The sequence below is a fragment of the Caretta caretta genome, chromosome 23 (genome assembly GCF_965140235.1).
Source record: "Caretta caretta isolate rCarCar2 chromosome 23, rCarCar1.hap1, whole genome shotgun sequence".
Classification (NCBI taxonomy): Eukaryota; Metazoa; Chordata; order Testudines; family Cheloniidae; genus Caretta; species Caretta caretta.
Genome location: NC_134228.1, coordinates 5,804,366 through 5,867,623, shown reverse-complemented (window position 1 = coordinate 5,867,623; position 63,258 = coordinate 5,804,366). Strand labels below are relative to the sequence as shown.

Genomic DNA, 63,258 nt, shown 5'->3' with positions numbered 1-63,258 from the left:
CCACACACCCTGATCCATCTATCCATCCCCTACACCCCCATCTATCCATCCCTCCATCCATCAATCTAACCCCCCTAAACAACTGCCTGGCTCCATACACCCTGATCCATCTATCCGTCCCCATACATCCCCATCTATCCATCCATCTATCAATCTGCCCCTCCCTACCCATCTGCCTGATCCCATACACCCCAATCCATCCACCCATCCCCATACACCTGCATCTACCCATCCATCCATCTGTCCCTTCTTACACACCTGTCTGCCCCCACACACCCTGATCCATCTATCTGTCCCCCTGCAGCCCCATCAATCCATCCATCTATAGACCTGTCCCTTCCTACCCACCTGCCTGGCCCCATACACATCCATCCATCCATCCATCACTCCCTACACACCTGCCTGTCCCCATAGTCCCCGATTCATCTATCCATCCCCACAGACACCCATCAATCTATCTGTCGATCGATCTATCCCCTCATACTCACCCATCTATCCCTATACACATCTCTATCTATGCATTTCTCAATCTATCGATTGATCGATCTATCCTCAAACACCCCAATCCATTTATTCATCCCTGTACACACCCCATCTAGCTATCTACACAGTGTTGCTATAGCCATGTTGGTCCCAGGATGTTAGAGACACAAGGTGGGTGAAGAAATGTCTTTTATTGGACCAGCTTCTGTTCTTGAGAGAGACAAGTTTTCAAGCTCTTCTTCAGGTCTATCTATCAGTCTGTCTGTCTGGCCAGTGTGTCTCCTAGCTCTTTCTCTAATTTGGGGGATCTGATAAAATACATGCCAGCAAACATTTAATGTTGTTTATATAATCTGAGCCTGGTAGGAAGTATTTCCACAATTTAAAAACAAAACAAAAAGAAAAAACAAACCAAGAAACCAAAAACTGTGAAAACCAATGTCTTAAAATGGATGTACCTTGCTCTGGAGTGACAACAGCCATTCCCTGGAGTGCCAGACACCCAACCCCAGGAGTGACAACACCCATCCCCAGGTGTGCCAGACACCCATCCCCAGGAGTGACAACACCCATCCCCTGGATTGATAACACCCATCCCCTGGAGTGCCGGACACCCACCCCCAGGAGTGACAACACCCATCCCTGGGAGTGCCCAACACCCATCTCCAGGAGTGACAACACCCATGCCCTGGATTGACAACACCCATCCTCTGGAGTGCCCGACACCCATCCCCAGGAGTGCCAACACCCATCCCCTGGAGTGCCGGACACCCATCCCAGGGAATGCCTGACACCCATCCCTGGGAGTGACAACACCCATCCCCTGGAGTGCCGGACACCCATCTCCTGCAGTAATAAGGACCCTGAAGGTGAAACTGACCATAGACATGCTGTTGACATGGGGAATGCCCAGCTGATCAATCACTGCCATGTGTGGTAACTCCTTTTTGAAAAAGGCCTGATCCTCCAACATCAATGGCCGGGTGAAATAAAACATGGGGAACCCTGTCACGGGGGCAGGAATGGCAGACAGCTTCATGCCAGGGGCTGGTAGGTTTTAGAAGGCTGGTGTCTTTGGAGTCGAGGTAGCAAATGAACACAAATGGGCCTTCTATAAGGACAGATGCAGGTAGGAATGAAACTTTGATGTGGAAAGTCCACGGGTGCTAATGACACAGTAAAAAGTGAAAGGGAAATGAAGGGTGTTAATTGTGATAAGTGAACTGGATTTTAATAGGTTTCCCCTTTTAACAAGCTCAGGTACCGTTAGTATCTGTTTGGAGCCTGATCCATGGAACACTTTCAAGCAGAGCGTGGTCCCTTTGGCTCCCATACGGACGAGATCCCCTAGCACAATAGGGCAAACTGGAGGAGTCCTGGATTGGCGTTGTGTTAGGTATAGCAGCAGGCAGACCACACCTGTTGGCCGTGTGGAGACGGGCTGCAGTAGGCCGGCCTGTCATGTCCATTCATTTGTCCACAAGAAACCAAAATCTTCTGGCAAACCTGGATGCGATGAGTGAAAATTTCCATTTGGTCATAAAAGCCTTTTTCTGTCAACCCCGCCCCACTCCTCGATTTCTTCATAACTTAAATTTTTCAACCAGCATTGTTTTGTGATCCCCACTCTTGATTTTTCAGGAAAAGACCATCTGTGGCGAGCTTGGCTACCCTCTCCCTGACCCAGGTGTGAATCCAGAATAACTCCACTGGTGTGAGCGGCAGAACTGATAAATGAGAGAATCAGCAAGACATTACAGCATTCTGCACCAGCGAGCCGTGCCCAGGGCCGGTCAATTTCACTTTCTAGTTTGGGTCCATTTCACACTGGGATTCCCCAGTGTTTTTCCCCTGCTGCCCTTGGGATATTGCACCCAAGCCCGACCCGCAGGGGGAAGCGCCGGGGAAGTGAAATAACTCCTGAAAACACTGGCTAGGAGAGTGTGTAAATGAGGGGCTGATGGTTGTATTTTGCGTCCGAAAACCTCACATTTGTTCTTAAATTCATTTCATGCTCTCCCTGGTTCTTATCTGGCCCCGATCACTGTGGCATCTGGGTGCCTCCTGGCTCTGCAGTGAGTGACACGACTAACACCTGCCCCATGCAGCTCGTTCCCTCTGCAGGGACTGTGCTGTGGAGTGGGTTGTTTTGGGGTAGGGTGTTTGGGTTTACAGGTACACACTGCACTGTGGGGATGTCAGAGCAGGCGAAGGAGGGCGACGAGGGTGGGCAGGGGGACCAGGATGGTCCTAGTTCATTCCACAGGCTGGAACCAGCTCCCACCCAGACAAACTTCACCCTGACAATGGAGAGTCCCTCTGGGCCAGAGAAGCAGAGCTGTCCCACCCCAGCACTTTCAGCTCTTTTCCATCCCTGGCCCCAGGCCCCTGAGTGCCTTGAAGATCAGGACCAAGCCTTTGCCCTGCATGGGGAGTCGCTGTAGAGAGAGGAGGACAGAACTCACCGGAGGCAGTGTGGCCTACTGGGTACAACACTGGCCTGGGCTGGTGGGTGACCTTCCCCGTGCCTCAGTTTCCCCCGCCGTGCAATGGGGATAATGATCCTTGTGAAGCACTTTGGGAGCTACTGAGGACCAGCGCTCAATGAGATTAGTATCACTAATTGGGAAGAGGCCCGTTCGCAGAGGTCATTTTTGGTGACCTCGGCTTGCTTCTGTTTTTATAATAGATCACAGAGCCGGAGACGCGTAAGCCTGGCAGGGACCTCGAGAGGCCTCGAGTCCAGCCCCCTGCACTCATGGCAGGAGCACGAAGTAATTTGCCTGCCCCTGCCAGGTGTGAGGCCAGTGGAGATTCTGCAGCCTCCCTGGGCGATTTGTTCCACCGTGACATGGCTTTGGCAACACGATGCCAGCACACGGCATGCTCTTGGCACAGTGTTTCCAGCCATTCCCCCAGCCCTAAGCTAGCCCTGGAGACCCCATAAGCCTAAGGAGCGGCACGTTGAGTTGAAACCCTAGCGAGCATGCAGCTCACATCTTCCCGCTACTGAGCCTTTCGCCACCTAGCCCTGGCCTTGTTCCCTAGATGAGCTGCCTGCCCCCCTATCTGTGACCACTCCACAACTCTGCCCTCCTGGGACACAGGCCAGGATCCCTGATCCCCAGCTTCCAAGTGACATCTGGCAAATAGTCATTGACCCCCCATTTGCTGGAAGGAATTGCAGGCCACGTCCCTCTCTAGCAGCTGGCCCAAAGACAAGAGCAACAATTCCGGCAGGAACCATCCCTAGCTCCTGTCATCGGGCGGATCTCAAAGCGCTTTCCGCCGGGACATTGTGCAGATGGGGAAATGGAGGCTCACATGGACAGTGTGGGGAGGGGGCTTGTGTTATGGCTGCATGTGATAGAACCGCCTGGTGTTTTTTTAATTCACCTGGTGCAAAACCATCCTTTAAAACAGCTTCTTTCCCCCTTACAAACCAGGCTCAGCGGTGGATCAGGGCGTGCTCCTCCCAGCTGGGTCGGCAGCTGTAGCCAGGCGAATCCCCATGAGAAATACAGGCTCCAATGGGTCATGATGCAGGTGTGATCAGCCATCAGACCAAGCTGCCCAGGGAAGTGGTGGGGTCTCCATCTCTTGATGGCTTCAATTCAGGGGAGCTGAGGGACTGGAATGACCTGGGCTATACAAGGGGGCAGATTATTGGGTCCTTTTGCTGACAGATGCTGCCCGCTGTCAGGTGAACATGGGCGGCACATGAATGCCCCCTTTGGGCAGGCTAGCCCCACCCAGCCCTGCCCCTTCTGCCCCCCTCACCCATCAAAGCCCTGAGGGCCCTCCTCCCACAACTGGAGGAGCCCCAGCCAAATCACCCCGAGCACCAGGCCGCCTTCTGGCCCTGAGCACTAACCCAAGCCCTCAGCTGCCAGGCTGCCCGACTAACCCCCAGGGCACCGGCCAGCCCCCGAGTGCCGTCCTGGCCCACAGGCCACTGACTGGCTGGCCCCAAGCCGCCCCCTGATCTCCTATACCCGCCACCCATGCAGATGGGACGTGACGAGGGGTCCTTCAGAGCGGCAAGGACGGGGCTCCCAGAGGGAGGGAACCCCCAGCAGCTGCAGCCACTCCCAGCTGTCTCCAGTGACCCCCCAGGGGTGAGAGGCTGGGGTGTAATTCCAGGCCAGCAGTGAGGCAGAGGCCCCCCACCTCACCCTGGGGGATGTTGCTGGTTGCAAAGTCTCACCTTGCAGGAGGGTCGACTCAGCCAAAAGCAGCTTCTGTCAGACAATGTGGGCTGTGAGGCAGGGCAATCACGCAGTGATGTTCGGCTTGGATGGGTGGGTACAGGGGTAGTTTGATATAGAAATGGGTTTTTTTGGGTGGGGCAGTTGTAGGTTTTAGGCACAGAACTCCTGGGTTCTCTTTTCAGCTCTGGGAGGGTGGTAGGGTCTAGTGGTTAGATCAGGGGGGCTGGGAGCCAGGACTCCAGGATTCTGTCCCCAGCTCTGGGAAGGGAGTGGGGTCCAGTGGTTAGAGCAGGGGGGCTGGGAACCAGCACTCCTGGGTTCTAGCCCAGCTCTGGGAAGGGTGTGGCTCTGATGGTGGGAGTGGCGGGGCTAGGTGGGAGGATTCGTGGGATCTTTCCCCAGCTGTGGGGTTAGCGCAGCGAAGGTTGGGGAATCAGGACTCCTGGGTTCTATTCCCACCAACGAGAGAGAGTGCTGGCCAGTGATTAGAGCAGTGTCAGGGAGAAAGAGGAAGTAAGGGGGTGACCATGAAATAACAGCTTAAAATAAAGCCAGGGGGGTGGGGGGGGCTTTGCTTTAGTAGGTGGATACACAAGGGTTTATGGAAGGGCCCTGGCTCCCCGCTCCAGTTCCCAGCGTCTTTGCTGGGGGAAGCCAGTGCCAATGGGCCCCTGCCACCTGGGACAAGTCCAGCCAGCCGGCTGCTTTGTGGATGCCACCCTGCAGAGCCGGCGAGGGTCATGCCGCACAGGAACGCCATTTCCCGGGGAGCGCCGGCAGAGCTGAGGAGAGGCAAAGGGGCCCCGGACTCCTCAGGGGATAGACCTTGGGGTGCAGGAGGAGAAGAGCCGGAGTGGCTCTGTGCCCCTTGCTGCAATGGATTCTGGGGGAAACCCCAGGGAGGGGCAAACCTGCCCTGGATCCCTGGGTCCCCCTGGAACGGGTCTGGCTGCAGCCAGCACCCAGGGAGGGCAGGGAAAGGGCCGACTTGGATGGCTGAGGCTGAGTCCCGCCGGGCACTGAGGACCTCCCTGGTGTCCCAGCCTGGGCCGAACGGGGGGAGCTGGGAGCAGATGGGCCCTTTCATCCTGCCAGGCGGAGCTGCAGCCTTTGGCTGGGCTCAATAGCGTCAGGGGGAGGAGGGGAGGCGGCCGAGCGCGGCTCCTGAATGCTAAACGGCTCCCGCATTGTGTGCGCCGCCCCATCTGTCCCTTCGCGCTCGGCTATTGTCCACGGCCGCCACATCTGGACTCCGCACACCCCTCCCCCACCACACGGCCTCCAGGGACACAGAGGCGCCCCCCCCCACCCTCTTTGTGTCCTGGTACCAGGGCCAGGCTGCCAAAGGGTCTCACCCGTGGGGCACCAAGTGGGCAGGGAGCCCCCCTCTTCCTCAGGGCTGCCCTGCAGGGAGAGGGGCCTGGGGGGAAACTGCACAGGGTTGGGGAGCGCCCCGAGCACCGAACTGGGCCCAGCACTGACTGTGGGGGGAAAGCACCCCCTGCTGAACTCCTCTCACCCTGCTCCCTGCAGCCCAGCACCCCCTAGCGCTGCATTGGGGTCAGCACTGACTGTGAGGGGAGAGCGCCCCCTGCTGAACCCCTCCCACCCTGCTCCCTGCAGCACAGCACCCCCTAGCGCTGCATTGGGGTCAGCACTGACTGTGAGGGGAGAGCGCCCCCTGCTGAACCCCTCCCACCCTGCTCCCTGCAGCACAGCACCCCCTAGCGCTGCATTGGGGTCAGCACTGACTGTGAGGGGAGAGCACCCCCTGCTGAGCCCCTCCCAACCCCGCTCCCTGCAGCCCAGCACCCCCTAGCACCTCACTGGGGCATTGTGGGTAATATTAACAGCCCTGCTTACTGGAAAACGCAACCCATTTTGTCAATTCTCAGGATTTTTCTTGGAAAGCTCCCATGGCAAAGCTGCTTAATGTAGCTTATGGGAGCAAAGCATCTTGCAGCCCAAGTCAGGATCCCGTGTGTCTCCCCCTCTTCCGTTCCCTGGGCTCAGGGTTCTGGGCGCTGGGCCCCTCGCACTGGAGGACAGAGTTCCCCCTTTCCTCCCCCCCAACAAAAAACCTTCCAGTCTATCGGCTGAGTCCAGCGTCGCTAATCTCCTCTCTCTGCCCTGTGATCTCCAGCGGCTGCCACCCCTGTGGCTCACAGACTCACAGATTCCAAGGCCAGACGGGACCCGTGTGCCCATCTTAGGGAGGGTCTACCCTGGGCACTTACCCTGGCACAGCTGTGTTGCTCTGGCGGGTGCGAACCATCCACACCACGGAGAGGTGGCGCTAGACTGACCGAACCCGCGGTGGGGAGGAATTCTTCCATCACCCCAGCGACCATCTGCCGGGGAGGTGGGTTACCAATGCCAATGGGAGAACCCCTCCCAGCGGCCCAGCTGAGCCAGTCTAGTATTTAATGAGAGCGATGGACCCTTCCCAAAAATGGGGGGGAGGGGCCACCGGTGCCCAAACGGTGGCCCCACCCCCCATACTGCACAAGCCCTCGCCCCCATGCCACCCCTTCCCCACGAGCCCCCACCTCCCACTCACCCCAAGCCCCCGTCCTCGCACTGTCCCCTTCCCCTGAGGCCTTCCCCTGCCCGGCCTCTCCCCCCAAGACCCCTCTCCCCCATTGCTCACCCTTACAGCAGGTTACAAGTGGTGGGGCCGTGACCCCTGGTCCCGCGCCCCTGTATTTTAAGTGTAGACATGGCTGCAGGCCAGTTACCTTCCCCAAAATAATTACTAGCACAGCTCTTTTAGGAAAACACCTGACCCTAATTTTAAAACAGCCAGTGATGGAGAATCCACCACGGCCCCCAGCCAGCGAGTTGCTCCCATGCTTCGTCACCTGTTAAAAAAATCACACCTTATGTCTAGTCTGAACTGGTCTCGCTTCCAGGGGTGGATGCAGAGTTAGTGGGGCCCCTCCTTGGGATCCAGCCAAGAAAAAGCACATTCTCTCTTATCTCCCCCCCACCCTTGTTTTTCATTCTTTTTTCTTTCATCCTCCTCCTATAAGTAATAGCAAGTAAATGAAAGTAAAGTTGACAGTTTTTCTAGTCTAATTTATTTCTCCACAGACCACTTGAAAATCGCTGGAGGTCTCGGCGAACCACTTAATGATCTTTCAAATATTGTTTGTACCATTAGCTAACTAGTTTAAAGCACTTTGGATAACAGCCCTTAAGAAAACATTGGGGTGCAGGGTCTGGGAGGGAGTTAGGATGCAGGAGGGGGCTCAGGGCTGGGGGTGCAGGGTCTCGGAGGGAGTTAGGGTGCAGGAGCAGGCTGGGGGTTGGGGTACAGGGTCTGACCAGGAGTTAGGATGCGGGAAGGGGCTCAGGGCTGGGGCAGGAGGTTGGGGTGTGGAGCGCTTACCTGGGGCAGCTCCCATTTGGTGCGAGGGGTGCAGGTGGGGTGGGGGGGTTGCAGGAGTCAGGGAGGGCAGAGGGCTGGGGGGATGAGGGTGTGCACCGGTGCAGGAGTCAGGGCTGGGGTCGTGGGGTGCTCCCAGCCCCCAGCCCCGCCCGCCGCCCTGAGAGCAGGCTGGGCTGGGCCCCTTTGGCAACCCGGTGCTGGTTCTGTGGGAAGGAGCAGAAAAGAGCATGGGGCTGCGGTATACGCTGGCATGGGCTTTCTTTGCCCTGGTTTGCTGTAAGTGTGAACAGTGAGAGATTGCTAATCACAGGGCAGTGGGCGGGTTTATGCAAATTAGGAGCATATAGAGAAACCAGCCAGAGGAAGGCAGCTGCAAGACTTGTCTGTCTTTGAACAGAATTGTGTGTTCAGGGTTCTCGCTTTGAATCCTGCCCCTGGAGTCATGTCGGGGGAGTGACCTCACGTGGAGTCACCTAGCGATGGTGTTTGTTGCAGGGCTGGGAGCTGGTCACGGCGAGGTAGAGAGCATGGGATGCAGGGGTGGGTGCGCGTCACAGAGTCTCAGCATTGTTTCTCTGCTCTCTGAACTAAAATCAAGTGTAGAACATAGCCATTTTATGAACCACGTACCCTCATCTCTCAATGTCTGTACTTTGACCTGTTAAACTTTTACCCCCAATGGGGGATGTTGCAGATTACGTATTCCTTATGCTATCTGATCCTAAACTGAATTTTGCACCCCTTGATAATCTGTACCTCATTCCCTGATAACCAGAAACTTCTACGCTTAAACTCTGTACCATTTTTTTTTAATTTTAACATCATCTTAATAAAATTATTAAATTTGTTCTTATCAGTTTAATCTCTAATAGGCCCTGTCTAAGGACTGTGTATTAAATTGTTTTTTGGAACAGGGGGCTGGGCTAGGAGCTTGCTCCCCCCTGGTATTGCAGTGCCATCAGGAACTATGCGACTCCCTCCGGGGAGAATCTTCTGGTCAGAAAAACAGAAAGAGTTTCACTGGGATGGTGGTTCTTTAAAGGGGATTTTTTTAAAATAGTTGAAAAAGCTGAAATCTTTGGCTCAGGGCTGGAGATGTGTGTATGTATGGGGGGAGGGGGAACTTGGTCTGCGGCTCCCTTCCCTTGGCCTTTTCCCAGGGGCCCCAGCAGCAGTGCACGCCAGGGACTGCACCTGCCCGGCGTCCAGAGGCGCAGGACAGGTGCAGACATGGTGCTCGGGGCCGCCAGCGCCAGCCTGCAGCAGGAGTCCCGGGAACCAGCAGAAGCGTGGCTCACCGGCTGGCAGAGCACAGCTCTTAAACAGCTCCCTCCCTGCTCTCCCCCGCAGCGGTCCCCCCTGCAGGGAGTGCTGGACGGTGCTGGGCCGCCCGGCCCTGGGGCCCCCTGTAGTTGGGGGGGTCGCCCATGCCAGTGTACTGTTTGTTTCATTGTAAATCCGCCTCTGCTTCAGGGCATCAGACCCTTGTCTGGTGTCAGACCCTTGTCTGCCAGGAATCCTTTATTAGCGAATTTCTGTTCCCCGGGCTGGAGGGGCCCTGCTAGACTGGGATCAAGTCACCCTTGAACCTTCTCTAACAGATCCAGCCCCTGGACAACTACCTACAGAGGGAAGAGCCAAGGGCCCCTCCCCATGGCCTCTGACTGGTTGGGGGCTGGGCTTTATTAGGTTCCTGGATTCCCCTTGGCTTCAGAGCTAGCGAGGGACTCCTGGGTTCCTCGGGCGTCCCCCAATCCCCCAAGGCTGCCTGCCCCGTGTCCGCTGGCTGGCGGTGACGCTGCATGCTGGCAGACAGGCCTGCCTGTGTCAGCAGCCTGGCACCTGCTGGCCATGGCAGGGGATACGGCAAAAAGGATTTACCTTAAAGGATGCGGTGAGGAGGAAATCAGTTCTATTGTCCCAGCCTGAAACAAAGCTTCACTAAATACACCTGCATGGGCCAAGGGGGGGACACTGAGCTATTGACTCAGCCTGCTGGCGGTGTGCTGGTTTATTAACAATCATAAGGAATTAATTATTTTATGCATTCTGGTAGCGCCTCAGAGCCCCAGTCATGGGTCAGGCCCCCACTGTGTCAGGCGCTGTATATTTTATTGCTATTAGGTGTGTTATGGTAGCACCTTGGTGCCCCAGGCTTGCACCAGGCCCCCATGGCGTTAGGGGCTGTACAAAGACACCCCAAGGAGTGAAATGGGTTCATTTTTTGTTCCGTGCTTAGCCAGCCCCTGGCACAGCCAGGTGCTGACCAGTGACTGGGGCTCCAGGGCAATACAGTAAAATGAAGAATCACCATCATTATTATTATTAATTACTCCCCCCCCCCCCAGCCTCCTGCTAATTCTTTAATTTGTTTCAACCTTTGGAAGCCGACTGGCTGGTCAGTTTGACCTTTTGTTCCTAGTCAGCTTCAGGCTTGGGTCCCAGCCACTAGGTCAGTGAGGATCTTGGGGTCAGTGCTTGGTCCCCCCTCAGCTTCCACCCCTGAAGCGAAAGGAGTAATGCTGAAGCCAGCAGCAGTAGGGCATTATCATCCTCTGACATGTGCCGGCCACCAGACAGGGTCAAAGACCCACAGACACAGGGGACTTCCATTCCCCTTCCTCTCATGGCAGAACAAAGGGTCACACCTCACAGCATTAACCCGGGGTTTGGGGCACAGGCGCAACGGACCCATGCTGGAGTCACAGGGTCACAGCCTGAATCCATCACTATGAGAGGGGGGAGCTGCCCTGGGTATAACTGACACAGCGATGCTGCCTGAGTCTGCTGAGAGCCTGAGCCCCTCGCTGTGAGAGGGGGAGCTGCCCCAGGCATCCCAACGAGATGCTGACTCCCAGTCCCACTGCTCCCGGGGCCCGGACAACCCCACCCCAGCGGAGGACTTTGTGCAGAGCAGGAGAGGAAGAGCACTTGGAGTCAAGCTCCATGCGCCCATCGGCTGTTGCGGTAAGCGCTGATCCCCTCGGCTGCCCAGTGTCCCCACCTCACTGGGGTGGAGAGAGGAGCTTGGGTGCGGGGAGGGGAAAGTCCCCTTTGTCCCTGGCCATTGCTGCTGCTCCCCTGAGGCTCAGGACCTTCTGTTGGGGGCAGGGAGCCAACAGAAGGGGGTGAATCTTGCAGCCCCATCCCCCATGAAGCCTGGTGAACCCCTCACCAGTGGGGAGATAACAGGGGATCCTAAAAGAGACCTAGACCTAGCCCGCTTCCCTACCCTTTCTCCGCAGGACTGCTCCTTCTCTGACCTGCCTTCCCTCCCCACAGGAAATGCCAAGGTCCAACAGGCAGCCAGAGGCAAAATGGGCAGGGTATGGAACGAGCTAGAGGCGGTGTGTGGAGATAGATAGATAGATGGGTGTATGGGGATGGATGGATGGTTAGATCAGATAGATAGATAGATAGATGGGTGTATGGGGATGGATGGATGGTTAGATCAGATAGATAGATAGATAGATAGATAGATGGGTATATGGGGATGGATGGATGGTTAGATCAGATAGATAGATAGATAGATAGATAGATGGGTGTATGGGGATGGATGGATGGTTAGATCAGATAGATAGATAGATAGATGGGTGTATGGGGATGGATGGGGTGTATAGATAGATGTGTGGGGAGGAATAGCTCACTGGATCGATCACTCTGGAGACTTTCCCACCCCACTTGAGGCTGGGGAGCAGCCCCCCCGTTGCCAGGCTCAGGGGTTCTGCATCCTCCCGCCTGCGGTGGTGGGGGGAGGAAGGACTGGCAGGGGGACCCAGGCAGGGTTGCTACGGAAACCGAGCGCCCTTGGCCTGCTGGGAGCAGGGCTGGGAGTGAGCATGCCCGGTGCCGGGGAATGGGAGGGGACGGAGGCAGCCGGGCGGAGGAAGGACAGGGGAGGCTGGCGCCAGGCTGCAGCAGGGGCCAGAGTGGGCAGGGGCACGCATTGCGGAGTGGGAGGGCACAGACACCCCTCCCCAGCAGAGCGGGGGGCTCAGCTTCATGCCGGGGAGGGAAGGGAGCAGCAGAGAGGAGGTCAGACTAGATGATCATGATGGTCCCTTCTGGCCGTAAAGTCTCTGAGTCTCTGAGATCTGCAGGGCACTGTCTTGCCTGGCACCGTGCCCCCTTCCTCTAGCACCACCGTGGGGCCCGCCTCGCCGTGCAGGGTATCCACGCCCTCTGGGGACCCCCCCCCAGCCGCCCCTCCCCACTGGGCGCCAGGCATGCCCGGGGACGCCGAGGAGATCACCCGTCTGCGCAAGCCCCGCTTCTCCTACGAGGAGAACCAGATCCTGATCCAGGAGGTGCGCGCCCACTACGCCAAGCTGTACGGTGCCCAGAGCCGGCAGGTGACGGTCGCCGAGCGCCGGTGTGTCTGGGAGGGCATCGCTGCCAAGATCAACACCATCACCAGCTGGAAGCGGACGGGCCAGGAGGTGCAGAAGCGCTGGAATGACTTCAAGCGGCGCACCAAGGAGAAGCTGGCGCGGGTGCCCCATTCCACCCAGGGCGCTGGGGGAGCAGCTGCCAGCGAGGAGACCTTCTCGGCAGAGGAGGAAACCATCTTCACCATCCTGGGGCCCGGCGTGGTGATGGGGCCCGGTGGGGCGGAGCAGCACCCCGCAGCCTTCGCCCACAGATACCACCATGGCTCTGGTGAGTGCCCGCCCCAGGATGGGAACGTGCCACCCACCGGTGGGCAGGGCCGACTCCCCCAGCCAGGGACAGCGGTACCACCAGATCTAGGGGGGCTTGGTAATACCCCCTCATGAACCAGACAGTAATTGGGGAATTTGAGGGGGCACTTGGAGCTGCGTCGCCTCACACGGGGCTACCAAGCTAAGCACCGTGGGGTAGAGTCAGAGCTGAGATGAGAGAGCCCGTCTGGTGCCAAGGGAAACCCAGGTGCTGTGGGGTGGGAGCTTAGTAGGGGGCACTCTCCCCTCGCCATCAGTCCTGACCCCAATGTCCCAGTGCAGCACCAGGGGGTGCTGTGCTGCAGGGAGAGGGGTGGGGGCTCAGTAGGGGGGCACTCACAGCTCAGTGTCTGTGCTGACCCCAGTGGGGCAGTAGGGGGCGCTGTGCTGTAAGGAGCGTGGCAGGGGCTCAGCAGGGGGCGCCCTCCCCTTGGTCAATGCTGACCCCTGTAGGGCACTAGGGGGCACCATGCTACAGGGAGCGTGGCAGGGGCTCAGCAGGGAGGGCTCTCCCCTCGGTTAGTGCTGACCCCTGTGGGGCACTAGCGGGTGCTGCACTACAGGGCTGTTGGGTGGGGGCCAGCAGGGGGTGCTCTCCCCTCAGTCAGTGCTGACCCCTTTGGGGCACTAGGGGGCGCTGTGCTGCAGGGACAGGGGTCAGGGGCTCTGTCCCCTGGCAGTCAGCACCAGCCCCCCTACGGTGTGAGGGGGTGGAGTGGGGCCCAGCAGGGGTGCACACACAGTCACTCACAGCGCCCCCTAGCATGACACTGGGGCAAGACAGAAACCTCGACTGACCCACTTGGCTGGCTGCTTCGCCCTGAGCTCTGCCTGGGTGAGCCGAGCTTGCTGGGACTCACGCCATCTCTCAGTGGGGCGGGTCCTTCGGGGCACAGCTAGTTAATTAGTACTGACTGTGCCACCAACCTGCCCTGCTCCTCACAGCTCCACTCCTCACTGCTGCCCGCTCTGGGATCAGAACCCAGGAGTCCTGGGCCCAGGCCACAGCGGGTGCAGGGCATAGGAGGTGGGGGCAGTTCAGCTCTGCTGAGGCGGCCGCTTGTCCTGGCAACAGGACCCCCGTCCCCTCTGGGAGCCAAGCAGGATGGGGTACCAGGAGGCAACCCCAGCTCCAGGACAACTTCAGGAGGGCTAACCTCTGGGGGACGGACGGGAGGGGGGTGGTTCCGCCCCGCCCGGGGGGAATAGACCAGAGGGGACAGTCCCGGCCACCACCACTTCTGGGGAACAGATCCCACCCTTTGGGGGGGACGCACACTTTGGGGAGCGACCTGCCCTGTGTCCAGAGCCCACAGCCGACGCTCTCTCTTCTCTCTCTGCAGAGACGCTGGCTGGGGGCAAGGTCTCCTCCAGCCCCAAGCCCTCGGTCCAGCCCCCGTGCTGCGCCCTGGATGGGGTCCTGCTGCGGCCAAAGGAGCGCGACTCGCCGGCGCCCCCCTCGGTGGAGCCCTCCCTTCAGATTGTGCGGCTGGCACCCTCGCCAGCCGGGCTGGGCTGTCGGCCCCACCCGGGACACTCGCCCACGGAGCAGCTGGGCAGGGAGCGGCCCCTGGGCTCCCCACCCCCCCGGCGCCGGCGTCCGCACTCTGAGCCACCCCCAGAGCCCTCGCTGGATCTCCTGGCTGCCCAGCGGGAGACGGCTGAGGCCATCCGCGACCTGACCTACACCATGCACCACAGCCTGGACCGTCTCACCAACGTGGTAGCCGCCCTCCTGCCCCTCCTCCCGGCCCAGGAACCTGGCCTGGGCGCCCCTCGCGGGGGCCTCTTCCACCAGCAGGCGCCCGTCGGCTCCCCACTGCCAGCACCCCCCACCAAGAGCCCACTCCCCGCCGAGACCTTCACCACCAAGGTGGAAATGTCCTCTGAGCCAGCGGAGAATGCGGGACAATCCCAAGGGGGTCTTCCCGCCGAGGCCCCCTCCTGCTGCAGCTCCCCGCCACTGAAGCGAAGGAAGGGGATCCCCGCTCGGAAGCGTAGGGGGCGCTGGAAGAATCTGTGACTCCCCAGAGCTTGGGGATCCCCCATGGCGGATCCTGCCCCCCAAAGTAGGCGGGTGCAGGGCACCAGCCACGGGACAGCGAGAGTTCAGTCACTTGAAGGGAAGTTCTCCTGCAGCCCCCCCGCAATCCGATCATCCCACATACCCCATGGTGCAGAGGACGCCCCGTCTGCTCTAACAGAGAGCGATTCCCCCTCCACCCCAGGGCTTTGCTACAGTGGATGAGCTGAGTGGTCAGCAAAGCCCTGGCAAAAGGGCTGAATGTGTCTGCAGATGGAAATCGGAGACTGCCACACCCTCTGCCCCAGCTCTGCCGGTGACCCTCAATCCCAACCCACAGGCTCCCCCCAGCTCTGCCAGGGCCCTTCACTCCAGACCCACAGCCCCCTGCCAGCCCAGCCCTGGGCTCCCCCCACCCCCGACCCACAGTCCATCTGCTACTCCTGTAACTGGCCAATGCCACTAAATTGTGTCCAGGCAGGGGCAGGTTTATAACATGGATAAACACTGTCCAGGAGTCAGGTGAGATCCCCAACCCCACAGGCCAGGACTGAGCCCCAGGGCACGGAGAGGCAATTGTTGCCTTCCTCTGGGTTCCCCTTTCACTTCTGTGTCTGTCTTGGTGCTCCCCTGGAGGGATCCGACAACACAACCCCGCCCCATGCCCCAAGGTCGGGATCCGTGTCCAGGCTTCAGACTCCAGGTCTGGGTTCAGATTCAGCATCCAGCCCAAGCTTTGGGGTCCCTCTTGGGGGTCCCACAGTCCCCCCCCCCCAGCGACAGACCACAGGGGTGGGGGGCTTTTATACGCCTGTTAGCAAGGCGCCGGGGAGCAAGGGGTTAACGGGCCAAGTGTCTGTGTGGGGGGGATGGATTTCAGCCCACATGACCGGAGGGGGTGGGGTGTCAGGTCTAGTCTGTCCTTCCTGCGTCACATCCCCCAGAGGTCACCCGAAGGAGGGATAGCGGCAGACACCCCAGGGCCCCTGTCTGGGAAGGCCTCGCTCGGGGGTGCCCATTTGCACCCCTTGGTCCAGACACCCCCCCGCCCCCCGGGACACGCAATAAACTATTTTCATACTGAACCCTGCGACCTGTGGGGCGTCTTCGGGGGAGGGGGAACTGCCGGGGGGGCTATTGGTGTATTGCCACGGGTACCCACTGATCTCACCAGACACCCCTCCATCCCGCCATCCCTCCCTCCACACCCCTGCCCAACCCCTGTCCTGCCCTCCATCTATCCCTACAGCACCCCTCTATCCCTCCCCCCACACCTCTCCCTCCATCCCCCCTACAGACACCCCTCCATCCCGCCACCCCTCCCTCCACACCCCTGCCCAACCCCTCTGTCCCGCCCTCCATCTATCCCTACAGCACCCCTCTATCCCTCCCCCCACACCTCTCCCTCCATCCCCCCTACAGACACCCCTCCATCCTGCCACCACTCCGTCCCTCCCTCCATCTATCCCTACAACACCCCTCTATCCCTCCCCCCACACCTCTCCCTCCATCCCCCCTACAGACACCCCTCCATCCCGCCACTCCTCCCTCCATCCCGCCACCCCTCCCTCCACATCCCTGCCCAACCCCTCTGTCCCACCCTCCATCTATCCCTACAGAACCCCTCTATCCCTCCCCCCACACCTCTCCCTCCATCCCCCCTACAGACACCCCTCCATCCTGCCACCCCTCCGTCCCTCCCTCCATCTATCCCTACAACACCCCTCTATCCCTCCCCTCACACCTCTCCCTCCATCCCCCCTACAGACACCCCTCCATCCCACCACCCCTCCCTCCACACCCCTGCCCAACCCCTCTGTCCCTCCCTCCATCTATCCCTACGACACCCCTCTATCCCTGCCTGCACACCTCTCCCTCCATCCCCCCCTACAGACACCCCTCCATCCCGCCACCCCTCCGTCCCTCCCTCCATCTATCCCTACAACACCCCTCCATCCCTCCCCCCACACCTCTCCCTCCATCCCCCCCTACAGACACCCCTCCATCCCGCCACCCCTCCCTCCACACCGCTGCCCAACTCCTCTGTCCCTCCCTCCCCCCACACCCCATCCTCCATCCCCCCTAGAGACACCCCTCTATCCACCCCCGCACACATTCATCCCTCTCTGCTCCCCCCCACACCCCTACCCCGCCCCTCCACCCCCCAACACCCCTCTAACCATTCCTCCACCCCCACCCCTTTGTCCATCCATCCCCACACTCCCACATCTATCCAGACCCCACCCCACCCCCTTTCTGCACCCCTCTCTCCCACTGCCCCACACACATGCCATTCCCAGCCCCAGCACGCCCCTCACCGGGGTATCTGGCCTCCAGCCCCTCCCAGGGTCGGGGGCTGCGGTTGCAGCGGGCGGGCCGGTCCCCCCTTGGGGGCCGACCGGGTGGGGAGGGGGGTCACACGCGGATGGATCCTTCCCCAACCCCCGTTTCCCCCAGACTGGGCCGGGTCCGCGGGGCGCCGCTCGGCCACCTGGGGGTCGGGGGGGCCGCGGGGCATTCTGGGAATCGTAGGCTCTCTCGCACCCCCCCGTGGCAGGACGGAGCTATTAACCCTTCCGGGGCTGGAGCCCCGCCGGCTTCCCCAGTCAGGGCGAGAGGGAGCGAGGGCCGCGCCCCGCCGGGGCCAAACCCGTCCTGAAGGAGGGATGGGAGGAGAGAGAGAGAGAGAGAGGGAAGGTAGAAAGAAGGATGGATGAGTGTGAAAGGAAGGATGGACGGCCGGACGGCAGGCGCTGGGTGCGAGGGGCCAGTGCTTGGGGCAGGGGTGACTCTGAGCCCCCCAGGCAAGGAAGAGGGAGGGTCTGTGTGTTTGGTGCCACGCGGTTCGCTGGGTCCCACCCCAGAGGTGGCTGCATTCAGGCCTCTATCCCGCCCCACCCCTACTCCTTGGAAGGCGCCGGTCGACCACCCCTCGTCCCCCTCTCATTTACTGCATGGCCTCCTCCCTGCCCCCTGCTGGGGCAAACCATTGGGGCAGGGGGCGCTCCATAGGGGGCACTCTCCCCATCCAGAGCCTCCGGGGGGGTGACTCCAGCCCCTCAGCTGTGGGGCGGGGGTCAAACCAGCTGGGAATGAAGTGGGGAGCCCCTGGGTTGCTGCTATCACTGTGCGATCTGGTGGGGCCAGCCTCAGTGCGATGTGGGATGGGGGCTGGGAGCCGGGAGCCAGGATGCCTGGGTTCTATCTCTGGCTCTGGAGGAGGTGTGGGGTCTAGTGGTTGTGGGGCGGGGCTGGGAGCCAGGACACCTGGGTTCTATTCCTGACTTTGGAAGGGGAACGGGAGCTAGGCCCCGGCTCTGCCACTGACTCACTGGGTGACCCTGGTCAAATCCCTTTGCTGCGCCAGGCCTCAGTTTCCCCCCTTAGTATAACAAGCCGGGGAGAGGAAACTGCACCAAAACATTCATTAACAACATCCTTAACCACCCTGGATGGGCTCTCACGAATGGCCCGTACTCCCGCAGGCGGGGGGAGGGGTCCGGCTGACGACCCCAGGCCAAGGCGGGGGAGGGGTCCCAGCCAGGCATGTGCCCCTTTAAGACGGCCCCGGCGGGCGGGACTACATGTCCCAGCAGGCGCCGCGGCGGAGTTATGTAAGTTTCTCCATGAGCAGGGCAGCAGCCGCAGCGGGCGGCGGAGCGCGGACCGGGCCGCTCCTAGGCTGCGCGGGGCCCTGCGCGGGGCGCGCAAGGCGCGAGGGGGCGGCGGCGGCGGCGGCGGCGGCACCATCATGGCCGCGGTGCAGGCGTCCCGCCGGCAGTGGTGTTACTTGTGCGACCTGCCCAAGATGCCGTGGGCCATGATCTGGGATTTCAGCGAGGCCGTGTGCCGGGGCTGCGTGAACTTCGAAGGGGCCGATCGCATCGAGTTCCTCATCGAGACGGCGCGGCAGCTCAAGCGCAGCCACGCCATGCAGGACGCCCGCTCGCCGGGGCCCCAGGCCGTCAAGCATGCCAAGGACGGAGGGCCCCTGGACAGGGCCGGGCTGGAGCGCTACGAGCGGGCCCGGGGGCCCGGCGACTACACCCTCAGCCCCCGGCTGCCCAACGGCCTGGCCCGGGCGGAGGACGGGGGGCCCGAAGGCAGCCGGCAGAGCCCCACCGCCCGGCGGGCGCTGATCGGCCCCGTGCCGCCCAGCTTGGGGCTGATGGGGGCGCCGCAGGGCTTGCTGGCCGCCGTGTCGGGGCTGGGGGCCCGGGGGCCCGGCTTGGGCTTGGCCACCTCCTCGCCCCTCCTGGGGGAGCTGGGCAAGGCGCGGGGGCCCTACGGCGAATACGAGAAGCAGCGCAATGTGGAGTGCCTGGCCGAGCTGAGCGAGGCCCTGCGGGGCCGGGCGGAGGAGTGGCACGGCAAGCCCAAGGCGGTGCGGGAGCAGCTGCTGGCCCTCTCGGCCTGCGCCCCCTTCAACGTGCGCTTCAAGAAGGACCACGCGCTGGTGGGGCGTATCTTCGCCTTCGACGCCGCCCCCCGGCCCGGCTATGAGTTCGAGCTGAAGCTCTTCGTCGAGTACCCGTGCGGCTCGGGCAGCGTCTACGCCGGCGTCCTCGCCTTGGCCAAGCAGATGTTTCACGACTGCCTCAAGGACCCCGGCAAGGTGATCTCCTCCGGCTACAAGTACCTGGAGTACGAGAAGCGCCACGGCACCGGGGACTGGCACCTGCTGGGGGAGCTCTTCACCGAGGGTGTCCGGTTCTTCCGGGACCCCCCGGCCCCCGAGGCCCTGCCCCAGCAGTTCCTAGACAGCAGCTGCGCCATGCTGCCCAGCGCCCTGGTGCGGGCCATGCCGCCCCGGGCCGTCATGCGGCGCCGCAAAGCCTCCCCGGAGCCGGAGGGCGAGGGGGGCGCGGCGGGCAAGCTGACGGGCGAGGAGCAACAGCAGAGGCAGAACTGGCTTCCCCAAGGCTCGGCCGGGATCTACTCGCCGGGCATGGCCCACCTTGCCACGCCCGCCGGCCAGGCCCCCGGGCCCGAGGGCGCCCTGCGCAACGACCCCTCGCCCATCACCGCGCTGAAGAACGTCGCCGACGCCCTGGGAGCCGGGCAGTCGCCGAAGGACGCCAACCCCGTCCACTCCACCACGGCCCGGCAAAACAGCGCTAGCCCTGCCTCGCCCGCTGCCTCGACCCAGCACCGGCTGGTCCCCCGCAATGGCGAACCTGGGCAGGCGCCTTCCTCGTCCTCCTCTTCCTCCGGGGCCCACTCGGCCGGCGGCACCGACTCGGCCGGTGCCCAGAGCGCCCCCGATTCCTCGGGCGGCCCCAGCAGCGCCCCCCTGTGCTGCACCATCTGCCACGAGCGGCTGGAAGACACCCACTTTGTGCAGTGCCCGTCGGTGCCCTGTCACAAGTTCTGCTTCCCTTGCTCCCGCGATTTCATCAAAGCCCAGGGGGCGGCCGGCGAGGTCTATTGCCCCAGCGGGGAGAAGTGCCCCCTGGCTGGCTCCAACGTGCCCTGGGCCTTCATGCAGGGAGAAATCGCCACCATCTTGGCCGGAGACGTGCGAGTCAAAAAGGAGCGTGATCCGTGAACCGAGAGCCGGGAGGGGGGATCGTGGGGGATCCCCCCTCGCCTGTGATCTGGGGGCCCCCTGGCAGCAAGAGGCCTCAGGAATAACTGGCGCTACAATTAACTTATTGCCCTTTTTAACCTTTCCCAGTCTGGGGCCCTGTGTATAATCTATTTTTTAATATTTCCATAGCACTCTTATATATGAGGTCATATCTACATAACCGACTGGGGGGGGGGGGATTGCGTGTGTGTTTGGGGGGAGATGGGAGGGTTTGCTACATAGCAGCATAAAGGGTTTGAGGGTGGGAGTGGTAAGGGACAGAGCGAGGCCCAGAGCCTGTTTTGGGCCACCCTGGAGATGGAATCTCTCTTTTCCGCCCCAGAGGGTATGCAACTGGGGCAGGGACTCCCTGCCTGTCTGCTAATGTGTCTCAGGCCTGGCAAGGGGTCACCCCTGGGGTGAGGGTGCCATGTGTCAATATCCGTGGCTCACTGGGGCTGCGGCTCCTGCCAGTCGATGGAAGCAGCTGAGAACCCACAAACTCGCTCCATGCGAGGAGGGGGGAGAGGGATGTGAGCTTTGCCTGTCACGGTCCTGGGTCCGGATCGCAGCTGGTACCCCCTAGAGGGGAATGGCCCCATATCCCATCCCTTGCTCGCTCTCCCAGCCAGGGGGGCAGTCCGGGCCTTGGGGCCAGACTCTGGGCACCTTGTTTAGCAGCTCAGCTCCTGGCATTCTGGGTTCCAAGGTTTGGGGAACTCTTCCCCCCCCCCCCGCCCCTCTTGTGGGTTCCCCAGCCGGGCCCATAAGGGAGCCCCCCTTCCCCCGGGGAGAGCAGCACAGGGACCCTGTGAGGTGAAGGGTGACCAGCTGTGCCTCCTTGCCACCCAACTACCTGTGCCAGTCTGCTCACTCCTGACTTGCAGCCCCCTGCTAGCACAGCCCTGGGCTCCCCCCAGCTCTGCCGGTACCCCTCACTCCCAACTTGCAGCCCCTTGCCAGCCTAGCCCTGTTTCCCCCGCCCCCAGCTCTGCCGCTGACCCTCACTCCTGACCTGCATCCCCCTGCTAGGCCAGCCCTGGGCTCCCCCACTGGCTTGGCTGATGCCCCTTGAGCCCGACCCGCAGCCTGACTGGGAGCCACGAGCAGAGGTTGCTTGGCTGAATGGTGTGGATGGGAGGGGGGGGGAGTGAACGAGACCCACCAGACTAATGTCACGTGAGCCCTCAGTAGCGCACAGAGTTACAGCTGAGCCCGCAGCGAGAACTAACCCCCCCACCCCCCCGATATTCAGGGGCCAGTGCACAGCCATTCCCCACTAATCCTTTTGAGCGGGAGTCAGGACTCCTGGGTTCAATTCCCTATATGGGGCTAAAGCTGGGAAGACACTGCCCTGGAGAGATTTGAGGTTCCTGTTATTTGAATGGGGGAACCCCAGCTTCCTTGGCCAGAGAAACAGTTTTGAGAGGAGATGGGGTTGATTTACAGTAGGGCCTACCTTTATTGTTGTTGATGATTGTAGGATCCAGGCTGTCTGGGAAGGAGACAAGGGGATGACAGCCAAGATTCCTGGATTCTGTCCCCAGCTTGGGGAGGGGAGTGGGGTCTAGTGGTTAGAGCAGGGGACTGGGAGCCAGGACGCCTGGGTTCTATCCAAGGCTTTGCTACAGGTTTGCTGTGCAGCTGTGGGCTAGATACTTCACCTCTCCGGGCCTCAGTTTCCTTCTGTCAAGTGGGGAGGCTGGCCCTGTAACTGCTCAGCCAGCCTAGGGCTGCGATGTCCCCCTTTTGTCAGTGCTCCTCTTTCAGAGCCCCCCAGTAACAACCCAGGGGCACTCCTGAATCCCCATGACAACAAAGATCCTTGTGCAACCCTACAATAACAAACCGGCATCCCGTGTCTCCAAGGACAAAATTCATAAGCAGTGGGGAAAAGGAAGAGGAGCAGTTCTGTGGGTGACCCCTCCCCCCAGCTCAGCCAGCGGCCCCTTTAAGGGGTCCTCACTGATTTCCGGTCCCCACCCCCACCACTGGATTTCCATCGTAGGCAACAAGCGTTCCTTGGTGGGCAGCACAGCGACCTGAGATGGCCTGGACACCCCAGGGAGCTGGGAATAAGGGGGTGGGAGAGAAAAGTGCCTAGACCCCGGTTTCCATGGGGGACTGACCTCCCCGCCCCCTCCCCCCCACACACGCACCCCGTGCTCCCTGGGGCAGGGGAATCTGAATACCAAAATGCTGAGCAGACGCACACGGAAATGGGGCCACGTCTGAGGGGCTGTGTGCTGGGGGCACCCTGTGGTGTGGGTGGGCCAAAGGTAAAAAGGGTCTGGGGCAGGGGAATAGAAGATTCCCTCTCTTTTAACTGCTCCCCTGCCATGCCTGGCTTGGGGGCCCCATGGATCTGTCCTCACCTGGCTTGGGGGCCCCATGGGGCTGTGTCTTGGCTGGGAGGTTATTTGGGGGGAGATTCTTGTGTGGGGGGGTCCCACTGGGTCTCCCTGCCATGCCTGGACCCAGCGGGATGGGCCAGGGAGGCTCCTATGGGTGCAATGGGGGAGCAGGTGTCTGGAGGGGGGAGTGTAGGACACGGGGGTGTCTGATGAGGGGACACTCCCAGCTTCAGGCACCTCTGGGGGTGGGGGGGGGGAATCAAATCAGCTTGTGATTCTCTTTGTTTTTTGTCAATAAACTGATTCTTCTGTTTGTTTTTGTTTAAAGAGCAGGTTGGCTGGTTCTTGGGGGAGGCAACGGGGGGGGGGGCTTTCCTTGGGGGGGAGGAGGGCAGTTGCCAGGGCAGTAACAAGATCGGGGGGCATGAAGCAGATGCTGGGAACACCCCTACCTTGTACCTGGGATGTGTTCAGTTTTAAGGAGCTAAGCGGGGGGGGCTGGGCAGTGTTTGCATGGGAGTCCCTCGAGGGGGAAATTCCAGGTGCTGCAGGGAGCAGCATGGGAGCGCAGCAGGGGGCGCTCTCCCCTGGCTCTCAGTGCCAGCCCCAATCCTCCGGTACAACGCTAGGGGGCGCTGTGCCTCAGGGAGCAGGGTAGACTCAAGGGTTAGTGCGCAGGGCTGGCAGTCAGGACTCCTGGGTTCCTTTCCCGACTCCGCCACTGACCTGCTCTGAGCTGGGCAAGTCCCTTCTGCCCTCTGGGTCTCGTGGGCCCATCGGCCCCGGGGGCTGTTCTGAGCATGGAGATCCTAGAATCCCAGGGCAGCCTTGGCCTCTCCCGGTACTGGGACAGTGCATGGGGCCTGCCCCTCATCTACTCCAATCCCTCTGGGGCCCAGGGCTAGGAAATCTGGTAACGTTTGATGCCAGGAATCAGTCCCACAGATGGTGCCAGCGAGGCAGCCCTGTGGCCCGACTACCCCCGGGTTCCCACTTGCTGCCCCTGCCTGGGAGGGACCCCCACAGCCAAAAGGGGGGCTCGGGACCCGGGGCCTGTTCAGTCCTCAGCTGCTCTGCTGGGGCTGCCAAGGAGGGACCTGGCTAGTGCCGGTGAGGGGGGTGCATCCCTCCTGAGCCAGCCAGTGCCCCACCCTGGGGCTGGATGGGAGCCAGTGCCCCCTAGGGGAAAGGCCCCATGCACCATTCCCTGTCCCAGCCAGTCCCTGCCCAGGGGCTCTATCTGCAGGACACTGAGCATGACCCACCCCCCCATTTCTCAGACCTCTGCGTTGGCTCAGTCCCTGGGTGCTGGCTTGGGCAGGGTGCAAGGGCCCATTGCAGTGACCCAGTCAGCCAGCAGGGGGAGCAAGTCTCATGTACCTCCAGGTGTCAGCAACAGCTGGGGTCGGGCCAAGAACAACCTGTCTCCTGCCTTGTATGGGGCTGCAGGGGCCCTGCACTGAGGACTGGACAGGCCCATGGCTCTGATCTGGGGGGTGGATCTGGGGCTAGATGGGTCCTGGCTTTGATCCGTGGGCTAAATACAGGGCTGGATGGGCCTGTGGCTCTGATCTGGGGGGTGGATACGGGGCTAGATGGGCTGATGGCTCTGATCTTGGGGGCGGGGGGTGGATACGGGGCTGGATGGGCCCGAGGCTCTGATCCGGAGCATTTCCTTGTGGGGTGACGAGGTGAGCCAGAGGTGGGAGAGGCCTCTGAGTAGGGTTGCCAACTGTCTAATTGCACAAACCCAAACACCCTTGCCCCTCCCACTGCCCTGCCCCTTCCCCAAGGCCCCGCCTCTGCTCACTCCACCCCCCCATTCCTCTGTTGCTCACTCTTCCCCGCCCTCACTCACTTTCACTGGGCTGGGGCAGGGAGTTGGGGTGCAGGAGTGGGTTGGGCTTGGGGCATGGGGCCGAGGGGTTCGGTGTGTGGGAGGGGGTTCCAGGCTGAGCCTAGGGCCAGGGATTTGGGGTGTGGGAGGGGACTGCAGGCTGGGGCAGGGGGGTTGGGGTGTAGGAGGGGGTGCAAGGTGTGGGAGGGGGCTGGGGCCGGGGGTTGGGGTGCAGGAGGGGGTGCAGGTTTTGGGAGGGAGTTTGGGTGGGGGAGGGGGTTTTGGGATGAGCCTGGGGCAAGGGGTTGCGGAGCAGGAAGGGGTTCAGGGTTTGGGCTCTGGGAGGGAGTTTGGGTGCGGGAGTGGGCTGGGGCAGGTCGTTGGGGTGCAGGGAGGGTTCAGGGCTGGGGCAGGTCGTTGGGATGCAGGAGGGGGTGCGGGCTCTCGGAGGGAGTTTGGGGGGTGGAGGGGGCTCTGGGCTGAGCCTGGGGCAGGGGGTTGGGATGCGGGAGGGTGTTCATGATGTGGGTTCTGGGAAGGAGTTTGGATGAGGGTGGGGGCTCGGGCAGGGAGGTGCGGGATCCGGCCCGACAGCACTTTCCTCAGGCAGTTCCCGGAAGTGGCCAGCATGTCCGGTAGCAGCTCCTAGACTCAGGGGTGGCCAGGAGGCTCTGCACATTGCCCCGCCTGCAGGCACTGCCCCTGCAGCTCCCATTGGCTGTGGTTCCCTATTCCTGGCCAATGGGAGCTGCAGAGTTGGCTCTCGGGGCAGGGGCAGCACGCGCTGTGGAGACCCCCTGGCTGTGCCTCCTAGGAGTTGCTGCCAGACATGTTGGCCGCTTTTGGGAGCCACGCGGGGCCAGGGCAGGAAGGGAGCCTGTCTTAGCCCTAACAACGAGGCGTCTTTGTGGGACCTTAGAGACTAACAAATTTATTTGGGCATAAGCTTTTGTGGGCTAAAACCCACTTCATCAGATGCATGGAGTGGAAAATACAGTCAGCAGGTATAAATACACAACACATGAAAAGATGGGAGTTGCCTTACCGAGTGGAGGGGTCAGTGCTAACAAGGCCAATTCAATTAGGGTGGATGTGGCCCATTTCCAACAGTTGACAAGAAGGGGTGAATATCAACAGAGGGAAAATTACTCCTTGTAGTGACCCAGCCACTTCCAGTCTTTATTCAGGCCTAATTTGATGGTGTCCAGTTTGCAAATTAATTCCAGTTCTGCAGTTTCTCTTTGGAGTCTGTTTTTGAAGGTTTTTTCTTGAAGAATTGCCACTTTTAAGTTTGTTATTGAATGTCCAGGGAGCTTGAAGTGTTCTCCGACTGGTTTTTGAATGTTACAATTCTTGATGTCTGATTTGTGTCCGTTTATTCTGTTGCGTAGAGACTGTCCGGTTTGGCCAATGTACATGGCAGAGGGGCATTGCTGGCACATGATGGCAGATATCACATTGGTAGATGTGCAGGTGAACGAGCTCCTGATGACGTGGCTGATGTGGTTAGGTCCTATGATGGTGTCCCCTGAATAGATATGCGGACAGAGTTGGCACCGGGGTTAGTTGCAGGGGTTGGTTAGTGTTGCTGTTGTGTGGTGTGTGTAGTTGCTGGTGAGTATTTGCTTCAGATTGGGGGGCTGTCTGTGAGGACTGGCCTGTCTCCCAAGGTCTGTGAGAGTGAGGGATCGTCCTTCAGGATAGGGTGTAGACCCTTGATGATGCGTTGGAGGGGTTTTAGTTGGGGGCTGAAGGTTACGGCTAGTGGCGTTCTGTTACTTTCTTTGCTGGGCCTGTCCTGGAGTAGGTGACTTCTTAGCCCCGCTGCACCACCGGACTTTTAGTGGCCTAAAATCTCCCGGATTGGCTTCAGTAGCCTCCAGGAGATGGAGCCCGATTCTGGGAGACTCCTGGCCAAACCGGAAGGGTTGGCGACCCTAGCTCCCAGCTGTGCTGCCAGGGAGTCCCGCGGCCCTTCGAGCCCGACTGGCATGGGGCTGTGGGCCTGGCACCGGCCCTGCACTGTCCCACACGTCCCAGGGCTGCAGCTGCAGAGGGCCGGACGGCAGGACTGTTTGGGGTGTGGCTGTGTCTGCTGCTGGCCACCCCAGCCTGTCCGTGGGGTGAGGGAAAGAGACTCCCCACCCTCTGCCACTTCCCTCGCCTGGCAGCTGGGGCTGGCCCCAGTGCGGCTCTAGGGCCCTGTGCTGGTGGTGACAGCTCGCCCCGTGCCTTGGGCTGTGCCTCAGCCAGGGCTGCCCAGTGCCCCATAGTGCCGGCCCCTGCCGCAGTGGGGCGGGGCCCGCGGAGCGCCAGGGGCCAGGCCGGGCAGGGACTATGCGATAAGCCCCAGGAACTGGTGATAAAGGTGACCGCACCCCCCTCCCAGCTGTGCCACTCCCCCACCCCACCCAGCACGTCCGCCCAACCCACCTGGGGGGGTGAGTCAGAGATGGCCAGAGTCGGGTGTCCCCCCCCCGACCCCATGCCTGTCCTGCCCCCTGCTCTGCCCCTCTCCTCCCTGCCAGCTTGGTGTGGTTCTGGGTGCGTTCCCCCTCCCACCCTCAATGCCCCAGTGCTGGGGTCTGGACAGGGACCCCCCAATCCACTCCCCTGGGGCTGAGACCCCCCCTCCGCCCCGGACACTGACACTGCCCCACATCCACAGTAACGTCTGCAGGGGCCTTTGAGATCCACATGGGAAAATTCCCCCCCTCCCCAGCTCTTCCCCCACCTCCTCCCCTGCCCCTCTGGAGCTCAGCCCCCCCCCCCCCCCACACACACACACACACGAGGGGCCAGTCTCAATCTGAGCTGCTTTCTCCCATGGCAGCTGACACCCCCCCCCCCCCCAGCTCTGGTCCCCCCTGTGATCTACTGGGCAGGGATGGGGGCTGATGGGCAAGGCCCCTGGAGGGGGCTGGGTCTCCCAGGGATGTGCTGTGCCCACATGCCTGGCATCTCAATGCCCTCCCCTGCTGAGCTAGAGGGGGTCTGGATGCCCCAGCAGGATGGGGGGAGCAATGGGGGGTGATGTGGGGGACTCTGAGCTGTGGGAGGGGGATGGAGGGGGCCTGAGCCATGAAAGGGAACGTGTGTGTGGGGGGGTCACAACAGTGCAGGAGGGTGGAAAGGTGTGGGGGGGGTCAGGACTATGCAGGAGGGGTGTTGGGGGATATTGGCTCTGTGCCCCCAAACCCGTGTCCCCCTCCCCCAATGTCTGCCCCCCGTCCGGCGTCCCCCTGACTCCAGGCTAGGCCCTGCTCTGCTCCTGCATCCGCTACCCAGCTCCAGCGAGGGCCCACACCGGCCCCGCTCTGCCCCTCGGCGGGAGGTCAGGAGCACCCGGGGCACAGCACCACGGGCACAGAGCCCGGCTGTGCTGGCGGATGCCATCTGACCCCTCTGCTCCAGCGACGTGGCGAATGGGAGCTGCCTGCCCCCGGCCTGCCCCATCCACGGGGCCTTCTGCGCCCCCCCAGCCTGGCGAAGCGGGCCCGCCCCTTGGCACAAAGCTGGCCGGTTCTCAGAGCCTGTCCTCCCCCGCTCGCTGTGGGTTCATGGTGCATCAGGCCGGGAGGGGCCATCAGATCGTCTAGTTCCCCCTTGGCTACGCCCCCGGCCAGCGAATTGGCCCCTGTACGGAGCCCAACCACTTGTGTGTGACTCTGGCGTCTCTTCCCAGACAACTCCAGATGGAGACTCCACTGCTCCCCGTGCAGCTGCTTAGCCTTGGCCCCCCTCCCTCCTGTGCTGACCCACGGCCAGGAGCCAGGGCCAGCGCAGGGGGCAGAGTTCAAGCTAGGCTGCGGGGGTGGCGTGTATCTGGTTTGTGAGGTTCACATTTAGCTGCTTTCCACCTTGGGGAAGGACACAAGACACCATTGAGCAAACTGACCAACGTTATGGGGCATGTAATAGATAGAGAGAGAGAGAGGGTGGGTGGGGATAGATAGATAGATAGATAGAGGGGTGTATGGGGATAGATGGATAGACAGAGAGAGAGGGTGGGTGGGTGAGGATAGATAGATGATAAAGGGGGTGTATGGGGATGGATAGATAGATAGAAGGGGTGTATGGAGATAGATGGATACATAGATAGAAGGGGTGTATGGGGATAGAGAGAGAGAGAGAGAGAGAGAGAGAGAGGGTGGGTGGGTGGGGATAGATAGATGACAAAGGGGGTGTATGAGGATGGATAGATAGATAGAGGGGTGTATGGGGATAGATGGATAGACAGAGAGAGAGGGTGGGTGGGTGAGGATAGATAGATGATAAAGGGGGTGTATGGGGATGGATAGATAGATAGAAGGGGTGTATGGAGATAGATGGATACATAGATAGAAGGGGTGTATGGGGATAGAGAGAGAGAGAGAGGGTGGGTGGGTGGGGATAGATAGATGATAAAGGGGGTGTATGAGGATGGATAGATAGATAGAGGGGTGTATGGGGATAGATGGATAGACAGAGAGAGAGGGTGGGTGGGTGAGGATAGATAGATGATAAAGGGGGTGTATGGGGATGGATAGATAGATAGAAGGGGTGTATGGAGATAGATAGATAGAAGGGGTGTACAGGGATAGATAGAGAGAGAGGGTGGGTGGGGATAGATAGATAGATAGATGATAAAGGGGGTGTATGGGGATAGATAGATAGATAGATAGATAGATAGATAGAGGGGGTGTACGGGGATAGATAGATAGATAGATAGATTAGATTAGATGGGCGTGTATGGGGATGCACAGATCTATCTATCTAACCAAACACCCCCATCCACCCCCATCAATCTAACCCAGAGGTTTTCAGCCTGTGGTCCGTGGCCCGCCCGGGGATTCACAGACTGTGTGTAAGATTTCCACAGGGTTCCACGCCTCCCTTCTAAAGTTTTGGGGAGCCCACAAATGAAAAAAGGTTGACCCCCATCCCCCGCTCTAATCAACTCTATCCCCACACACGTCTATATGTCTGTTTATCCTGTCCCCCTCCCGGCTCGACCCAGCGCTGGCTGTCAGGTTACCCGCCCACCCCAGGCTCAGCTCCGGAGTCCTCCTGTCCCAGCAGGGCCTGCCGGTGTGTGGACGGAGTTGGGCTCTTTCCTTGTCTGAGCCTGGTATTTCCGTCTGTTCTGGCCCCTGCCTCCCAGCGCTGCGTCCCTCGGCTGCCACCAGGGGGCAGAACCGACCTGGCTCCCACCAGGCTCTGGCCAGCCGCTAACTATTTAAATTGGGAGCCAGAGGCTGGGAGGTGGGATCAGAACTGGCCCTATAAAGCCCTTGTGCAGCGACCGGGACCCAGCTGGGAGCCCAGGGTGAGGGGAGAACACATCGCTGTCCTGGGATCCACGCCACCACGGGGGACGGTGCCACGCGGGGAGGGGGCTGCAGCCGGGAGAGGTCATAGAGTGGATCCAGGGCCGTGGTGCCCAGAACCTGTTGCGATATTGACTGTCCCTTCGCCATGGACAGCTGCTGAGCGTGGGCTTTCTTCCGGGCCCCGACGCCATCCCAGATCTGAGGCCCCCCTCGCTTTTCCCATCGACGCACAGCTGCGTATCTTCCCACCTGGAAGCCAGGCAAACTCCATCCTCTGTGCTCCAGGTCCGGGCTGGCGTGTCCCACTCCCGCCTTTCGGGACCGGCTCTGAGAAGGGAAGCAGTGAGTGAAGGTGGAAAACAGGGCAGGGCAGCACCCAGCTGGCCGAAGTTGGATTGGGTTTACTGGAGACCAGCTGAGAGTCGGTTCCTTTTGCCCGGGGCTTGGAATGCTGGGATCCGTCAAAATGGAATCGCACGACATCTCCGAGTGGAACGCGTACTACAGCGAGCCCACGGAGGTACGTCAAGCGGGGCACGTTTGAACCCAGTTCTAGCTGTCAGGTTAGAGGACGTGGCTTTCTAATATTCGGGAGGAGGGGGAGGATATTGACATTACAAAAAAATTTCTACCTGGAATGAGAGGGACGGGGGAGCGGAAAAATCACATTGGTTTCCAGTGCCCCCCTTAAAGTGATCTGTTCTGGGGGAGGGAAGCCCCCACCCCAGGAAGTGCAGGTTGTATCTGGAGCTGCTGCAATGCAGCTGGTTCTGGGGTGCACGCGGCGTAGCAAAGAACACCCCAGGACGTTTCTGCCACTCAGGGTTTTCCTGTCTCCTTTCCAGCAAAGTTGTTGTCACGCAGCAAGGTGTTGGGGCCTGTTCTGCCCGCTGGCGGCTTTAGATATTAAACTTCCCGGGACCTTGGGGGCATTAAACGTGAAGAGGGGATCCTTCGGGATAAAGGGCAGGGTGCTCCTGGGCTTGGATCCGGGGGGAGGGGGTGTATGTGTGTACCTGCCGGGGATCCCCTTCTTCACAGGATTGACACCCCCACCCATGAAGTCCCCTGGCACAAGCAGAGCAGTGGGTTTTGCTGTTCCTGGAAATCCTCTTTCAGAACAGCGAGGAGAGTGCAAAGCGGAGCAGGGAAGGAGGAGGCAGAGCTGGGGGGCAGTGGGTAGGGCTGAAGGCAGGCAGAAGGGGCAGGAAGGGAGGGACGTTCCTCCACCTCATCTCATGGCACCTTCAGCCCCCCTCCAGCCCTGGCATCGCACACCATGAGCGGTGACAAATGACCTGTCCCCCAAACCTCCAGACTGGCTGAGAAACCCTGAGATTTTACAAAGCAGCCAGCGTCAACTCTCTGCCACCTGGTCTGGGCGCCTTTTCCTCCGCAGGCACGAAGGCAGGATATGTATTCAATTCCCCTGTGATCACAGGACTCCAGGAGCCGGGGCTGCCAGCAAAGCAGCCAGATAGTGTGATGCCCCCCAGAACTGGGCCTCTCTCCAGCCCCACTGCTCTAAAGGGCCCGATTCTGCTCCCTGCTGGGAGCCCCAAGCAGTGCCTGGCACAGCAGGGCTGATCCCTAGGGAAGGAGAGCAGAATTGGGCTCGGCAGCATGAGGCAGCATTGGGCCCGAATCACTAGGGGTCATCCCCCTGCACCTGATCCAAAGCCCCTGGCAGCCAACGGGCCGGATCCTCCTCTCACTCGAGTTTTACTCCTCACCCTTCCTGATCCACCCCAGGTGTGAATGGGAGGAGAGGTGCCCAGTGGTGGTGTTCCCTCTGCACCGGGCCCCCTGCCCACCCCACATGAGCGCGGACGGACTCTGCTTGGGTCCCACTGGTGTAAACAAGAGCACCGGTGTCGGGGAGCCACACCGGCTCGACACCACCGGAGAGGAGCTCAGAACCGGGCGGCAGGGGACTGTAAATTGGCTTTGGAACAAAGCAGAATAGTGCCCCCCACCCCCATCCACACACACAGCCCCTGTCCGGGACCTATGGGGTGAAACAGATAGATAGATAGACTCAGTTGGAGTTTTGTAAATGGCAGAAGGCCCTCGGGCTTTAACACAGTAGCAGCAATGAATCTAATAACCAATTAATCTCAATAATTAATAACGAACAGAGTTCAGCTAATTCACTACACAGCCAGGCTTGGCCCTTGTCCAGAGGGTCCCATTGCCAGAGAGCCCTGCCCCACATGGAAAACGCAATCCACATGCGCACTGGTCATTGTTGCTATGCTCGGCCGGGGGCGGATGGTAGAACGGGTCTCTCCTAGCCCCTAGCCCAGATGGCGTAGTGTAGCTTGGGTCCTGCAGGCTCCCCTCACCGTGGTATCTGGGCCCTCCCTGCACACACTTAGCACTGGGTGCCCACTCCCACTCCAACACACAGGCCTGGTGCGGCCGAATGCACCAGGCACTTGCCGTGCCGCGCTCTCGTGGGTTCCTCCCGATTTACACGAGGGGAGCACGGCTGGCCATGCTGGGCACTATGGTGATGCGTGTCGCACAAGAACAGCAAGCTGGCTGGATCGTGGGGGCTGGTTGCGATGGTTGCATCTGGGGCTCCCAGCCGGTTCTGGGGGTCATACTCAGGCTGTTTCCCTGCCGTGCGTCCCATGACTCAGCTGCCCCCACCCCTGTGCGCAGAACCTGCTCCAGCCGGCCCGGTCTGGGCTGCCGGGCAGCCAGGGCAGTGGCTGGGGGCCACTCCCGTCAGGGCAGGGCGGGGGGCCAGCCCCTTCCCGTGGTGACGCCACGCGGGAGGAGCCAGCTGTCCCCGGGGATCGGGGCCAGGTGCTCCCTTGGCAAACACGCCGGGTGGGAGGGCTCCGTGCCGCAGGGAGAGCAAACACGGACAGGTGACCGGGGGGAAGCTGCCACCCAGGAGCCACGCCAGAGGCTGGAGCAAGAGGGAGCCCAGCCCACAGCCTGCCACGGAGATAAAGGGCCAGATCCCTACCTGGTGTAAAGCAGGAGTGACTCCATTGGAGTTAATGGGGCCAGATCCCAGCTGGTGTCAATCACTGGAATCTGTGGGGCCAGATCCCAAAGCAGGAGTAACTCCACAGAAGCTAATAGCTTTCTGCTGCTTTACATCAGCATAAATCATCCAAATGCTTTCCTTTCCAAGGCGGGCGTCCCCACAACTGGCTTCTATTACTGCCTCTGCTACTGTCTTGCTGGGCAAGTCACTTCCCCTCTCTATGTCTCAGTTTACCCTCCTCTCCTTAACTGTGCCCTGATCTGTTGGGCAGAAACTGTTTCTCACTATATGTCTGTGCAGCGCCCGGTGCAATGGGATCCTGATCTCAGTCACTGTGTGTCTGTGCGGCACCCAGCACAACGGGGCCCTGATCTCGGTCACTGTGTGTCTGTGCAGGGCCCTTCGCGATGGGGCCCTGATCTTGGTCACTGTGTGTCTGGGCAGCGCCCGTCCGAGATCAGGGTCCCATCGCGCCGGGCCCTGCACAGAAATTGAGTGAGAGACCCTTCAAGCCCCTACCTTGAAGAATTCGCAATCTAAACAAGTCAAAATTATTATCACTATTTTACAGATGGGGAAACTGAGGCAGAGAGGGGCAGGGACTTGCCCCTGGGGGGCTGTGACAGAGCTGGGGATACAACTGAGATCCGCTTACCCAGGACCCAGCCTTCCTCTCTAGCTAATGGCTGCGTTTATCTAGTGGTAGGAACCATTTGAAATGTAATTGGAAAACAGAGCGGGGGGCAGAAAATCCCACCGTAATTTTCTTTCCCTGGTTTCCTATCAGCTGCATTGAAAAATACAACATCTCTTCTTCATTCCCGGCAAGGAATTCAGGCCAGGGTGGGAGTCAGCCTGGGACAGTGGGTCCAGAACAAGACCCAGGCCCCACTTCTATAGATTCATAGACTCCAAGGCCAGAAGAGACCAGTCTGAGCATGTATTTCGGCCCCCTGGATAACAAAATCCATAGAACTTCTCCTGGATAATTCCTAGAGCAGAGCTTTTAGGAAAACATCCCGGCTTGATTTAAACATTGTTGGTGATGGAGAATCCCCCACGGCCTTCGGGAAATGGCTAATTCCCCTCACTATGAAAAATTTACCCCTTATTTCCAGCTGGAATTCGTCTAGCTTCAGCCACCAGCCACTGTGTCTTGTTAGACCTTAATCTGCTAGCTTGGGAAAGGGACATGAAATTCACCATACCTGTAAGCTGTGATTGGTTCCCTAAACCAGGTCCGTCGGCTCCCTGGTTGCCTACCGAGAGCTTTCCAACTGTGACTAGTTGCACCTGGGTGTGTTTGCACCAGGAGCGGTGCCGCTTTCCCTTCCTGCCCACCTGCTGCCGGGCAAAAAGGCACCCAGGCGAGTGATCAGATGAACAGATGCCATCAACATTTTTAGCCGAACTGGTGGCTGTGAGTTCCCCTACCCCGTTCTCGTGCTTAGCACGTCTGGGCTAAAAAATTATTCGAGGTCTGTAATGGAATAATTACCAGATGTGCCGTGAAATGAAACTGCCTAGCGGGGCAAATGATTTATTGATTATTATTAAGTAAGCAGTAGCCAATTCCATGGGCTTAGAGGTCAACCTGTGGAACTCCTTGCCAGAGGATGTTGTGAAGGCCAAGACTATAACAGCGTTCAAAAAAGAACTAGATAAATTCATGGAGGATAGGTCCATCAATGGCTGTTAGCCAGGATGGGCAGGGATGGTGTCCCTAGCCTCTGTTTGCCAGAGGCAGGGAATGGGCAACAGGGAATGGATTACTGAAGATTGCCTGTTCTGGTTATGCCTTCTGGGGCACCTGGCACTGGCCGCTGTCAGATGACAGGATACTGGGCTAGAGGGACCTTTGGTCTGACCCAATATGGCCGTTCTTATGTTCTTATGTCACTGGACTCAAAATGAGGGTATTTCCTTAGTGCAGTTGGTTTTTTTCTACTCTGTACTCCAGTCCTGGAACAGAGGTGGTGGCAAACAGCATGCCAGCAACCCCCCCCCTTTCAGAACCAGCACTGGTGCCTGGTTCCCCGGAACCAGCCATGCCCCAAGAATTGCCTCCGTTTGTCCCCCTTAAGACAGATCCTCGCTGTTTGCAACAGCGCCTCCCGGGAACGAACCAGCATAAACAGCGTAACAAGGAGGAAGCGTCTCTGCAAAGACCGTGCGCTGCAGAAAAAGAACTCGTGTGGCCGGGTATAACAGCGCCATCTAGTGACTTCTGCTGCAACATTATCATCACAGGTGCACTGTGGATCCCGCTCCAACGGCAGGGCACCCACAGGGGCGAAGGGGGCAGCACCTGTTGCAGAGAGTTTGTGCGAGACATGCCCCACGCGTGTTTGACTTGCGCTGTGTAGCCCCGTCTGCTTCAGGCATGTCCTGCCCTGCGGACCAGCACAAATGGTTTCCGTTCTGTGGACAGATTTGGGGGGGCGGATTCTCCCCTCCGGCTGGAGTAATTTCACCCAAGCCAGTGGAGTTTCCATGCCCTACAACTGGTGTCCAGAGGAGATTCAGGCTCCTCTTTTGGGGGTGGGGTGTTACACCGAAGAATTCCCCAGGTGGCAGCCTGCAGCTGACCAGTAATGGCCCTCGAGGGGGCGGCTTTTGGAGCAGTTGATGGTCTGGTCTTTGATTTTCTGGTGGTTAGAACAAAAAGAATGCGGGGGAGGCAGGACGCCTGGGTTCTATTCCCTGCTCTAGGACGCAGCGAGTGGTCTGGTGGTTAAAGGGGTAGGAACATAGAATTCTATGATTCTATGATAGGGCTGGGAGGTAGGACACCTGGGTTCTATTGCTGGCCAGGAAAGTGGAGGGTGGTGACAGCAGGGGCAAGCGGAGTTCTGTTCTCAGCTCTGCTTGCAGCATGACCTGGGGCAAGTCACTTGCCCCTCTCTGTAAACTGAGACAACAGCATGCTGAGGTGCTTTGAGATCCTCGGGGGGCAGGAACTGCTGTCTTTGCTTCGGATCCCTCTCTGCGAGCGTCCAGAGCTGTATTCCAACCACCAGACAATGGCACTGGAATGTGGGCCCAACCGGCTACATGATGGGAAAAACACGACATCCGGGCTGGGTGCGCACAGGCCAGCCTGCTTTGCAGTCCCTGAGAGCCTGCGTCTCTCTTTCCGTTACATGGTGCTTAATTTGCAAGCTATTGGATGTCTTCTGTATAACAGTCTCCCCACTTGAATGACGGGAACTGGGTTTCTAGCATCTAAACCCGACTACGCAGGCTGGGGGGAGGCTGTTTTCTTTCGCATTTATTGCTAAACCCTTTCAGTTTTAAGATTGGACACTAGTAGCTGAAACGTCTGGGATCTATAGCTGGGGCAAACCTGCATAACTCCATTGGCATTAATGGGGCCTGATCCCCAGCTGGTGTCAATGGGCCAGATCCCAGCCGGTGTCAATCGGCCGTAGCTCCATGGGAGTCTACAGAGCCAATTCTCCAACTGCGGTAAATCAGGGTCACTCCATTGGAGTCAATGGGCTAGATCCTCAGCTGGGGTAAACGAGCTCACTGAAGCCAAAGGAGTAATACTGATTTACCCCCAGCGGATCTGACCCTGATGTGCAGGGAGGGGAATACCCTTTCCAGCAGGGCAGCATTTGTTCCTAGAAAAAGCTCTTTGGCTGAAGAGTCAAGTTGGGGAGCAATAGGCAGCTTGGGGGGAGCCCAGGAAGGGGGGCGTTAGGCCCTGAACATTGCAAGATTGGCTTAGTGAGGGGGAGGTTTCAAACCCAATTGCTCCCGGGGCTCCCTTCATTTCCCATCTGGCTTCGGAGCCCTTGGGAGTCAACTTTACAAGTGTTTCTTAGCAACCAGCGTGGCCAGACTTCAACTTAAAACCCAAAGGAAAGTGGAGATTCTCACTGATTCATATGACTCTGGGAGCTGGGGCTTTAAGGAACACACCAGCTATTACAAGGAGATCATGAGGGCTGGCACCGCTGCATGACAGCCCTGGGGATGAGAGAGATCTGGGACAGGGATCCCATCTCCCAAATGCATTAGGTATCAGCAGGCTTTCTAAGGTGGGGTCACACCCGCAAACACTTTAAAGCAGGGTCATTCTCACACCCACACGGACACACCCCCACACTTTGAAGCAGGGCCACTGACACACACACTCAAGCATACGTCACACCCCACCCCCAGCGCTGCCAACTGCCCCACTTTTATTGTGCGTCTCAGACTAGCCTATGGTTTTCTCAAAGCTCCAGCTCCAGGAGTCATGGGAACACAATGGAAATGCAGCTGGCCTTTCTTTTATAACAAAGTGAGTTCCTCACACTGTGGCTGAGGAGAAAAGCTTGGCACCTTGACCCACGGTCAGCCTCAATGCTCAGAAACCGGAGGACCAAGAAAAGGAATCCAATGTGTGTTGCTTTTGAAAAATCTCATGCTTTTTTGAGGCCTGCTTCCTGATATTTGAACTACTTTGACTCTCAGCTCTTTGGGGCAGCACCTAGCGTGATGGAATTCTGGTCCATGAACCCCTGGGTTCTATTTGTCGTTGAGGGAGGGGAGTCGGGTCTAGTGGTTAGAGTGGAGGGGCTAGGAGCCAGGACACCTGGGTTCTATCCCTGGCTCTGGAAGGGGAGTAGGGTCTATTGGTTAGAGCAGAGAGGGTCCTATGCCTGGATTTGTCACTGATCTGTGCTGTGACTTTGGACATCCCTGCTCTGTGCCTCAGTTTCCCCATCTGAAAAATGTTGGCTTCCTGCGGTCATGAAGGGTCAGAGGCCTGGAGGTGGCTGGAGCTCCCAGCACAGAAAGGGAAGCGTCTGGTCCAGACGCCTCAATGTCCCTCTCCCATCCCTGACAGATACCTTTTTCTCCTACGTTCAGAAAGTCACCCTCCCCTCCACCGTCCTGCCCTCCCTCCGTCCCAGCACTGGGGCTGGACTGCAGCATATCCCACAGCCTGGGCTTGAACAGCTGGTCCCTTCCCAGCCTGCGGCATCCGCCCCCTGTCCCGTGCTCCAGGCCCAGCACAGTGACCTGATTGTCCTCCATGCTGAGGGCTCTTCAGGAGCAAAGAGGCCAGGGAACAGCCACGTCTGGAGCAGACGGGGAGCTTCGGCCATGAAGCAAAGGGGGAGACTCGGGATGGGGCCTGGGGCCGGTTAACGTCTGATTCCCTGCTCTGCTGGGAGGTGAGATGATCCGACGCAGGGGATCTGGACTCCAAAGGAGCCTCTGTTACGGGGTGTTTCCTTCCCCGGGCCCGGGTGGGTGCCGGGGGCCAGTTCTCTCCCTGCCCCGATGCAGAAAGGGGAAGGGGTCCCGGGAGTTAGTGCTGAGCTAGCTGACGGGGTGTGGGGGGAAGGGTCCTCAGGTTCTTCCCAGGCCAGGGGGCTCTAGGGACTGACGCCAAATCCTCACTCAGGCAAAATCCCCAGTGGCTCTTCTAAAACCAGGGGTTTGCCCTATGGACTGGATGTTTCTTGTTAGGTGCATGGAGGATTGAGATCAGGGCCCCATCGCGCCAGGCGCTGCCCAGACACACAGTGACCGAGATCGGGGCCCCGTCGGGCCGGGCGCTGCCCAGACACACAGTGACCGAGATCAGGGCCCCATCGGGCTGGACGCTGCCCAGACTTATCCCCTGCCTTAAAGATCCCACAGTCTAAGCAGACAAAGGAAGAAGTACTGCTTTCCATTAACACCTGGTCAAACCATGGCCCCAGAGAGATTAAATGTCTTGTCCAAGGTCACACAGAGACTCTGTAGCAGATCTGTGAACTGAAGGCTGGTCTCCCGAGTCCCGGGGCAGGACCCCACTCCCTCCCCAGCACTGTCCTTTCTCCTCCTCCATCGCTCCTTTAGAAGAGATACAGGGTTTGACCCAGTGGGCATGGCCCCAGGATTGGGCCCCCAGCCGCTCAGATGCTAGGGGCTGTATTTGGCCAGCAAGCCAAGCACTGATTTGAGTGGGAATTTGGCACTGCCCTGGTATCTGAGAGGCGGCCGCAGGGGTGAAAACTAACTGAGGAGTTTTTGTGGGAGGGGTGGGGGAAGAAGCAGGAGACTCCTAACAGGTGCTAAACTGCGGGTTTACTCCAGGCTGGGGGCTCAATCCAGTGTTGCCAGCTCTCCGGAGCCTTGGGAATTGTTGGCCTGTTTCTTAGAGCTCCAGCACCTGGAGTCCCGTGAATATGGGAGAATCTCAGTTCTGTTTTTAAAATCAATTCCACCTCTAGCCCTGGTGGGCGTGTACAACAGGGGGTTCCTGGAAGGCCCCAAATTCAGATGCCTGGCAAACAGCCCCCCCAAACGTATGAAGTTTTTGGGAAAAAACAGTAAATCCCATGATTTTTAAGTCAGTCTTGGGATTTTTCTGGCACCGGGGTTGGGCGTATGAGGTCTATGTCTGAGGGTATCTGGGTAATTGCATGGCAGGGACATGGCTTTGTAATAGGCCCGGTGCCCAGCTGGGGGTGCTCTCCCCAGTGTCACAAGTTCCCATCCTACCTCTGCATTGTGAGTGTGGCTTGTGGGGGAGGGCGGCTTGCCCAGCAGGAGGTTAAAGATTCCTCTGCCATTTAGGGGAGGGGCAAGGGCGTACCCCGATGTCCTGGCTGGCCTCCCCCCGGCTTGTGATAGACCTGATACCAATGTCCAAGGCTGCGAGTGAGCTGCTGCCGCAGGGAGAATGGTTCTGGTGTTTGCCTTACACAATCGCTGTGTCTACAGCCCTGTTTGGAAAGGCTTTGGGGCCGCCCGGGCCGTGAGTGACACCACCGTCCTCGGCTGTTGCAACTGCTCCAGGCCTGGCCATATGGATCCATCCTGCCACGAACATGTGTGCTTTGTGCGTCGAACCACATGGGCGGCACTCACCCGGCACGGCTGGGGCATGTAGCCACACGCACCAACACAGGACACACCAGCACAGCGGTGGGTTTGCTGTTAGGCAAGGAGCAGCAGTGCCTGGTAAAAATAACAATAATAATGTATAAGAAGATTAGAGATTATCCATTTGCATACACTCTATCTAGCTATCTAGCTATCCCCATAACCCCATCTATCTAATCTATCTATCTATCCCCATACACCCTATCTCTCACAAGGAGAGGCTGAGGGAACTGTAGTTATTTAGACTGCAGAAGAGAAGCGTGAGGGGGGATTTGATAGCAACCCTTCAACTCCCTGAAGAGGGGTTTCCAAAGAGGATGGAGCTCGGCTGTTCTCAGCGGTGGCAGATGACAGAATGAGGAGCAATGGTCTCAAGTTGCAGTGAGGGAGGTCTAGGTTGGATATTAGGAAACACTATTTCACTAGGAGGGTGATGATGCACTGGAATGGGTTACCTAGGGAGGTGGTAGAATCTCCATCCTTAGAGGTTTTTAAGGCTCGGCTCGACAAAGCCCTGGCTGGGATGATTTAGTTGGGGATTGGTCCTGCTTTGAGCAGGGGGTTGGACTAGATACCTCCTGAGGTCCCTTCCAACCCTGATATTCTATGATTCTGTCTCTCTATCTACCCATCCCCATACACCCTATCTATCTATCTATCTATCTATCTATCTATCCCCATATCCCCATCTATCTATCCTCATATCCCCATCTATCTATCCATCCATCCATCCCCATACACCCCATCTATCGAATCTATCTAATTAGTAGAATAGAATCTGGAGTAATTAGATTAAACTGTTTCTTCCCGGCCTTTCCCCTGACATACAAATACCACCCTGTCTGTGGCCAGAAAGGCTGTGGCCAGAAAGGCTCCCTGCTCTGGCCATGCGGCTCCTCTCCCGCTCACCTGCCCCCGCTGGGCTGCAGATGGCCACGGTCTGCAGCAGGATCTCCCTGCTGAATGACATGGGGCTGACGCAAGGCCGGGGAGATAAGCACGGTAAAGCAATCAGGCAGCAAGGAAATAGGAAGCAGAAGGGGACGGGGGATGTCAGTATTTACACTGGAGATCCTGGCAGATAATGCCGGCTGGCTCAATGGGTCCAGACCTGGGGCTCTTCAACGCTCCTCTCAGCCCTGCCACTTGCACGGTGCCTCAGTTTCCCTTCTGTAGAAGGGGGCTAATTCCACTGGCCAGAGGGGGGTGGTGAGAGTGACTTGGTTAATATTTGCAGAGCTCTCTGAGGGTGACTTAGCCTCGCTTAGAGCACAAGCCTCACATTCAGGAGATGGGTCTCCCATCTCTGCTGCTGTCTCCTTCGGTGACCTTGGGCCAGGCCCTGAATCTCGATGGGCCTTAGCTCCCTCTCTCTCCAATACAGATACTGATCCTTCCTTCGTCTGGTCAGACCATGAGCTCTTCGGGGCAGAGACTGTCTCCCACTGTGTGTCTGGGCAGCGCCCAGCTCAACTGGGCCCTGATCTCGGTTATTGTGTGTCTGGGCAGCGCCTGGCCCGACGGGGCCCTGATCTCGGTCACTGTGTGCCTGGGCAGTTCTGTGACCTGTACATGGGGTCTGTACGTCAGGGCCCCGTCGCACCGGGCGCTGCCCAGACACACAGTGAGATATAATCCCGACTTCAAAGAGCCTACAGGCCAAATAAGCAAGGATGCCCAGTGCCTTCTAAGTGCCAGCCCAGTGCCCATTCCACTGGGCCTGATTCCTCTCCGTATATGGGGAACTAATATTAGCACCTACCAGGGAGCCAAGCCGTTTGCTGCACCTAATCCGGATCTGAAGTTTGCAGAAGTGTAAATGGGGGACAGGTCAGTTAATGGCAGTGGCGTTACTCCAGACCCCGACCAGCGTCACTGAGACCAAGCTCAGCTCCTGTGTGCTTCAGGTTTTTATGTGATCACTGTATTATATGTAGCTTTTAGTTATTTATCTAGTGTGTGATCTTACTGACGGCCGTGACACTCAGAACTGGCTCTTGGGCGCAAGCAGACAACCTGCAGTTTAATAAAGCCATGCACCTAGGAGCTAAGAACCTCGGCCCCACTTACAAGGCAGGGGACTCTATCCTGGGAAGCTGGGACTCTGAAAAAGCTTGGCACCGTGGAGGAGAATCAGCTGCGCATGAGCTGCCAGTGTGACACTGGGGCCAAAAGGGTGACTGCAATCCTGGGAGGCATCCACAAGGGGATCTTGAATAGGAGCAGAGAGGTGATTTTACTTTGTGTTTGGCCCTGGTGCGACCACTGCTGGGATCCTGGGACCAGTTCCGGGGCCCACAGTTCAAGCAGGATGTTGGTAAATTGCAGAGGGCTCAGAGAAGAGCCGCGAGAAAGATTGAAGGGTTAAGAAACCTGCCTTGCAGTGAGACATGCCAGGAGCTCTCTCTGGTTTAACAAAGAGACAGTTAAAAGGGGACTTGACCCCCACCCCCATCTATAAGCACCTACAGATATTTCATAATGGGCTCTTCAGTCTAGCAGAGGAAAGTCGAACACGATCCAACGGCTAGAAGTTGAAGCCAGACAAATTCAGACTGGAAATAAGCAGTAAATGTTTAACAGTAAGCATCATTAACCATTGGAAGGACTTCCTGAGGGACATGGTGGATTCTCCGTCACTGGCAATTTTTAAAACAAGATGGGACGGGTTTTATGTAACAGCTCTGCCCTAGGAATGATTTTGGGGTGGTTCTCTGGCCCGTGCGCTCCAGGAGGTCAGGCTAGATGGTCACAGGGGTCCTGTCTGGTCTTGGGCTCCGTGAATCTGTGACACCCTGCTCTTTCCCAGGAGGACCCTGAGTCATTCCCACGCAGCGAGACGGGGATATTGATCTCGGCCGGCTCAGGTTCTATCTCCCCGGGCTGATGGAGGTGCTGCATGTTCTGGCCAAAGCCCCTCAAGCGGGAGCCGGTCACACCAGCGCCAGGGGCGCTCAGCTGAGGCAGTGACAGAGTGACATGGGTGCTCTCTCTCTCTCCCCCCCCCACACCCCACACCGTGGGAAGGAGGCTGTGGGTGAGGTCAGTGATCCAGAGGCATCCCAAGGATTCCTGCCCATACGTCTGACATCAGATGGGAGGCAAGGGGCCAGATGGGCCTACGATGTGCTCAGGGGTGCCAGGGTGATATTGAGAGACAGGCCAGGACCAAAACATCAGCTCTGAAGCCTCTGAGCTGTTGGTTCTGGCTCAGGGTCTGCACCGTCACACACGCAGACTCCTAGAGACAGCGCTGCTCTGCCCATCTGGAGTATCAGGATTACAGAGAGTGGGTAACATGCTCCGTATGCCCCCCAGTGGAGCTATGGCCGACTGACACCGGCTGGGATCTGGCCCATTGACTCCAATGGGGCTACGGCCGACTGACACCGGGTGGGATCTGGGCCACTGACTCCAATGGGGCTACGGCCGACTGACACCAGCTGGGATCTGGCCCATTGACTCCAATGGGGCTACGGCCGACTGACCCCAGCTGGGATCTGGGCCATTGACTCCAATGGGGCCATTGTCTCCAATTGACACCAGCTGTGTCCAGTTTTGGGCCCCACACTACAAGAAGGATGTGGAAAAATTGGAAAGCGTCCAGCGGAGGGCAAGAAAAATGATTAGGGGACTGGAACACATGACTTATGAGGAGAGGCTGAGGGAACTGGGCTTGTTTAGTCTGCGGAAGAGAAGAGTGAGGGGGGATTTGATAGCAGCCTTCAACTACTTGAAAGGGGGTCCAAAGAGGATGGATCTAGACTGTTCTCAGTGGTAGCTGATGACAGAACAAGGAGTAATGGTCTCAAGTTGCAGTGGGAGAGGTCTAGGTTGGATATGAGGAAAAACTTTTTCACTAGGAGGGGGGTGAAGCACTGGAATGGGTTCCCTAGGGAGGTGGTGGAATCTCCTTCCTTTGAGGTTTTTAAGGTCAGGCTTGACAAAGCCCTGGCTGGGATGATTTAGTTGGGGATTGGTCCTGCTTTGAGCAGGGGGTTGGACTAGATACCTCCTGAGGTCCCTTCCAAGCCTGGTATTCTATGATTCTATTCTATGATCTGGCCCATCGAAGCTTTGGATGATTGACCCAGCTGGGATCTGTCCCACTCACTGATATTTCGCTGAACATTCAATATAAGCAGCGAACAGCATCCGTCTCCCCAGATCAAAATTGTACAGTCGTGTCTGACATTTGCTCAGGGCAGGTGGCCGCATCCGCCGGGCAGCCCCGCATTAGCCAGTCAGAGAGAGCCATGTCCCAGGATTCATGCAGCTGTGCCAATAGGAGATCGAACTCAATCTAGGGCCTCACTTAACCCACCCTCTGACCGGCTTAAGAGCCGGGCGGGCGGGCAGGCGGCCCTTTCCTGCCAGCAGAGACAGAGCGAGCCTGCCGCAGGCCGGTGGATGCTGGCAGTCCTGGTGGCTGGGCTGCTCACTGGGTGATCACGCTCCGCTAGGAGGCGGCACACCGGGAACAGAGGGGTCTGGAGCATGTGTGTCATCGCACATTAGCACACACACGCACTCCCCTTCCCTGGCAGGAAGCTGGGAGTCACCAAGGAGAGGTACAATTGGCCAGATGCATTCTGGGGTATTTTTTCCCCACCATCCTGCGAAGCATCAGAGATCAGCCACAGCTGGAGACGGGACCCTGGACGGGGTGAGCCAGTGCTCTGAGGTGGCCCGGAAAATCCTCTCTCTAGGTGCAGGGCTGGTGGGTCTGGTCCATGTGTTCAGGGTCAAGCTGATCGCCACGTTCGGGGTCGGGGAGGAGCTTTCCTGGGTTCTGGCCCCAGCTCTGGGAGGGGATTGGGATCTAGTGGTTAGAGCAGGGGGCTGGGAGCCAGGACTGCTGGGTTCCATTCCGAGCTCTGGGATGGGGGAGTGGGATCTAGTGGTTAGAGCAGGGGGGCTGGGTGCCAGGACTCCTGGATTCCATTCCCAGCTCTGGTGTGAGGGCGTGGGGTCCCAGCTCTGCAGCTGACTCTCTGAAGGACCTTGGCAACAACAAGTCATTTCCCAATGCTGTGCCTCAGTTTCCCCCTCTGCAGCACAGGGGTGACAATACTGCCCTGACTGCTCCTGGGGAAGATCCATGCATGTCTGTGAGGAGCTTTGAGATCCTCCTGGGGGGCCCCAGAGCAGAGCCCATGCAGTAGGTTTATTCTCTCTGTGGCCAGAGAGGGACAGAGGCTGCTACAGAACAGGGGGCGCGTATCCCCACCTGCCCCTGGGCTCGGAGGGGCTGCCTCAGTGAGGAGGGGCTCAGTTTACTCCCCGCTCTTCTGAGACTGTTACAAGTTGCCAGAGCAGCCACAGAGTTCTGGGGAAAGCCGTCTCCACACTGGGGTCAGATGGGTGGGGGGTCCCTTGGGCTGGGAGGCCATGGGGCCTGTGCTGGGGTCAGATAGGGTGGGGGGGGTCCCTCGGACTCGGAGTCCATGGGGCCTGTGCTGGGATGGGGGGGTCCCTCGGGCTGGGGGTCCATGGGGCCTGTGTTGAGTCAGATGGGGAGGGGGGTCTCTTGGGCTGCGGGGAGCCAATGGGGCCTGTGCTGTGGTCAGATGGGGAGGAGGGTCCCTCAGATGGGGGGAGGCAAGGGGGTAAGTGTAGGCCAGGGCTGGGGGTGAATTTGCAGCCAAATGTTCATTTTAGCCACCCAGCCAGACCCCTCCGCTCACCCAGGAACTGCCGGGTGCGGAAGGACCTAAGCGAAGATGAACAGCAACATAGGGATTTCATGGGGGAGTCAGGGATGGCCTTAGCTAGTGTCTCACAACTGACTGGGCAGAGTGTGTAGTAATTGGTAACAGGGTGGGGCAAAGAGATGCCAACTGAGAGCAAGGCCCAGTCGTGCTGGCCAGGTGCTGCCCAGACACACAGTGACCGAGATCGGGGCCCCGTCGGGCCGGGCACTGCCCAGACACACAGTGACCAAGATCAGAGCCCCATCACCCCGGGTGCTGCCTAGACACAAAGTGACCGAGATCAGGACTCCATCGTGTCGAGTTGCCAACGTTGTATTTAAAAAATAAGGGACTGTTTTCTTAGCATTCCCACCCCACCTCTCCTCCCACTATTATTTGGGGTCCCAGCGCCCTGCCAAGGTGGCTAGGGGCAAGGTTTGGCCTTTCTGCAGCTCAGTGTCTGTTTGCAAAGCCTGGTTGCAGCCTTTGCATAGAATTGGGGTGAAATTGAATAGTGCAAACCGTAAGGTCAGGCACTTAGGGACTAACAACAAGAATTTTTGCTATAAACTGGGGACGTATCAGTTGGAAACAACAGAGGAAGATGAAGACCTGGGAGTATTGGTTGATCACAGGATGACTATGAGCCGCTAACGTGATCCAGCCATTGAAAAGGCTAACTCAGTCCTTGGATGCGTCAGGAGAGGGATTTCCAGCAGAGATAGGGAAGCGGTAGTACCTTGTACGAGGCACTGGTGAGATCTCATCTGGAATACTGTGTGCAGTGCTGGTCTCCCAAGTTTAAGAAAAATTAATTCAAACTGGGACAGGTGCAGAGAAGGGCTACGAGGATGATCCGAGGAATGGAAACCCTGCCTTAAGAGAGGAGACTCAAGGAGCTTGGCTTGTTTAGCCTGACCAAACGCAGGCTAAGGGGAGATAGGATTCCTCTCTATAAACACATCAGAGAGAGAAATACCAGGGAGAGGGAGGAGTTATTTAAGGTAAGCGCCAATGTGGACACAAGAACAAATGGATACAAACTGGCCATCAACAAGTTTAGCCTTGAAATTAGACCAAGGTTTCTGACTCTCAGAGGAGTGACGTTCTGGAGCAGCCTCCCAAGGGGAGCAGTGGGGGAAAAACACCTACCTGGCTTCACGACTGAGCTTGATACATTTATGGAGGGGATGGGATGACAAAACTGCCTACAATGGCTAGCAGCAAATATCTCCCAAGTTACAGCTGGTGATGGGATGCTGAGTTACTACAGAGAATTCTTTCCCAGGTGTCTGGCTGGCGGGTCTTGCCCACATGCTCAGGGTCTAACAGATTTCCATATTTGGAGTGAGGAAGGAATCCCCCCGGCTCAGATTGGCAAAGACCCTGGGGGGGTTTTTTTGCCTTCCTCTGCAGCATGGGGCCTGGGTCACTTGCAGGTTTAAATTAGAGCAAATGGTGGATGATTTGAGGACTTCAGTAACTCAGAGATAAGGGGGCTATCACAGGAGTGGGTGGGTGAGGTTCTGTGACCTGCCATGTGCAGGAGGTCAGACTAGACAATCATGATGGTCCCTTCTGGCCTTAAAGTCCGTGAATCTTTTAAAACCAAACAGGGCAAAACTCCTTTGAAAATCAGTTCCAGGACTCGGCTAATGTCAAAAGCAACCGTATAGTAACAAAGCCATGTGCCCAGCCCAGCACTCACAAGCTGCCCTACAATAATGACGCAGCATGCATACTGACCTTAATTAATACACTAGCACATGTCCTGAAGTCCAAAGGGAGATCTAGAAGGATAAGTTATTGTGGAACGTTATGAGGCAGTGTTGCTGGTTGCCATGTTCCACCCCAGAGGTGGCCACAGGAGCAGGAGATCTTGGCATGGAGATTGCTGCTGAGTCAGCCTGCAGAGTGGAAGATGCTGTATTTCAGTAGAAAATTGGGTTTTCCGCTAATGGACATTTTGGTGTGACAAGTGTCTGAAAAGCCAACATGCCCCAAAACGGACATCGCTCAGTTCAGATTCCTGCCTCATGGAAGCTGTGGTTCAGTTTCCTTTTAGGGGAAGTCTTCAATTTCTTCAATTTCCTTTTAGGGGAAGTCTCTTCAGCTGGACAACATCTCCCATAGTGCACCACATCTAGGGATTCCCAGGACAAAACCACCTTCCCTCACCAGGAAGGGTGGCCACGGTGCATGATGGGAGATGTAGTCCGACCAGAGAGCGTGGCCTATAGAGAAGAATGGGGAGCATGAGGCATCTGAACTACAACTCCCATGAGGCACACAAGCAAAATTTCCAAGCTGAGTTTGCCGCTGAAAAAAGTTGCTGCTTAATTTCTTTTCCCCCTTCAAGTGAGCAGGGGGTTGAACAGCTGTTTCCTGTAGAACGCCCCCATCTGGGTAGGAGCCCATGTCTTGTCCCATTTGCCTCCAAGATTGACCCTTTCCGCCACGAGCATCTCTTTGCTACTGCCCACAGTTTCCCCATCTGTAAAATGGGACTAGTGACCCCCCACCTCACAAGGAGAGCTAATTAGTTCCTGCCAAGTGCTGCTAGATAGCGCAGCAGGGCTGGAGGAAGCCTGGGAAGGCTGGAAGTGGGATAGGAGAGCTCAGTTCAGCTGGGCACCAGAGCCCTGTGAATTTTGGATGATGGTTTCAAGGCTGTAATAGAGTTTGGGGTGCACACTGGCAGGACTTTGGGTTGGGCTGGGCGAAGGTTCAGGAATCTGGTTTGCGTCGGGGCGGGGGAACCATGGTGGATTCTGCTATACCTAAAATTACAGGAATAAGCTAAACTGCCATGAGCACCTTTATAGCAATGTAACCGCGTCCACAGGAGAGGCTGGGCTGCTTTCACCTGCTCTGTTTCTAAATCAGTACAGTCCTAAGGGTTCAAACACAGGGCATAGATCACCCCTTCATCCAAGCAGGCAGCCTGAAACCTGAGTCCCTCCAGACCCCCACATTTCTGGAGCTCTTTTCTGAATTCCTGGCAACATGTCAATGTCAAATAGTTATGTTTGAATAAGGGTTTCTTCCTCACAGCTCACCCATCTATCGCTCCCTCTCTCTATATATGTCTATTTATACACATACACCCCATCTATCTATCTATCTATCTATCTATCTACCTAATCATTGCTGTAAGGCACCTGTCGGCACCGTATACAAGCTCTTTCACCCTCTCCTCGTTTCTAGAGCTTTGCCGTACGAGGGAGAAGGGTGACAAGGCCCCATGACCCTTGCAGACCAGAGAGCCCTGCCCAGGGATCTTTCCTGGCTGCAGGGTGCCCACCTCTCTGATTTGCCCCCTCCAAAGCTTCAGGGGCTGATTCACACCCTGCCAAATCAGCAGCTGGCTGGAAATTTGCCCCTGATCTGTCTATTCCCCCGACAACGTCTTGACTGAATGAGAGCTTTTCGGCAGAGGATCTCAAAGCGTAACTGTATGAACCAAGGAGTAGGGGCAGGGAGGGGATTTTCCCTCCGTATCTGGCGTTGGTGAGGCTGATACCTCATCCTGCATCCAGCTCTGGGGGCTGCATTTTAAAAGGGATGTTGACACATTGGCAAGGGCACAAGAAGAGCCACAAAACCAATCAGGGCCAGACGGTGAGAAACCAGCGGAGTTCAGTCTGTGTCGGTGATCAGAGAAAAGATCAAGAGGTGACTTGATCAGTGTCTAAGTATCTTCCTGGGGTGAAAACACCAGGCACTAGGAGAGAAAGGGCAGAACCAGCTGAAAATCAGGCCCAAGTGCGGGTGCTTAAGCTGCGGGAACAAACTGCCCAGGGAAGTGGTGGGTCCTCCAGCTCTTGGTGTCTCTTGGAGGCCTGTTTAGCAGATGCTTCATCCAAACACAGGTTGTTGGGCGCAGTTCAGGGGTGACTGGGGGATCTAATGGTCCCTTCTGGACCGAAAGGCTCTGACTCTTTCCCATGGCATGGAGTGGTCCCGGGATGCAGTCAGACCCACGAAAGTCCCGGAAGAACGAAGCCAGGTAGCAAACCCGTTCTGCCATCGTCACTGCAGTCTACAGGGGAGCTTAGCCCACCAGGTGGGTTTTCATCATGGGATCTCAAAGCACTTTGCAGAGCTGTGGCCGGTTTACAATTGGAACCCAGGAGTCCTGGCTCCCAGGCATGTGCCTGGCACGCTGAGGAGCAGTGTTCATGGGTTTGGAGCCTGATCGAAACCCCATTGAAATTGATGGCAGTTTTTCCATTGACTTCAACGGGCTTCCAATGAGGCTGTGGTTGAGCCGTGGGCTGCAAAACTTAGCAACGCTCAACACCACAGACAGGAAACATACAAGGTGGCACTGACTGCATTGATTGGCAGCAGGGCAGCGCTCATAAATGAGCCCTTTCTGTTAAAGCCTATCTAGTGTAAATAGCAGGCACCATTGTTACACCTGCGACTGGGATCCCACTTTGCATTGCACTAAGCTGTTTATTTAATGAACTCTGCTTTAAAGGTGACCTGAGAAGGGGACAAAATACTGGGTTTATGGCCTTCCTTCGCAGGCCTGAAGGAGAGCTGGCTGGTTCGTTATTTGAAAGAAGCAGGTTTTGCTGCTCCTTTTTCACATTAGAAATGGCAGTCTTGGGAGTGAGGGCTGGATTCTGATCTCAGCTCCATTGGTATAAATCTGGAGTCACTCCTGATGTCAAGGAAGTAAGGCCTGGAGTCTGATCTCAGCTCCACTGGTGTAAATCTGGAATGTCTCCACTGAAGTTAATAGAGTTAGAGCCAGATTTTGGTCTGAGTTCTACTGGTGTAAATCTGGATTCACTCCAGTTTACACAAGAACAGAATACAGACCTCTATCTTACACACTCCTGAATTACTTTTCCTGCTACAATCCATTCCCATCCTATCCCCTGGATGCCAAATCCAGCTCTTGATTACACTGGTGCAAAGCAGGAGTAACTCCCCTGTGTCCACATTTACCCTAGTGTTACTGAGACCCGAAGCCAGCCCTTGTTGTGCGAGTTACTGCCCTGCCTCACGTCACCGACCCTCTCGACTATGTCACCCCTGGACTAGTCCGAAGCCCTCTGTGGTAGTTGCAAGGCTAACTCTGTCCCTTGGCTTCTCCTAGGTCTATCCATCCGTGAGCACCATGACCTCCAGCCTGGGGCCGATGAACACCATCAACTCCTACATGACACTCAACTCGCTCAGTTCCCCCAGCTCCATTAACATGACCTACCCGAACAGCCCTTCCCTCACCGGGCTGACCAGCTCCGCCAGCCCCATGGGCCTTCCCACTATGACGTCGCCTGTCAGCCCGGTGCTGACGCCACTAGGGACCCAAGCACCCACCATAAACTCCCTATCCCCCTACCCGAACGTGAGCCAGTCCCTGGCCCCTCTGGGATACCCAGCCTCGGGCATCAACCGGCCCAAGGAGATCAACAAGTCATACCGGCGCACGCTGACTCACGCCAAGCCCCCGTATTCCTATATATCCCTCATCACCATGGCCATCCAGCAGGCCCCCAGCAAGATGCTGACCCTCAACGAGATCTACCAGTGGATCATGGACCTCTTCCCGTATTATCGGGAGAACCAGCAACGCTGGCAGAACTCCATCCGGCACTCGCTCTCCTTCAACGACTGCTTCGTCAAAGTGGCCCGCTCCCCGGACAAGCCTGGCAAAGGCTCCTACTGGGCCCTGCACCCCAACTCCGGCAACATGTTCGAGAACGGCTGCTACCTGCGGCGCCAGAAGCGCTTCAAGATTGAAGACAAGGCCAAGAAACCGAACGCCAAGCCATCAGGCGCCCAGGAGCAGGCTCCCAAACACCCTGAGCGGCTCCAAGAAGGCCAAAGCCCCAACACAGCTTCTGAAGGGGCCGAGTCTGGCCATTCAGATGCCTCCCACGGTTCTGAGGAGCAAAGGGGCCTGGTCCAGTTGGACTGCTCTGGCGTGCAGGGTTCATCTCCGGCCTCCGAGGCCTCCCCCATCTCTCAGCCCATGAATAGCCACTACTTCCCCTCTTCCATCACCAGTCTGGACCTCCCAAACGACCTCAAAATGGACCCTCAGTACAACTTCAATCACCCCTTCTCCATCACCAACCTGATGTCCTCCGAGCAGAGCCACAAGATCGACCTGAAGGCCTACGAGCAGGCCATGGCCTACAGCGGCTACGGCTCCCCCACTGCGCCGGACGGCAAACACGCCTACGAGACGGCCACTTCGCTCAGTGAAACCGGCTCCTACTACCAGAGCCTGTACAGCCGCTCCCTGCTCAATGCCTCGTAATGGCCCCCCTTCGGAGAGCCAAGGCCGCTTGCGGAGATTGGGGGCAAGGGGCAGACGCCTTTCCCCCACCTACCCCCCTGAGTGTAAGACGTTCCCGTCCATTGTCCACCAGGCACGACATGGGGAAAGGAACGAGAGGCCAGCTCCTGTGCCAGGCACTGTGTAGGGGCTCCTTTTCTGGGTGTGGAAAATACCCTCCCACTCCCCAGCTCCCCCCACCCTCCAAACCTTTCAAGGGAGCAGGGCAAAGTCTCTCCCCAAGGGAATGGCCAGGTGGGGTCAACACATTCCACATCTCCCCTTGTCCTGGCCACTTCCTGGGAGACCACGCCAGCCAGTCACCAGCCCAGCTAGGATCCTGCCCCTGGTTCTGTGCCATTAGCTACCAGAACGGTGCCACTGAGCTCAACGGCAAGGGAGGGCTCTCCCCAGCTAGGGTGGGGCATTGGGTGAGCAGCCTTGTCTGTTTCAAAGAAGAAGAGCTATACATCCATCCCCTGACCTAGAACTGGGAGCCTGGGAGCAGCCCTTGTAGTTCCCCAGGCACATGGAATTCACTGCCGAAGTGTTACAGTTCCCAAGAGCTTCTCCAGGCGATCCCCAAACCCTGTAGATCCACACATGGCAGGAGTCCACTGTTACGTCCAAGGGGCTTGGTTATGCCACCGACACACTGGGCCCCGTGAGTGTGAAGCCTGGTGCGGGGGGAGGAATTGTTCTAGATTTTTGTTGTTGTTGTTTTTTGTAAATGGCTTTCTATTTAAATATTTGCTTTGGAAAAGGGGTTAATAGAGTCGGTTTTAATATATCATACTTTAGAGAGGGATTTGTTTGTGGATGGTTCGTTTTAAGTGTGTCTTTCCTTTTTTTTTTTTTTTTTTTTTTTTTTTTTTTTTGGTATTCAAGATCATTAAAAAAATAACACACTTCTTCGCTGCAAGATTTCATCTGTCCAAATAGGAGGTTGCATCGTTATCATAATTACCTGAGGAGAGCTAATGTGACGCCAATTTTTAAAAAGGGCTCCAGAGGGGATCCCGGCAATTACAGGCTGGTAAACCTGACTTCAGTACCAGGCAAACTGGTTGAAACTATAGTAAAGAATAAGGTTGTCAGACAATGACATATGTTGGGAAAGAGTTAACATGAGTTTTGTAAAGGGAAATCATGCCTCACCAATCTACTAGAGTTGTTTGAGGGGGGCAACTAAAATGATTAGCGGGCTGGGGCACATGACTTACAAGGAGAGGCAGAGGGAACTGGGGTTATTTAGTCTGCAGAAGAGAAGAGTGAGGGGGGATTTGATAGCAGCCTTCAACTACCTGAAGGGGGGTTCCAAAGAGATGGAGCTTGGCTGTTCTCAGTGGTGGCAGATGACAGAACGAGGAGCAATGGTCTCAAGTTGCAGTGGAGGAGGTCCAGGTTGGATATTAGGAAACACTATTTCACTAGGAGGGTGGTGAAGCACTGGAATGGGTTACCTAGGGAGGTGGTAGACCCCATCCTTTGAGGTTTTTAAGGCTCGGCTTGACAAAGCCCTGGCTGGGATGACTTAGTTGGGGTTGGTCCTGCTTTGACCAGCGGTTGGACTAGATACCTCCTGAGGTCTCTTGCAAGCCTAATCTTCTCCGATTCTGTGTGGACAAGGGGGATCCAGTGGATATAGTGTACTTAGCTTTTCAGAAAGCCTTTGACAAGGTCCTTCACCAAAGGCTCTTAAGCAAAGTAAGTCATCATGGGAGAAGAGGGAAGGTCCTCTCATGGATTGGTAACTGGTTAAAAAATATGAAACATAGGGTAGGTATAAATGGCCAGTTTTCAGAATGGAGAGAGGTAACTAGTGGTGTCCCCCAGGGGTCTGTACTGGGACCTGTCCTTTTCAACATATTGATAAATGATGGAAAAGGGGTAAACAGTGAGGTGGCAAGGTTTGCAGATGATACAAAATTACTCAAGACAGTTAAGTCCCAGGCAGAGTGCGAAGAGCTACAAAGGGATCTCTCAAAACTGGGGGACTGGGCAACAAAATGGCTGATGAAATTCAATGGTGATAAATGCAAAGTGATGCACATTGGAAACCATAATCCCAACTATACATATAAAATGATGGGGTCTAAATTAGCCGTTACCACTCAAGAGAGAGATCTTGGAGTCATTGTGGAGAGTTCTCTGAAAACATCCACTCAATGTGCAGCGGCCGTCAGAAAAGCCAACAGAACGTTGGGAATCTTTAAGAAAGGGAGAGAGAATAGGACAGAAAATACCATATTGCCTCTGTATCAGTGCTCTCTAACCTTTTTGAGCACAAGATAACTTCCCCGCCCCTTCTGTTAGGCCCCGCCCCACTCATTCCATTCCCCCCCCCCGTCCCTTGCTCTCCCCCCCCCCCACTCACTTTCACCAGGTTGGGGCAGGGGGTTGGGGTGTGGGAGGGGGTGTGGGCTCTGGACTGGGGCTGAGGGGTTCGGAATGTGGGAGGGACTCTGGGCTGAGCCTGGGGCAGCGGGTTGGGGTTCAGGGTGCGGGCTCCGGGAGGGAGTTTGGGTGCAGGAGGGGGCTCAGGGCTGGGGCAGGAGGTTGGGGTGTAGGAGGGGGTGCGGAGTGCTGGCTCCAGAAGGGGGCTAAGGGCTCAGGCAGCAGGTGGGGGTGCAGGGTGTGGGCTCTGGGAGGGGGCTGGGGCAGGGAGTTGGGGTGCAGGAGGGGGTGCAGGCTTTAGGAGGGAGGTGGGGTGTGGGAGGGGTATGGAAGGGGGCTCAGGGCTGGTGCCGAGGGTTGGGGTGCAGGAGAGGGTGTGGGCTGTGGGAGGGAGTTTGGGTGTGGGAGGGGTTCGGGGTGCAGGCTCTGACAGGGCACTGCTTACCTCAGGCAGCTTCCGGGCAGCGGCACAGCGGAGTTAAGGTAGGCTCCTTGCCTGCCCTGGCCCCGTGCCGCTCCCAGCAGCGGCCAGCATGTCTGGCCATGGCTCCTGGGGGGGAGGGGCAGGTGGCTCTGCGCGCTTTCCCCCTCCGCCGGCACTGCTCCCACAGCTCCCATTGGCCGCGGTTCCCCATTCCCAGCCAATGGGAGCTGCGGCCAGTGCCTGCGAAGGGGAGCAGCGCGCCGAGACCTCCCATGCCGGCCACTTCTGGGAGCGGCGCAGGGCCAGAGCAGGCAGGGAGCCTGCCTTGTCCCCACTGCACCGCTGGACTGTTAGTGGCCAATCTCCTGGTTTGGCTGCAGGAGGGTTGGCAACCCTAGACTGAGACTGAGATCGACGGTCAGCGGCTCCACGATCGATCAGTTGATCATGATCTACCGGTTGGTGACCATTGCTCTATAGAAATCCATAGTATGCACACATCTGGAATACTGCATGCAGATGTGGTGGCCCCATCTCACAAAAGATATATTGGAATTGGAAAAGATTCAGAAAAGAACAACAGAAATTACAAGGGGTATGGAACGGCTTCCATATGAGGAGAGATTAGTAAGACTGGGACTTTTCAGCTTGGAAAAGAGATGACTAAGGGGGGATATGATAGAGGTCTATAAAATCATGACTGGTGTGGACAAAGTAAATAGGGAAGTGTTATTTACTCCTTTCCTTAACACAAGAACTCGGGGGTCACCAAATGAAATTAATAGGCAGCAGGTCTTAAACAAAAACAAGGAGTATTTCTTCACACAACGCACAGTCAACCTGTGGAACTCTTTGCCAGAGGATGTTGTGAAGGCCAAGGCTATAACAGGCTTCAAAAAGAACTAGATAAATTCGTGGAGGAAAGGTCCATCAATGACTATTAGCCAGGATGGGCAGGGACTGTGTCCCTAGCCTCTGTTTGCCAGAAGCTGGGAATGGGTGACAGGGCATGGATCATTTAATGATTCCCTGTTCTGTTCATTCCCTCTGGGGCACCTGGCATTAGCCTTTGTCGGAAGACAAGGATACTAGGCTGGATGGATCCAGTCTGGCCGTTCTTATGTTCTTATGTTTTTATGTTCTTATGTACCTCCCCACGCATGTAGCTGGAGTCGGGGGAATTCTGCCTACAATGACACCACTGTCATAGTGGTTTAGCTACATGGGAAGAGCCAAGTGAAACTCGGAGTTTCTGTCTTGCAGGAAATTCCGATATTCTAATATTTGATTTTTCTCCAAAACAATCAAATGTGTCCAAAAATTTGCCTGGATTGAAACAGTCCATAAATGTTGACTGGGAAATGAGGAAACGTTTCATTTTCAATTGGTTTGACATTAAACTGCATCTGTGATGGGAGCTGTGCCTCATGCCCCTATGGACTGCGTATCCCATGATTCACCACAGATTCATGATTCCCATGATGCATCATCTGGCTCGCTCTCAGAGGACACCATGGTCCATGGGGGATGTAGTCCATCCAAGGAGCCTGGCCAATAGAAGAGAATGGGGGCATGAAGGATCTGCACTACAACTCCCATGAGGCATGGCAGCACATTAGCAGAGGCAGTTTAATGTCCATCTAACCTGCAAGGAAATATTTCATTTGTAGTTTCTGCAAAATCAAAATATGCCAAATTTTTAATCCAGGAAAAGCCATTTCCATCCAAAAAATCCTTTAAAAAAAATCCCAACCAGCTCTAGACACAACTCATCAGAGGATCAGGACCGCAGCTGGCTCGCGGTGAGATTCCCCGTGCATGTCAGTGGTTGTGTATTCCCCAGGGTAAATTCCACTCTGAGAGCTCCTTTGTCCCCTTGTTTGATCAGCAACTGGGTCACCAACCAACCGGATTTTCTGCAAACGTTTGCCAAAAAGTTTGAGTGCACATTTTATTATTATTATGTGCATGACAGGACCATTTAGAATTCCCAACCAAAATGAGGGCCCCGTCGCGCCAGGCGCTGCCCAGACACACCGTGACCGAGATCAAGGCCCCGTCGTGCCAGGCGCTGCCCAGACACACCGTGACCGAGATCAGGGCCCCGTCGTGCCAGGCGCTGCCCAGACACAGGGTGAAAGACTGTCCCTTGCCCCAAAGAGCTTCCCTTCCTTTTTTCTCCCGAGCTCCCCCCATACAGACAGGGCCCTGAAGTAGCATGTGACTCTCTCATGGTCACACAGGCAGAACCTGGATCTCCTGAGTCCTAACCTAGGGCTTTAACCACACAGCCCCCTTCCGCTAGCCCCGAGCTCTCTCTGACCCAGCCGCTCCCTCCAGGGGTTCAGACACACTCTTGGGAGGACAACGGGGCAGGGCCCAGCGTCAAATACCTGGGTGACATCCCAGCCTTACCACAATGTTTGCAGCTCTCATGGCTGGGGAAAAACGCTAGAAAGTGACGCAACACTCCAATGGAGGTTACTGGGGTCCCCCCACCCAGCGGGGAGAGACAGATGTGATTTGACACCCAATGGGGGTTACTGGGGTCCCCCCCACCCAGCGGGGAGAGACAGATGTGATTTGACACCCAATGGGGGGACCTTCTAGAGATCAAACCAGGTTATTCTAGACACGCACCGCCCCACTACGCCCCCTGGGGAAGGTGGCCAATGACTGGATGAGGAAGAGCTGGGGCTGGTCCTGGTTCAGTGTGGGAGATGAGCCCCTCTCCCAGCCCAGCCCCACACCCGTCCCAGGCCCGCCATGGGGCCCAGGTCCCCAACTCCCCCCGCCCCCAACATCTTGATGGGGCCCAGCTGCCGCCCTTTCCAGCCCCACTACTGGATCCAGGCCTCGCCACCGCCAGCCCCCAAGCACTCTGCCCTTGAATGCCCCACAGCCCCAACAGGTGGGGGGGAGCTGGGCCCTCCCCCCACTGCCCCTTACAAGCCTTGGGCTTCTTCCCAGCAGGCCCACCCACTCCAGATGGGGCCAAGGCCGGAACCCCCCAACCCCAGCCAGAGGGAGCAGCCCTTCTCCACCCTGTGCCCTCCATGTCGCCTTGTGCCATCTGGGGACCTTTGTCCCCAGACCCCTCTGGGCCTGAGCCATGACCGCAGGGACAGTTTGCTTGGCAAACAGCGCCCACGCTGCCCCAGTGGGTGGGCGGCCCCTCGGGGATCCGCCCGCCCCAGCCTGTTTAATCACTAATCGCTGGGCACCCCAGCTCGGGGGCGAGACCCGGCCAAGGTGTGTGCTGGGGGAGGGGACAGCGGCTGGCTGAACTGGAGCCCCAAGGCCTAGCCCCCCTGAACCTTCAAAGGGGGTCACTTCTATCTGTGGGGTGGGAGTGACAGGGCCACCCTTTCCCTGCTCCTTGGGCATCTCACCAGAGGCTGAATCTGCCTTGACTAACCCCCAGTCCAGAGTAACGAGATCTGTCGGGGATCTTTACTGCCCCTATCTATCTATCTATCTATCTATCTATCTATCTATCTATCTATCTATCCCCAGACACCCCCTCTATTTATTTGTCTATCTATCTATCCCCAGACACCCCCTCTATCTATCTATCTATCTATCTATCTATCTATCTATCTATCTATCTATCTATCCCCAGACACCCCCTCTATCTATCTATCTATCTATCTATCTATCTATCTATCTATCCCCAGACACCCCCTCTATCTAACTATCTATCTATCCCCATACACTCCACCTATCTATCTATCCCCACACACCCCCTCGTCTATCTATCTATCTATCTATCTATCTATCTATCCCCATACACCCCCTCTATCTATCTATCTATCTATCTATCTATCTATCTATCCCCAGACACCCCCTCTACCTATCTATCTATCCCCATACACCCCACCTATCTATCTAACCCCCCACACCCCCTCTATCTATCTATCTATCTATCTACCTATCTGTCTATCTAAGATCGGCTCTAGTGCACAGAGGGATTAATTCAGGCAGCTCCCTGGCTCGGCTTACGCAGTGGCTCAGGCTAGGTGATGGCTGTGGTCCCTCCTGGCCTTGGAATCTATGAATGAATCTCTCCCCATATATACACCTGCCCCCCCTCCTGCCCCGCCCCGCAGTACTTGGTCTCTAAGTCACTCCCCGCACCAGCTCCGTGCTGGCTGCCCCGTGCCGTGGGTTGGCCAGGGACAGGCTGGCTGGGGGCTGCCAGCAGTGGCTGCTCAGACCGGGGCGGCTGAATAGAGCCTGTGTGAGCGGGTGCCGGCCGCTCTGCAATTCCTTGCAATGCTGGAAAAAACAACATGGCAGCAGAAAGCTCCTGTGTGATGATGGGGCTCCTCTGCTCACCCCTCCCAGCTCGGCCCTGCAGAGACAGGAGCCCCCAGGCTCCCTCGGGCTCCCTCCCCATCTTCACCCCTGTCTCCTCCTCCTCAGCTCCCCACACTGGCACTCCAGTGGGCCTGAAGGTGGGTGGAAACTGACCCCTGAGAATCTCTCCTGCGCAGGGGGTCTCCCCAGTCAGTGCCCAGACGGTGTAAGGCTTCTGCTCCCAGTCCCTGGCAAACAGGGCAGATTGGGGGCATGGCTGGAGCACCCTGCACTGTGGCTATTCTCTTGCCCCCAGGGCCCATGGGGTGAAGCATGTGTTGAAGCAGCCCTGAGGGTGCTCTAACTGACACCAGGAGCCGGGCAGGCCCCAGAATAGAGGCAGGCCCCATAGCACAGGACGGAGGAGCTGGCGATCAGGCCTGGCACTGGCGTGAGCACAGGAGTGCAGAGCGGAGGAGAAAAGGCCGGGGTCTCCAATCCCGCTGGGCTTGCAAGAGCTCCTTTGTCATCTGTGTGTCCCCGCTGAGCCCCCGAGGTGCTGCCAGTCTGGGTCATTTAACGGGGTCTTTCTGCCACCTGTGGAAACAAATGTCGCTTGCTGCTGGAGATGAAGTGAACTAACTTCCTTTGGGTGACAGCGAGGTCTAGTGGTCAGAGATAAGGATTGGGGGGGTTCCACCCTCATCACTGGGGCAGGGAGTGGGATCTAGTGGTTAGAACAGAGGACGGGGAGGCAGACGGCTGGGTTCTATCCCCAGCTTGGCCGCCATCTTGTGACCTTGCAGCAGCTCCCCCTGCCTCAGTTTCCCCCCCCCCGTGACCGATGGGAATCCCAGAGCTGGCCTCTCTGTCAGGGCAGCGTGAGGCTATGCCAATGCCCATGCGCTGTCTGGACAGGATGGACAGAGGAACGGATTTCTTTTCTTCCCGAGTAGGAGTCGGAGAAGCCGGGCACGTTTGGCCACAGCCTGAGGAGCCGGGTTCTGTGTCCCAGCCCCGCTGCCATCTAGGGCAGCCTGATCCAGGCACTGCGCCAGCTCCCGGCTGAGCCCCGGCTCCCCTGGAGCTGGGGGCAGGAGCCAGAAAGCTGCGGTTTCTGATGTTCCAACAGTGTGAACCCAGCAGGGCCCCTTAATTCGCTCTCTTCCCTCCCGGCTCTCAGCTCCTCGCTATGGCCAAGAGTCTAAACATTCTGCAGGGAGAGTGGATTTCCTGGGGCTGGTGCCACTGAAAGGATCATTCATCGCTGTCCAGTGGGCCTGGGATCTGCCGGGCTGGGAGGCTGGGAGCAAGGGCTCTGGGGTAGGGATCGGTGATCTGCCAGCCAGTGGCCAGGCATCTGAACGCTGAGGAGCGGGGGTCAGAGATCTGCAGGCTGGGGATCCACTTTTTACTCACGATGAGCCATCAGCCCTGCATCTCCTGGCTATATTCCAACTCAGACACTCCTGTTTGGCCTCCCTAAAAGTCTCCCCCAAGGTTTCCGTTGCACCGAGGATCCTCCTTCACCGCCGGTCCTAAGCAGCTGTGTTGTGCTGCTGTGCAGTTGCCATGCCCCACCCCAGAGGTGGCTGCATGCCAGTGACAGGGGAAGCAATCCCTGGACTCACGGCCTGCAGAATGCTCTGGCAACCTGGGGTGGCGGGGGAGGGCGGGGGCGGATGTCTCTCTGACTTTCTAGGCCCTTGCATGGGCCCTGTCACCATGGAAGGATCTTAAGATACAGGTTGCTTTGGTGTTAGAAAAATGTAAAAGGGGAGTGTTACCAGATTGTTGGGAACTAGCAACAGCGATTGTATTGCCAAGCTCCCGCGGGGGTCCTGAGTCCTGGATTGGGGCCCCGGCATTCTAGGCGCCGCACAATCACATCACCAGCAGACAGCGCCCACCCTGAAGAGCTGACCGCGGAGCTGATGCAGATGGCAGATGAGGAAACCGAGGGTAGAATGAAACGATTCTGGGCAGCGTGAGCTCCTTACTGTCAGAAAACCCTGTGTCATTGAAATCCAAATGTTTTGCAGGACTGCATCCACTGCCATGAAATCTTCTAACGGGGAAAAGTCAAACTGGATCGTGTCTGCTTTCTCGGGGCAGTAAACACGTTTTGTTGCAATGTGAGATCCCTCCGATTCCTTCCCCTTCGACTTCTGCGTCCTCTGAATAGAGCAGCCGGAATATCCCACTCACGTGGGTAGGACAGCACAGGACGGATTGTATTTAGTAGTCTTTTAGAAGGGGTCGACGTTCTCGAAGCAAAGCGTTTTCTCCGAATTGGAACAAAGAGCAGCAATCTGTCAAAAGGATTCGGGGGGTTCGTTCTGCAGGAAATTGAAAATTTCGGCTTTGGGGTGGAAAAAATTTCTCTTCAGAACAGAAAATTCGGTTTCTGACCACTGGTGAGCCTGTTCTATTCTGATCTATCCTGTTCTAACTAGCCCTGGTGAGTCAGTTCTAACAAGTGCTGGTGATTCGATTTCATTCTATTCTGATCTTACCCCACCTTCATCACCACAACCTCTGAGCATGTCTCAATCAGGCACTAAGCGACATGGCCAACATTTCTCCCAGCACATTCATTCTCTCTCCCGCGTGTGCTGGGGAGCAGTTTGTTTTGGTAGGGTTGGCTGTTTTCCAGTGTTTTGTTTCAGCGTGGTGCTGTTCTATGTCCCTATCAGAGCAGGCTGGCCAGTAGGTGGTCCCAGCTCTGGGAGTGGAAGGGGGAAGTTTGGGGTGGGGTTTAGTTCTGGTCGGGGTTTGGTCCAGAGTTCCATGCCTGGGGGGAGTGCTGGGTCAGTACTGTGGCAGAAGGGGGGATCTGAGGGAGGGCAGTGGGGGGCTCTGTGGAGGTCTCTGAGGAGCTTCTCCCATGAACGGGAGTTGGGTTGGGAGACAATACAAAAGGACTTAAAATTTAGTAAGTGGGTGATAATGGTGCACATCAGCGATTGACACCATCTGGAATCTGGCCGAGCTACAGATGGGATCTGGCCCAATTGACTCCAGTGGAGTGACGGTCCATTGACACCAGCTGGGATCTGGCCCATTCACTCCAATGGAGTGACGGTCCATTGACACCAGCTGGGATCTGGCCCAATGGACTCCAATGCAATGACAGTCCATTGACACCTGCTGGAATCTGGCCCATTCACTCCAATGGAGTGACAATCCATTGACACCAGCTGGGATCTGGCCCCATTCACTCCAGTGGAGTGACGGTCCATTGACACCAGCTGGGATCTGGCCCAATTGACTCCAATGGAGTGGCGGTCCATTGACGCCAGCTGGGATCCAGCCCACTGACTCCAATGGAGCTACGGCCAATTGACACCAGCTGGGATCTGGCCCATTCACTCCAATGGAGTGACGGTCCATTGACACCAGCTGGGATCTGGCCCAATGGACTCCAATGCAATGACAGTCCATTGACACCTGCTGGGATCTGGCCCCATTCACTCCAGTGGAGTGATGGTCCATTGACACCAGCTGGGATCTGGCCCAATTGACTCCAATGGAGTGACGGTCCATTGACGCCAGCTGGGATCCGGCCCACTGACTCCAATGGAGCTACGGTCCATTGACACCAGCTGGGATCTGGCCCAATTGACTCCAATGCAATGACGGTCCATTGACACCAGCTGGGATCTGGCCCTCAGTCTCTTCTAACTGCTCTGGCCTGGTTCTGTGTTGCCTCAGCCCAACAGTGAGAGGCAAAATTCTACTCCTGGGTGTGTCGGCCTGGTCCTTAGACCTCAGGATGGAGCTGCCTTCAGTGACACTGCCAGCAGCAAAGTGATTCCCTCCGGCTGGAGGGGAGAAGGCAGGTGGTGGGTCTGAGAGCTGCTCAGATATTACAGTGGTAGATAGATAGACGGGGTGTAAAGAGACAGAGACATACACCCCTATGTCTCTGTCTCCTTACACCCCGTCTCTGTCTATTGATCCCTGTACACCCCATCTATGTCTCTGTCTCCATACACCCTGTCTATGTATGTGTCTCCACAGGGTGTATAGGGATCAATAGACAGAGACATAGATAGGGCGTACAGGGATCAATAGACAGAGACAGAGACGGGGTGTAAGGAGACAGAGACATAGACGGGGTGTATAGGGATCAGTAGACAGAGACAGAGACGGGGTGTAAGGAGACTGAGACATAGATGGGGTGTACAGGGATCAATAGACAGAGACAGAGACAGGGTGTAAGGAGACAGAGACATAGACGGGGTGTACAGGGATCAATAGACAGAGACAGAGATGGGGTGTAAGGAGACTGAGACATAGACGGGGTGTACAGGGATCAATAGACAGAGACAGAGACAGGGTGTAAGGAGACAGAGACATAGACGGGGTGTACAGGGATCAATAG

At 57.5% G+C, this 63,258-nt stretch overlaps 3 protein-coding genes across 3 annotated transcripts; all 3 read left to right on the top strand.

Moving 5' to 3' along the window:
* Positions 1-11,962: 11,962 nt before the first annotated feature.
* Positions 11,963-15,893, top strand: MYPOP (Myb related transcription factor, partner of profilin). Its single transcript, XM_048833332.2, has 2 exons — positions 11,963-12,744; positions 14,129-15,893. The coding sequence occupies exons 1-2, from the start codon at positions 12,312-12,314 to the stop codon at positions 14,806-14,808; spliced, it is 1,113 nt and encodes a 370-aa protein (XP_048689289.2). The 5' UTR covers positions 11,963-12,311; the 3' UTR covers positions 14,809-15,893.
* A 2,366-nt stretch (positions 15,894-18,259) lies between these two features.
* Positions 18,260-22,924, top strand: IRF2BP1 (interferon regulatory factor 2 binding protein 1). Its single transcript, XM_048833183.2, has one exon. It carries the CDS (start codon positions 18,275-18,277, stop codon positions 20,354-20,356), a length of 2,082 nt encoding a protein of 693 aa, XP_048689140.2. The 5' UTR covers positions 18,260-18,274; the 3' UTR covers positions 20,357-22,924.
* Positions 22,925-30,215: 7,291 nt separating this feature from the next.
* On the top strand, positions 30,216-51,733 carry FOXA3 (forkhead box A3). Its single transcript, XM_048833186.2, has 2 exons — positions 30,216-30,400; positions 50,564-51,733. The coding sequence occupies exons 1-2, from the start codon at positions 30,329-30,331 to the stop codon at positions 51,731-51,733; spliced, it is 1,242 nt and encodes a 413-aa protein (XP_048689143.1). The 5' UTR covers positions 30,216-30,328.
* The last annotated feature ends 11,525 nt before the right edge of the window (positions 51,734-63,258 follow it).

Excerpts from the sequence above, each read along its gene's own strand:
- FOXA3 (XM_048833186.2), top strand. The coding sequence starts at position 30,329 with ATGCTGGGATCCGTCAAAATGGAATCGCACGACATCTCCGAGTGGAAC. Across the intron at positions 30,401-50,563 it reads ACTACAGCGAGCCCACGGAG|GTCTATCCATCCGTGAGCAC; the intron begins GTACGTCAAGCG and ends GGCTTCTCCTAG.
- MYPOP (XM_048833332.2), top strand. The coding sequence starts at position 12,312 with ATGCCCGGGGACGCCGAGGAGATCACCCGTCTGCGCAAGCCCCGCTTC. Across the intron at positions 12,745-14,128 it reads CAGATACCACCATGGCTCTG|AGACGCTGGCTGGGGGCAAG; the intron begins GTGAGTGCCCGC and ends CTCTCTCTGCAG.
- IRF2BP1 (XM_048833183.2), top strand. The coding sequence starts at position 18,275 with ATGGCCCGTACTCCCGCAGGCGGGGGGAGGGGTCCGGCTGACGACCCC.